The sequence below is a fragment of the Dromiciops gliroides genome, chromosome 4 (genome assembly GCF_019393635.1).
Source record: "Dromiciops gliroides isolate mDroGli1 chromosome 4, mDroGli1.pri, whole genome shotgun sequence".
In the NCBI taxonomy this organism is placed as follows: Eukaryota; Metazoa; Chordata; class Mammalia; order Microbiotheria; family Microbiotheriidae; genus Dromiciops; species Dromiciops gliroides.
Window position 1 is genome coordinate 173848436 of NC_057864.1, and position 72089 is coordinate 173920524.

The 72089-nt window shown below is 35.7% G+C and overlaps 1 pseudogene; it reads left to right on the forward strand.

The window, feature by feature from the left end:
- The first annotated feature begins 1138 nt into the window (after window positions 1–1138).
- Window positions 1139–37773, forward strand: LOC122754783 (annotated as a pseudogene).
- The last annotated feature ends 34316 nt before the right edge of the window (window positions 37774–72089 follow it).

The following is a 72089-nucleotide window of genomic DNA, read 5'->3' on the forward strand; positions in this document are numbered from 1 at the left end:
GTGCAAATATATGTTCGTATATATACATATACATGCATACAAATATGTTGAATCACTGTGCAATACTTTAAAAATTATAGTCACAAGTGTGCCTGAAAAGTGAGAAGATTCATATAGATAAAGCAAAATTCCAACCCTCAAGTAACTTACTTTCTATGAGAGATGATGAGATATATACAATGGTAAATATGAACTAAAACCCGAGAGCCTCATAGGAGGAGCAAAGTACTAGAAAATCAATATTTCAATTATCACACACTAACAAATTCTGTACCACACGTTAATAATATCTGGTCATTTTGAAATTCAAGGCAACAAAGCTCAGATAAAGGTGCTTCCTTCCCCAGAAATCACTTATTTTTAAGGCAAACATTTTTACCCTTATGCAAGGTGCTTGTTCATTCTGCTACATATTTAATAGTAAAGTCATTTCCAAAGAGTGACTAAAGCAGTCTGTGTTAGATTTAGATACCTCTTTCTGGGTTGTTAACCATCAAGATTGCTTCTAATTAAATAATCTACCAAAGCCTAAATGTTTAATAAACTCTCCCCTTGAAGAAGCCAAGGTTCAGTTACATAGAAGCCATCATTTGTTGCTTTGATAATTTTTTCAACCCAAGAGTGCATTTCTTCCGATGCTGACCTGAAAACTTGTTCAACTATCCTCTCTCTCTCTCTCTCTCTCTCTCTCTCTCTCTCTCTCTCTCTCTCTCTCTCTCTCTCTCTCTCTCTCTCTCTCTCTCTCTCCCTCCCTCCCTCTTAAGATGTTGTCAGAATGAACCAATAAAATACTCTCCTTTTCACTCCTTTAACATCCAGATAGCAGATTAATTGCAAAATAAACTTATGGTCTAGATCTCCTTCCCTTCCAGGTATTCTCTCCATTATTGTTCATTGTTGCTTCCAGACACTGATACAACAGTAAAACATACATACGGTCTTTAAATAGTAAAAAAGAAAGTTAAATTGAATTCTAACCATTTTGGGGGAAAAAAAAACCCAAAAAACTTCTACATGTCTATGACTTAGTGGGACTTTTCAGCCTTGGCCATAGCTGTGGTCCCAGAGCACCATGTGATCTCATTTCTCTATTTACAATCCACGTACCTCCATTGACTCACTTGCTTTCTTCCCACCCATGGCTGCCTCTGAGCCCCACAGTTCTTCTATCATTGCTGCTGCTTTCCATGCCAAGGTCAGCCTATATCCTCTATTCCTATGGAATCATATCACATATTTAAAGCATCAATCTACCCCTAATATCCCAGTCAGACAAACAGTTCTGTTTGACTATTAGAGTCCTGACTATTTTGAGGGGTCAGTTCACATACATCTATGTTATGCATGTATGTTTTATTCTGCATGTATGCGCATGGGTTGAACTAGGAGGACTGATCCATGTAACACAGGTGGGGATGACCCCTTTGGGAAGTGCCTGGTTCAGCCATATGTGCTCAGAAATAATGGACTTGGGTACTTGGAATGATGAAGTAACTACTTTAAGTATCCTTGGTCTCACCAAGAAGATGGAACAGTAAGTCAGAAAAGATTTTCCCACTTAGTAAACATTAAAAGGGTGTGGGGTGGCAGCTAGGTGGCACAGTGAATCGAGCACTGGCCCTGGATTCAGGAGTACCTGAGTTCAAATCCGGCCTCAGACACTTGATAATTACTAGCTTTGTGACCCTGGGCAAGTCACTTAAGCCCAATTGCCTCACCAAAAAAAAAAATGTGTGTGTGTGTGTGTGTGCATGTGTGTGTGTGTGTGTGTGTGTGTGTATCATAGCTTTTATTCTTGCCCTTTTCCTTCCTGTCACCAGACCATATGTCAAGAAGCTCTCTATGGGGATACAGGAATGGGTGCTTTTCTCCTAACCTTGACCAAAATGGTAAACTATACATTGCAGTGAGCAGTTATGTTGATCTAGTTAAAAATGATCCTGGAAGTCAAATCTCTTTTATTGTTTTATTTTGTCTGTCAGTAAGCATAGGTATGTCTGAACAGCAAGCCTATGATGGATATTCCTAGCCTTAGAAGCAATTATTTATTATTTGAAGGGTCCTGCTTGGTACCAGCTGCTCTATAGTGAGTGCCCCTCACATCTCGCCTGTAGTACTTTCTGGAGGGAGAAAATGAATACGGATAAGAGAATATGCCCTAAGCTTTGCCTGGAGGACCATGAAACATAGATGTTAAGAAGTGTGGTTCAGAGAGTGCAGAGCTTAGATGAAAGTAATTGTTATATTTTTAAGTCAACATCAGGGAGAGTAAGACAATAGCTAAATGTTATTATTAACAAGAACAACAAAAACATTTATTATTTTTAGTAATGCACACTTATATCTCGTGTTTTGAGCATGTTTTCCTGATTTAGGAGGAAATAAATTCCTGCCCTATACCTGATTTCCATTGCATATAAAGAACCTTTCTATGGTCCTCTTTTTTGCTGAATTGCTTGGGCATGAGTAGAGCCTAAGTTTTAGGTGATTTCAACTCCATTGTAGGGGTATCAAGAAAAAAAAGTATAAGAAAAAAGTCTTTGTATACCTTTTATTTCTTTATTTATTGAACTCAGGTCCTTCTGACTCAGAGCTAGTGCTCTATACACTGTGCCACCTAGCTGCCCCCATCAGACAGTATTCTTAATACTTTTTGCCCTTCCAATGACCTTTTTTTCCCAACTATTCCTATTAAATTTCTTTCTTGGATCCATGTGTTTCCCAACTTGTGTAGGTGTTAGCTGCCCCTGTCATTTTCCTTATAATACTTGAGTGACCTCTAGGTCCTAAATCCCTGCAATTTTACCTATTGTAAGGACTTAATTTATCTCTCTTCCTCAGTTGGATCCCCCATTACTGTAAACAAGATACCAATCTGCCCTTTATTTCTCCCTGTTTCAATTCCTCCATTTGCTATTTCACCACCATTTTTCTTTAGGTCCTCTCTTTTTCAGAGAGAGTACAGATGAAGTCAGGACAGGAGTATTATCTCTCTTTTTTTTTTTATTTGATTAGGGTACAGCACCTTTCTCTAGGGTACATCACTCTGTCTTCTCCTTTCCTCCTTTATAAGCTTGTCCATTCTGTATTTTTTTCAAAATAGCATGAGCAACAAAATGGAGCTTTAGATTGTTTTCTCCAAACCCCAAAGCTTCTTAAATCTCTCCAAAATAGAAATTATGTGCCAAATGTAAAGTAATGTCAGATATTTCCATGGCTTAAGACACTCAGAATCCAAAATAAATTAAAAACAAACATGAATTGATGGTCACTGACCCTGAGCTCACTCAGAATTCCTTCTTCACCTCCCATACTTGTAGTAATAAGTCTGTACAAGTAGAGCGGATGCAGGCTTGCAACAAAATTCACCACTATACCACTGTATCTTCACCCTTATTACAATGATATGGAGACCCTGGCTCCAGGCCATTTAAGTTTCCTTGACACTTGTCAGTGATTGTGGCTGCAATCCTTAAGGACTAATATATTTCCTGGGTCCACAACCTCATCTCACCATGTATGCAAAGCTCTAAATTGTCAATGATAGGGTGAATAGAAATGGAAATCTCTGAACTTCTGGTGCCAGACCAAAGAGCTAAGGAACACAGAGAGTGGGATAGGTCACTAGAACAGGACACTGTATCTGGGGAGTGGGGCAGGGGAGGGCTTTGTAACACTCCACTAAGCCTGAGGGAAAGAGCACAGTATCCAGCTAGGTCTAGCTTTGACCACCTAAATGTCAATTGAGGCAGAGATGTAGGCTAATGAATTGTAAAGTTTGGAAGGAGGCTGAGAAACTTTGAGAACTAGTCCCTAAGGAATCCACCATCAAAAGGGACATAGTGAAAAAGTGAATAAGAGAAAATCAGGAGGGGAAAAAAAGACTGAAATTACCAAAGATCTCAGGAAGAAGCAATCTCAAAAGACCCTGAATATAAGTAGAAAAATCAATAAGGAAAATAATAGAAACTGAAGGAAATATAGCCTTCAGACCTACTAAATAAATATAGGGATTTATGAATAAATATTACAAAATAAAGGAAAATGATCCAACACTTAATGAGACAGAGGACACTATGGAACGTGAGGGTAATATGGAACCACAACATATTGTTCCTGAGAAATTAAAACAAAAAAAGAAATGGAGCCAGCTAGGTGGTGCAGTGGATAAAGCACTGGCCCTGGATTCAGGATTACCTGAGTTCAAATCCAGCCTCAGACACTTGACACTTACTAGCTGTGTGACCCTGGGCAAGTGAGTTAACCCTCATTGCCCCGCAAAAAAAAAAAAAAAAAAAAAGAAAGAAAGAAAGAAAGAAAAGAAATGAGAATTATTAGAGCAAATTTGTGTCTAGCACAACAAAAATAATGAGTAGATTAGAAAAACTGGAATATGCAGCCGTAACTTTCACCAACAAACAAATAAATGAAGATTAGACTGGGAGGACCAATGCAGAGAAGTGAAGGACAATCTAGAAGAGAAGCAAAAAACAGTAACATTAAAAGAAAATAAAATACCTATGCAAGCAAAACGTACTGGTCTCTAAGGCAGGATATGTAGAGACAACATAAGGATCATATGTCTGCCACAAGAACAATGCAGACCAAAACACCTTAAAACCATAAGGAAATAAATAATAGAATAGAACTGCCTAGAACTTATGAACATAGAAAATGAAATACAAATGGGAAAAAAATCACAGATTGCCTATAGGAAAAAAAGAAAAAATGAAAGCAGGGAAGGAAGAAAAAAAGAAAAATGGAAGAAAGGAAGGAAGGAAGGAAGGAAGGAAAGGAAAGGAAAGGGAAGGGAAGGGAAGGGAAGGGAAGGGAAGGGAAGGGAAGGGAAGGGAAGGGAAGGGAAGGGAAGGGAAGGGAAGGGAAGGGAAGGGAAGGGAAGGGAAGGGAAGGGAAGGGAAGGGAAGGAAAGGGAAGGAAAGGAAAGGAAAGGAAAGGAAAGGAAAGGTAAGGAAAGGAAAGGAAAGGAAAGGAAAGGAAAGGAAAGGAAAGGAAAGGAAAGGAAAGGAAAGGAAAGGAAAGGAAAGGAAAGGAAAGGAAAGGAAAGGAAAGGAAAGGAAAGGAAAGGAAAGGAAAGGAAAGGAAAGGAAAGGAAAGGAAAGGAAAGGAAAGAAACCCTCAAGCTCCAAGAAACACACTGGTTAAATTTAACAATTCAATTCAGAAACAAGCTCTAGAAGTCATCAGAAGAGATAACTTCAAAAATGAAGAAGAGTAAATTTGAATAAAACAAGACTAATTTGCACCCACCAGAGAATATAGGAGGCAATGTAAAAAAAAAAAAATTGTTCTGAAGAACAGTGGAACCAAAGATGCAGCCTAGGGTGACATAGCCTGCAAATCTGAGCTTAATTATACATGAAAAAAAAAAAAAGCTGGACATTCAATAAGAAAGAAGAATTTGAAACATGTACAACTGAAGAGACTATTTGCTTCTCATTCATTTTTCAATTTAGTTCTGTACTCCTCCAACAACTGATTTACCTGTAAGAGAGGAAATTGTGAAGTTTTGTCCATTATGTTTCTGTCTAGTTTTTCCACTATCTCTTCCTTTACTTGACTTCTGATTTTATGCATGTCTCTTTGTGTATTTTTAGAAAGAATTCTCTTTAGAAAGAATTTAGAAAGAATATGGTCTTGGGACAGATAGGTAGCACAGTGGATAAAGGGCTAGTCTTGGATTAAGGAGGACCTGAGTTCAAATCCAGCCTCAGACACTTGACACTTACTAGCTGTGTGACCCTGGGCAAGTCGCTTAACCCTCATTGCCCAACAACAAAAAAAATAACAAAAACATGGTCTGTCTGTTGTTCTTTTGTTGAACTTATCATTTATTGCTGTATTTATGTGTTAACTTTTCTTATATCTTTATATCTGGTATGATTCAAAATCAGATAATTATTCAGGTCTGAATTTCTTTATAGGAATGTTTTAAGCATCTACATAGTTATACTACAGTTTATAAGACCCTTTGTGTTGAATCTTAAGTTCCTTTGCCCCCCAAGAACACATTATTCCATTCTTTCACTGTCAATATTTCCATTATTTCCATCCATTCCATCATCTCAACAGTTTTGAACTATTTCAAACAAACAAACAAAAAGAACAAGAAGAAGCCTAAACGCCTATGTGGCAAACTCCAAATCACATAGTGCTTAAACTTAACAATTCCAGTGACAAACATCTAAAAGCAACCAGGAGAAAGACATCTTGTTTGTCATTGGAATTGTTAAATTTAACTAGTATTTGTCTTGGAGTTTGCAGCATTTCTTTCTTCTTTTTAATATTATATTTTCCCAGTTACATGTAAAAATAATTTTTAACATTCATTTTTTTTTTAAGATTTTGAGTTCATTTTCCCATCACTCTTCTTCACTCTTCTTGAGAAGGCAAGCAAACTGATATGCTATAAATTTGCAGTCATGTAAAACAATTTTCATATTAGTCATGTTGTACAAGAAAACACAGTCCAAACAAAGAAAAATAAAGCAAGCTTTAAAAAGTATGCTTCATCCGCATTCATACTCTATCAATTGTTTCTTTCTGGTAATTTTCTTTTTTTTGCAGGACAATGAGGGTTAAGTGACTTGACCAAGGTCACAAAGTGTCAAGTGTCTGAGGCCAGATTTTGAACTTAGATCTTCTTGAATCCAGGGCCAGTGCTTTACCCGCTGCACTACCTAGCTGCCCCATCTTTCAATTCTTCTCCTATAAGTCCTTCAGAACTGTTTTGGATCCTTTTATTGTTGATAGTAGCTAAGGCATCCCATAGTTGATCATATTGCAGTATTATAGTTGCTATTCTTCTGGTTCTGCTCATTTCACTTTGCATGAGTTCATGTAAGTTTTTCTAGGTTCTTCTTGAGAATATATTGCTCATCATTTTTATAGCACAAAACTATTCCATCACAATCATATGTCACAACTTGTTTAGCCTTTCAAAATTGATGGACATCACTTTAATTTCCAATTCTTTACCAACAAAAAAAGAGCTGTTATAAATATTGTTGTATATAAAAGTATTTTTTCTCTTCTCTTTTATTTTAATCTCTTTGATTTAACCTTATTGAATCCCTTATGACTTCTTTTTTCTGTTTACATTTTTATGATTCTCTTGACTCTAGATTGACTTTCCAGGTTAGTGTTTTTGTAATGAGATTATTTCATGCTTTCCTTCTTTTTAAAAAATTCTTTTGATTTTGCTTTATTGTTCCTGATATCTCACAGAATTATTAGCTTTTACTTACCTAATTTTAATTTTTAAGGAATGATCTTCTTCCTTTGGCTTTTGTACCTCCTTTTCCATTTGGGTTATTCTATGTTTTAATGACTTCTTTTCTTCAGTGAACTTTTGTACATATTTTTTTTCATTTGGACAATTCTCTTATTTAAGGAGTTATTCTCTTCAGTGGGTTTTTGTGCCTCTTGTACCATTTGGTCTATTTTTTTGTGGGGCAATGGGGGTTGAGTGACTTGCCCAGAGTCAAACAGCCAGCAAGTGTCAAGTGTCTGAGGTTGAATTTGAATTCAGGTCCTCCTGAATTCAAGGCCAGTGCTTTATCCACTACGCACCTAGCTGCCCCCTATTTTGTTTTTCAATGAGTTCTTCCATTCAGTGAATTTTCTGCCTTTTTTCCCCCCATTTGTCCTATTGTGCTTTTTAAGGTGTTATTTTCTTCAGTATTTTATACCTCCTTTACCAAGTTCCTTACTATTTTTTTTCATGATTTCCTTGTACCACTCTCATTTCTTTTCCAGATTTCCCTCCACTGGGGTAGAGCCAAGATGGCAGAGGGTAGGCAGTGATGCCTTGGAGTTCCCTCCAAATCTCTTCAAATAATGCCATAAGACAATACCTAGAGCAGCAGAACCCACAAAAGGATGGGGTGAGATTATTTTTCAGGCAAAGATGGCTTAGAAGGTTGGCAGGAGGGGTCTGTTATGTTGGGGTAGGAATGAAATCCAAACCCAAGGTCAAGCTGACACAGATCCAGCCCCAGGCAGGCTGAGCCAGAGAAAGAGACTTCAGAGCCTCTGAATTGGCTCTACACCAGTATTTTCTGGAACTAAGATTATGGTCTGGTGAGAGGGCCTGAGTACTTGGCCAGAGGGAGAATAGAGGGGTCTCTACTGGCACTGAGGTAGAATTCAGTGATTTTACCCCTGTTTGGAACCAGGAAGCGGCCTTGAGTGGCAGTGGCAAAGGTGGGAGATGGGAGCAGGCTCACTGGAGCTATCAAGACAGAGAAATAAAAATTTTGTTTTCTCATTGAAGAAAAAGTAGGCCTGGGGTTATTTTTAGGCTAGAGCACAGGCAGGCAAGTGAAGAACCTGCCACTCCTTAAATTGTACCACCTTGGACCCGCAGAAGCTTGGGACAGTGCAGCCTCTAAACAGTGCCCCACTTTAAGAAGGAGTTAAAAGTAAAGCAAAAGAAGGGCAAGATGAGGCAGACAGAGAAAGATGCAAACCATAGATAGTTTCTTTAGTGACATGGAAGATTGAGGTTGCACCCTCAGAAGAGGATAGCAACATCAGGGTATCTATATCCAAAGCTTCCAAGAAAAATATGAATTGGTCTCATGGCCATAGAGGCACTCAAAAAGGACTTTAAAGATAAAGTAATTGAAGGTAGAAGAACAAAATGGAAAGAGAAATGAGAATGATGCAGGAAAGTCATTAGAAAAAAGTCAACAGCTTTAAAAGATCAAATGGAAAAGGCAATACAATAGCTCTCTGAAGAAACTAATTGCCTAAGAATTAGGATTGGACACACTGTGTGAGAAACCAAGACACAATTAAGCAAATATAAATAAATTTTTAAAATAGAGGACTATGTGAAATATCCTTTTGGAAAAACTGCTGACCTGGAAAATAGATCCAGGATAGATAATTCAAAAGTTATTGGATTAGCTGAAACCCAGGACCAAAACAAGAGCTTAGACTTCATCTTCTAGGAGATTGTCAGGGGAAATTGCCCTGATATTCTAGTAACAGAAGGGAAAAATAGAAATTGAATCCACTGATCACCTCCCAAAAGAGATCCCAAAATGAAAATTTCCAGGAACATTATAGCCAAATTCCAGAGCTCCCAGGTGAAGGAGCAAATATAGCAAGTAGACAGAAAGAAACAATTAAGGTACTGTGGAGCCATAATCAGGACAGCACAGATCTAGCAGCTTCTACATTAAAGGATGAGAGGGCATGGAATATGATATCCCAGAGGGCAATGGAATTGGGATTACAATGAAGAATAACCTACCCATCAAAACTAAGTGTTAACTTTCAGTTGGAAAAATGGGGACTTTCAGGTACTCACAATGAAAAGACCTGAACTGAATAGAAAATTTGAATTCAAATACAAGGCCCTAGAGAAGCATAGAAAGAACCTGGGCTATGTAGTAATAGTAATAGTAAAGAACCTGTGGAAATGTTTGCATGACTGTTAACGTATAGCTTATATTGAATTACTTTGTTCTTGTGGGAAGGAGGGAGGGAGGAAGAAAATGGGGAACAAAATGTTTTTTTAAAAAAATTGATGTCAAAATTTGGATTTACATGTAATTTGGGAAAAATAAAATTCTAAATAAGCAAAAACAACAAAAAAAGACAATATAGTTCCAATGGCCTGAGACAATGAGTTGTTAGGGAGACATGCAGTCAATCCTTTATTGATATGTTGATCAAAATGCCTGCACAGCTATTGTTTTTCATTGATTAATAATGACTAGTTTGTGTAATGTAAAATTCCATTAGATAATTTTCCTGAAGTCACTCAAAGAAAAAAACAACAACAAAAAACAAGTTTTCCCTATACCGTTTGTTTTCCCAATCACTCAAGCAGAGTACAATTCTGTTATATATCTTGAAGAACAGAGTTACTTATAACAAGAAAGTGCTGGATGAAAGAATTACAGGGGAGATTATTCTTATCTGCTATTAGTTTATCTGGTTGTTGCCTTATTAGGGTTCTTGGTGTCTTAGATTAGCTGCTTTATCTCTTGTTCATAAGTTCCTATTTTTGATGGGTCTGAAAGTCCATGAGGATTGGAGAAAGTATCTAGCTTTCCATCTTGTTGGTCACATAAACTCAGAAATCTCAGTTAATTGCAAATTCATCATTCCCATTACTTTGCCCTGACACCAAGACATCACTCTATCTCAACTGTTCAATTTAAGCTTGAATCTTGAAGTTTGAAAAGCACAAAATTTTATGTGGTCTTGCAAGAAACTAGGGTACAGGTTTCTTTTAGCTTAAGCTTTAGAGATGAAACATTGTTCATTTTGGGGTTATATTGTCTATATTCATCTTGCCCATACCTTTTCTCTCCTCTTTCATTTCCAATGTTTTTGAAAGGCAAATGATGGACATGCTAACAATTAGAAGCCAGAAGGGAAATGCCACTGGTGATGGCATACAAATGATGTTTGAGAAATTAGATATTATCAAGTCAATGATCAGACAATTCTTTAAGTGGTCCAGAAAATTTACCTGCTTATTAGGAAAAAAACCTGACAGTGTTGGGGGGAAATCACTGAAGTTTTCATAATTCTTCAATAGCCCTATTAAAATCATTTTGTTTCTTGAAAATATTGGGAATCCAATTCATTCTAGAGTAGTTCACTGTGAAAATGAACTTTGATGAGGAAGAGGCAAAAGGAGATTTGTTAGAGCTTTCCCTTTTTCTATCCATAAAGTCTGAAACTCATTGTGAAGTTTAAAAAAATAAATTTTAGAATTAAAAAAAAAATCACGGTATATAGCATTGCCATTTTGGGAGGATTTAGACATTTTCAGTCTAATCTAATTTTTTGAATAAAGATAGAAACCTAAAGAGACAGAGCTACAGACACACAGACAGAGACATAAAGACAAAGATAGAGACATAGAGAGAGGCAGAGATAAAGGCAGACAAAGATAGGGAGAAACAAAGAGATAGATCTGTCAAGTCTACCTTTGGTTCTGAAAAAATAAGATTCTGAATAGGAACAAGGAAGAAGAATGGGTGCTAGGCTGAAGGTCAGGTTTAAAGTCTGATTTTTAGCACTTTATGGTTATGTGTCCATGATCAAGTCAAAGTCTTTCTGAACCTTAACTTTATCATTTGAATGTCATTTTAATATATCAGTATCATCAGTGTCATGGGGTAGGATTTTTTGAGGTTCACATAAAAGTCCTTAACAATCTGGACTCAACCTGCCTTTGTAACTTTCTTGCAACTTCTCTCCATATATTGTAGTCCAGACAATTGGCCTCCTTAGTGCTTTTCATACACTATATTTCATCTTCCATCTCTGTCCTTTTGGACTAGCTGACCCCATTCCTAGAATGTGTGCCCTTATTACCATATTTCTCAGATTCCTTAATGTGCTCTCATGCTTTCAAAAGTAGGACTTTCGGGGGCAGGCTAGGTGGCGCAGTGGATAAAGCACTTGCCCTGGATTCAGGAGGACCTGAGTTCAAATCCGACCTCAGACACTTGACCACTTTACTAGCTGTGTGACCCTGGGCAAGTCACTTAACCCCAATTGCCTCACCAAAAAAAAAAAAAGTAGGACTTTCTCCATGAAGTCTTTTCTTTCCTCTTCATTAGGTTGCTACTAGTGCTTTCCCCCCAAAATCACCTTGTATTTATTTTTTCATATATACCATATGTGTATCACATAAACATACATGTTTGTATGCACACACACATTCAGGTGTACATGTGTACATGCACACACACATTTACACATGTAAGTATACATATATTTTACTTATGCACACATGTAAATTTGTGTTTTTTATATCTATGTATGCATATTTGCATATGTATGTATATATGAAAAATATTTCCAAATATTCTTTCCTTGTGAAGTCAGATAATATTTTCACTTTTGTCTTTTTGTTATCAATGTTTTACATGTAACATGTGCTTATAAAAAGCTTGTTGATTGATAATCAAATTAGAGAGTGCTTTGTAGATCCTTCAATGCTAATAAATGCTAATTATTATCATTAATAATAGCACATTGCATTTTAACTACTTCATGACATTTTGTTTACATTTTTTATTTGAGCCATACAATGACCCAGTGAAGTTACTACTATTAAAACATTGAGGTAGTTACTATGGATATTAATATGCCCACTTTATAGAGGAATATTTTAGGTTCAGAAAAATGAGCATGATAAAACAGCTATTAAAGATGGGATATAAACCTAGATCATTCTTTCTTGTTTATCTATCTTTTATTTTTTAATAATAAGAAGAATTTTTATTTAAGGTTTTGAGTTCCAAATTCTATCCCTCCTTCTCTCCCTCCCCTTCTCCCCCTACCCCCATGGTAAACATATATAGGTTCTACATGCACAGTTATTAAAAAACATTACCATATTAGTCATTTTGTATAAGAAAATGAATTTAAAAAATGAAAAGTGAAAAATATCATGCTTCAGTATGTGTTCAATCACTATCAGTTCTTTTTTACAGGTAGATAGCAGGTTTCATCATTAGTCTTTTGGGATTGTCTTCAATCATTGTATTGCAGGTCCGGTCACTACACTGCTAGTTATTTAGTAGTATGTACACCTAAGCAATCAGTATATCAATGGACATTTCCCCTCTCCAATGAGACCTTGTGTCAATTAAGTTATGGTTTGACCTTTGTTGCTTATTTTTCTTTTTCCCAGTTTCCTCAATAAGAAATAGAAATCTTTTGAGACACTGCAGTCTTATAAGTCATTTCTACAAGATGCATTGATATACAAAATGATGACCATTTGTTAATGTCATGTTAGCAGTCTGGCATTGCCAGGTTATCAACATCATGTTGCCATTCTAGGGAGAAAAGATGGCTGGCATTAGTCCCTTTCCCTCTTGCGTCTTCATAAGTAAAATGAGGTGGATGAATTAGATGATCCTACTGTAAGGTAGGTAGGTAGGTAGGTAGGGGCTGTGTGTGTGGTGTGGTGTGTTGTGTGTGGTGTGTGTGTGAGATCTTTATGTCCCTTGGCTTGTCGACTATATAGAAGCACAATTCCTAAGGTGGCACAGATAGGTCTCAAGTCTGAACTACCTCAAAGGAGAGGACAAAAGATAGGATACTACCATTTGCATTCTGGGGGACAAATGTTGGAGGTGGGAGACAGAAGCTTCCTGTCAGTGTGTGCTCCAACAAGTATTAATTTCTAGGCTATACTAGAAACCTGGGTTACTAGTACAATCCCAGAAACATAAATCTCAGCAAAGGTTCAAGAGATAGACACAGGATGCTAAACAAATGGAAACTAAAACTTTACACCTTAAATGAAAAATGATCCCCAAGTCAATCTAATTCAACCTTCACTGCAAATGAGGAAATTGAAACCCAGAGGTTGATATTTGTCCAGGAACATATATAAACTCTTAGAACCAAGGTTCTCTAAAGCTCTTCATAACTCAAAATCCTATGAATGTGGGAGGAAAGGATAACATTGCTAATTTCTAGTTAATCAAACAGGTAAAATAAACTGATAGTGTCTTCCTTTATGGTTAAATGAGCACAATGAAGGGGATGATTGTTTTGTGTATACTAGAGTATTTTTTCCACTGGTAACAAGACTGACTATGGCTCCTAGGTGGCATTATGGGTGAAGTATGGGACCTAGATTCCAAAATACCTGATTTTAAATCCTAGGTCAGTCATTTGCCAGCTGTGTAACCCAAGGGAAATTATTTAACTTTTCTGTGCCTCAGTTTCCCCCTGTGGAAGATAGGGGTAATGATAGCACCTATCTCATAGAGTTGTTATGAAGATTAAGACAAATGATATATGTAGAGAACTTTGCAAATCTTAAAGTACAATAGTATCATAGTTATTAATAATTATTATCATTATGCTATTATTTATCTGGAATAATGGGCAACTAGGTGGTGCAGTGAATAGATTGCCACACCTGAAGTCAGAAAGAATCATCTTATTGAGTTCAAATATGGACTCAGACACTTATTAGCTATGTGACCCTGGGCAAGTTACTTAACGCAGTTTGCCTCAATTTCCTCCTCTGTAGAATGTGCTGGAGATGGAAATGGCAAAATATCTCTGTGTCTCTGCCAAGAAAACCCCAAATGAGGTCACAAAGAATTGGATTTGACTCAAACAACTGAACGAAACCTAGGACTCCACCCCACCCCTCCCTAATATTCCTATGAAGAAACTGAGTTTCTTCCACTCCGATGCTTATTTGTTTGTCACATGGGGTTCATATCACTATCACACACTTTCGATGATGGCAAGCTTTCTGCTCCAGCAGATTTTGGTTATGGGGCAATTTGACATTCCTAGTATACTTGGTATATAAGCTACTCTAGAAAAGCAAACACCCACTCAGCATCCTGGCAATAAATAATTTATACCTCACTTTCAGAGTAACCTCAGAGAACCAAAACAATTTTTTAGTAGTTGCATTTCCCTACTTTTCTGAGTTATTTTTGCTGTTGCTATAGCATGGTTTTCACCTAGCTTCCATGAGCTTCAGACTTAGCTCAGAAGTAATATGATGAGTTTGCAAGGAAATGATAGATTAAATTTGTGTTACTATGGGTGACAAGGAATACTCAGAGAAGCAATTTGACAGAGGACCTTCAGAAAGAAACTGTTTTGAGGATACCTAGCTTCTCCCTGGAAAGTAGCCTGCCAGTCCAAGAACTTAAAGAGATTTCCTTTTGAGAACCCCACAGAGCTCACTTTTCCTCTAGTGTCTATAATCTGTATCCCTAGATTTGTAAAAAAAAAAAAAAAAAAAAAAAAGCCCTGCTGATAGTAATACAATGAGTGCTGCTTTCAGGGAAAGGAGGACTAGTCAATTCCCTTTTCAGATGTCAAACTTATTTTTGGTTACCTAAAATACACTGGTCTTTGCTCTGAAGAAAAGTTTCCAGATATATCTCAACTATATGGCATAACGGAAACAGCTCTTGATTTGGGATCAGAAAGGTTAGGTTCAAATTATTGGTCTACCATTGACTCCCTCCTTCTATGACCTTACACAAATCACTTTCCCATTTCAGGATTCAACTTTCTGTTTCTAATTTTTAAGACTTAAGTATGGGGCAGCTAAGTGGTGCAGTTGATAGAGCACCGGCCCTGGATTCAGGAGTACCTGAGTTCAAATCCAGCCTCAGACACTTAACACTTACTAGCTGTGTGACCCTGGGCAAGTCACTTGACCCCTATTGCCTCACCAAAAAAAAAAAAAAGATTTCTTTAAAAAAAAACAGACTTAAGTATCCTTTGGCAGGAAATACTCAGGTAGTGTTTCTGAATTTCCATTCTTTTAGAACTAGGTAATGCTCACTGCTTTGTTTGTTTGTTTGTTTGTTTGGCTGGTTTTGGTTTTTGTTTTGTTGGTTTGTTTTGTTTTGTTTTGTTTTGCAGGGCAATGGTGGTTAAGTGACTTGCCCAGGGTCATACAGCTAGTAAGTACCAAGTGTCTGAAGCAGGATTTGAACTCAGGTTCTCCTGAATCCAGGACCAGTGCTTTATCCACTGTGCTACCTAACTGCCCCACAAAGCTCACTTTTCATTCTTGAGATGAATGACAAGCTAGAGGAATGGAGTTTCAGTGTAATTAATAATAAATTTATTAATTTTGCTAGCTGATAATCCATAAATTGATGGTCAGTGGTTTGTCTCCATAACCAAAGATAACTAATGGAGACACTGAATGCCTTAATTTTCTTTTTTTCTTTTTTGAGAGGGGATGCCCCTGACAGGAGAAATCAAACCTGATTTGTAAATAATTAATGAGGGGGTGGGCATCTAAATGATGAAGTGGGCTAAAAGTCTTCTGCTCTTCTTGCTGAGAGCATGGCTTGATCATGAGACTCAGCAGCCTCCTGCTATAGGGACAAAAAAAATCCATCTTTACCCAGAACATTCTAGTTGGTCTTCCCCTTCATGAGCTGGGTTACCCTAAACTTCAATGCATGGTACAAGGACATGTTTAATGCTTTGGGGCTAGAATTCACCTAGATTACATTCTGTTTATACTCTAAATAGAAATAAGGTCTCTGGGACAGCTAGGTGGTGCAGTGGATAGAGCACTGGCCCTGCAGTCAGGAGTACCTGAGTTCAAATCTGGCTTCAGACACTTAACACTTACTAGCTGTGTGACTCTTGGGCAAGTCACTTAACCCCAATTGCCTCACTAAATAAAAAAAAAATAATAAGGTCTCCCTAGTTGGGTGGGGTCATGCCCAAGATAGAGTAATATGTTCTTGGAGGATTTAGACAATCTCATCTATCAGGCTTGTCTTTCAGAGATTGGCTGAATGACCTACAGGGACTGGTACCTGAATTAAGAAATAAAGAAAAACAGCCTCAATCCTAAGTTAATAATTGATTATTTATACAATAGAAAAATAATTTCCCTCAATTTAAAAAAAGGAATTTGCCAGGACTCTGGCCCTCCTACTGCTCATTAGAACGCAGACTGCTAATTCTGAGTCCCTGGGTTCTGACAGGTAAACTTCCTCATTATCTTGCCCCAACCAGACAATCATACCACTTCCCCATTGTCTCCAAACCATGTCACAGTGTTCTTATCATCAACACTTACTTTCCAACTCTATCTCCCTAAGTTTATCCTCCCCTAATAGAATATAAGTTCCTTGAGGGTAGGGGCTATATAGCTTTCCTGTTTTGTATCCCTGGTGTTTTACCACAGTGCTTTCTTTGCATATAGTAAGTACTTAGTAAATGCTTTTTTATTCATTCATTCATTCATTCATTCATTCATTCATTCATTCATTCATTCATTCATTTATTCATTCATTCATACAGTAGTTCATTGACTATGTCTGGCCCTGAATTCAGTGCTTGGCTTTGTTTCATCCTCAAGACAGGACTTTTTATTCTAAGGCACAGCTGTGTATTGTGTTTAGTGGTTTAGATTGCTTTGCTTACTTTCTGTTTATGCTTTAGATTTTTCTTCCACGCCCAACTTGGTTTTTATGCTTCTAGTTTTATTGTTTTTAATTTAATTTAATAGGACCCACTACAGTAGCAGGAATATTGTGGATCACCAAGTACTTTTTCTACTAGTAACCCCATTTGAATTCATCACTGTGGTTTTCCACCAAGATGGTACCCAGGACAGAGTTAATTCTAAGCCATTTCTAATCCCACAGGGAGTTTTGTTACTTATGATATGAATCTTATAATAGGAACATTTTCAGCTGCCTTATGTTTTTGATTAGTTAAAAATCCTGCTTACAGTATGGCTTCTTATGCCTTTTGTAAAGAACAATTCAGGTTCAGTCTGTAGTCCAACTGGATATTTTTAAAGTCACTGCTTTCTCTATGAATCTTCATTGACAATTTAGGGGATCTTGAACAAGTCACATTCTCTCTCTCTGCCTTCCTCAGTTTCCTCATATGTAAAATAAGAGTGTTGGCATATGTAAATTCTAACATCTCTTCCTATTTTAAATCTTGGATTCCATGAGTCTTTTTTTTGGGGGGGGAGACATTTCTATGGTTATTTTATTTTTATATCTTCTTCATTTTCCAACATATCCATTAAATTTCCCTATCAAATAATTTAGAAGGAGGGGCAGAATGAGAAATACAGACACATAGAGAGACAGAAAGAAACAGAGAAAGAGACACAGAGACAGACAGAGACTCAATGCAGTTCATTAAAACCAATCAACCCTTCAACCAAGTCAGGTAGTATCTGTAATGATCCTTGGTCATGGATCCATCCCAGTTCTGCATGGAATGGGAAAGAGCTTCATTTTTATTACCTCCTCCCTTGGGTTAAGCATAGTTATTATAATTACACAGAATTCTGCTTCATTTATTATGGGCATTAATATTTTGCCATTTTGAGAGAGGGACTAGAACCCAGTTTCCAGTTCTGTGGAACCATTCAGCCCTACCTTCCTCTTCCAATATTCTGCATTACTTCTTGCTTTTTCATTTCACTATCACTTTTTCCCTCCCATCCTGAAGCCTCCAGCCACACATAAACTCATCTCTAGTGCCAACCTTTGAAATGCTGCCAGGATGTCCTTGGGGAAAATCTCCAAAGTGCCGAGTGGCAACAGTGCCCTTTCAGAAACATTGAACAATATTCTCCCTTTCAAGGGCTAGGGAAGCAGGCATGCTTTGTACTTTATATTAAAGAAGTACTGTCTCCAAAAGCTTTTGTTTCTAAAGTAAGCCAAGGTTCCTATTTCATTTGATTGTGATATGCATGTGGGAAGTCATGATAGGTAACCATTCCTGTCTGCAAATACTAGTGTGAAGCTAAGAAGACACAGAGGACCAACCTCATTTCAAGCTGTAAATAATATCAATAGCTTCAAAGGGGACCCTTAGCAAATATATTGCCTATTAAGCAGTAATGGCTTCTGGGAATAAAGGGTGAAACATATTACAAATTAGAACTGGTGTAAATCTATGTAGCCACTCTTAGGCTCTGATTTTCAAGTGTTTACTAATGGGGGGAAAGTGGCATGCAGATCACTTCAAGTATGAAGTCATTTAATTTTGTGACCCATAAAAACATATCTTTATTTTTCTAATGTTTCATATATTCCATAGTATAGAGGGAAGCATTCTGGATTGAAGAATCAGACGGACAGGTTTAAGTCACAGTCCTGGTCTTTATGAACTATGTCATCTTATTTCACTGGTTGGGACCTCAGTCTTCTCATAATTAAAGGCAAGGGGTTGATTGGGTGATCTCTGGGTTTCTTCTGAGCTCTAAAACTAAGATCCTAGTATCGCCACATAGCCAGATAAATGGAGAGGAATTGAACAGAATGGTATGCTCCTGTAGATAGAGATTAAGGGCTGCTAACACTCACATTTAGTTGAGGCTGATAAGGAATGCTAAAGAGAGAATTAAGAATATGTGATCTTGCCTCCCCCATATTTAACTTAGTATATATGACTAGGAAATTTACATGAGTTTTAGGGACATAAAGTGACTCACCCATGGTCCAACAACTGCATAAATATCTAAAGCAGGATTTCAATCTACATGTGGGAATAAATGTATTCCTGGCTATGAGGGAGAAGAACAGACCATTCTTAGTGTAACGTTTATTTGATGGACCCACAGGTAGAAGGAGCTCTTCTAAGGATCTTCATGGGGAAAGTCATTTTGAGTCTAGCTAAACATGCTGGAGTTTGATAATTTGGACGCATTTCTTCAGTCAAAAATTCCCAAGGAACAAATGAAGATGGGGATGGGGATGGGGAGAAAGGAAGTCATCTCTAGAGCTAGGAGTAGACATTTAGAAAAAGAAATAGTGGTATTTTAAATAGTGGCTTAAATGTTTTCTGTTCCCAAGCCACAGGGAGAGAAAGACGAGGGGGAGGAAAGATAGCAAAAGAATGTATATGTGCGTGTATACACACATATGTATATACATATCAGTATATATAGAGATATCAAAGAAAGTATATATGTACATGTAAATGTACATACATATATACACTCATATATAGTATATGTGTATTTGTACATATACTCTCTCTCTCCCTCTATTTCTCTATCTCTATATTTCTCTACCTACCTAACCATCCATCCATCCATCCATCTATTTATTGCTTTTCTTGTTGGCGTTAATTACATTAGAACTATTTCTATCCTCCACTTCTTGCCTCCCTACCTTTCCAGTCATATAGCAAATACCCCCAGCAACCCCGCCACTCTTTTAAGTCCCAGGTACAGAAAACCTTTCCTAGTCCCCCTGAATTCTACTGCCTTCCCTCTATTGATTATTTCCTATTTATCCTATACATGGCTTATTTGTACATAGTTGTTTGCATATTGTCTCCCCTATTAGAAAGGAGGTTTTTTTTAATGTTTCTTTGTATCCCCAGTGCTTAGTACAATACCTGGCAAATTGTAGGTGCCTAACATTAGTGGAATCCTCAGAGGTCATTTGCTCTGAAGGTGATTCATTAGCTAATGCTGCATATGGAGTATTCAATGAAGTCCTCCCTTGGTCTTAGAGAATCCCATATAAGCTAATCTCTTTGGAGCTGTAATGCTATCTTTATTTTTTATTTTATTTTTTTTTTTTACAAGGAGAACACCAAACATACTTTATTAGCACAGAAAGCAGCCATAACAAGGCACAGCAAGCAGAAACATACATCCACAATAAAAGGGTTAGTGTTGCATACAAATATAACTTTTCTTGTATTTGTAGCCTTGGCAATTGCCAGAGGGGTAGAAAATAACATTTTGTAGCAGCAGGCAAAGAAACTAAGGAGCACTCACCATTGGTACAGAGCACATTAACAAAAGACACAAGTGTGGAGAGTCAACTATCTTAGTGCAAAATGTCTAGGACAGAACTGTTCATTCAGTCCGATACTAAGAAACAAATACTAGAACTTGCTATTACTTCCAAAATAGCTCCCTCAAGTAGTATCGCATACTATTCTAAGTGACAAAAAGGTGCTAATGTAGTTATTTACAGATATGATGCTTGTACATCCTTTTACATCTGTAATTTAGCTTTCCGATTTTCCATTAAAAATTAACTCTATTGGAACACTATAAATTATAATCAGTGACTCATATTTTACACCAAAGAGATAAATACTGCCATTCCAAACCATTAAATGCAGCTCACCTTCGGTAACCACACTAGTTATTAACTAACTAGTGTCTGGTGTAATGCTATCTTTAAATCTAGGGACCCTCTTCCTAAGAGATTCTAGCCAAATGACCCTAAAACCTAGTAGAACTACTTTTTTTTTTTCATTTTGACCCTACACACATTGACATTTCACCAATGTTGGTTAAAAATACAAAATTTAGTCCTTGATGATTTATCATTGCAATTTTCTTGCCACTTCAAAATATACTTTAAAGCAGTCAGATTTCACACTGCTTAATCTTGACTAATATATATATATATAAAACACTGCAATAGAATAGATAAGAGAATAATAATAAATGAAATTGGCAACACAATGTTTGATAGCAAAAACTGAATTTAGAGAAACCACTTAGACTAAATACAACAATAAACTTAAAATGTATATGTGGTATGAATAATAAGACTATAGCATTAAAAAAAAAAACAGAACAGGGGAGGCAGAGCCAAGATGGTGGAGAATAGCCAGCAAATCACTTAAGCTCTCCTTCTGTTCCCTCAAAAAGAACATTAAATCAAGCCTCTAGACAGATTTTGAAACTACAGAACCTGCAAAGAGACAGAGAGACACAGCCTTCCAACCAGAGATAATTTAGAAGACTTCAGGAAAGGTCGATCTCACTGGGCAAAAGGGAGGCACAGCGCAGCACAGAAGGGGTGGGGCAAGTCAGCAGGAAGCTGTGGGCCACAGCCAAGTAACTGAGGCCCCTGGATCCTGGCTTAACCAGCTATTGGTTCAGCAGGACATTGGGGAAACGCACCATCAACAGCCAGGAGGGCAGGTTGCCAGCTGGACAGCCACCCATAGGACAGACGCAACCAGACCTGCCGATCCCAGGACACAGCTAGCAGGGCCAAGGCAGAGATAAATCCACAAGCCATGGAGGATCTTGGGTAGAAAGCCAGTGACAAAGCCACCATACCCCAGCACAAGAAGCTTGAAACAGGGACCCTGGTACCCCAAATCAGACTTCAACTTTATTTGTTTTGTTTGTTTGTTTGTTTTTTGTTTGTTTTGTTTGTTTTTGTGAGGCAATTGGGGTTAAGTGACTTGCCCAAGGTCACACAGCTAGTAAATGTCAAGTGTCTAAGGCTGGATTTGAACTCAGGTCCCCCTGACTCCAGGGCTGGTACTCTATCCACTGTGCCACCTAGCTGCCCCCAGACCTCAACTTAAAAAAAAAAAGCTGCAGTATGAGTAAGAAACGAAAAAGAGCTGAGAGCTTCTGTATCAACAGTGAAGAGGCAAACACAAACTCAAATGAGGACAATACTCCAAATTGCTTACATGTGAAGCCTCAAGAGGGAAGATGAATTGGTCTCAAGAACAAAAAGCCTTCTTGGAAGAGCTCAAAAAGGACTTTAAAAATCAATTGAGAGAAATGGGGAGAGAAATGCAAGCAACACAAGAAAATTATGAAAAAAAGAATCAGCGGCTTGGAAAAGGAAGCACAAAGATTGCCAGAAGAAAACAATTCCTTAAAAAATTCACTTGGCCAAATGGAAAAAAAAGGTGTATAATCTCACTGAAGAAAATAATGCCTTAAAAATTCATTTGGCCAAATGGGGGGAAAAAAAGGTGCATAATCTCACTGAAGAAAACAATGCATTAAAAATTAAAATTGGACAGTTGGAAGGTAATGAATCCATGAGATACCAGGAATCAGTCAAGCAGAATCAAAAGAATGAATAGAAGAAAATGTGAAATACTTCATTGGAAAGACAACTTACCTGGAAAACAGATCCAGGAGAGACAATTTGAAAATCACTGGACTTCCTGAAAGCCATGATCAGAAAAAGAGTTTAGACACCATATTCCAGGAAATTATCAAGGAGAACTGCCCTTATATTATAGAATCAGAGGATAAGTTCATCATTGAAAGAATCCACTGATTCCAACCTCCTGAAAAAGAACCCAAAAGGAAAAATCTAAGGAATATTGTAGCCAAATTCCAGAATTATCAGGGGAAGGAGAAAATACTCTAAGCAGCCAGAAAGAACCAATTTAAGTATGGAGCCACAGTTATTATTGCTCAGGGACTGGCAGCTTCAACATTAAAGGATTGCAATGCTTGGAATATGATATTCCAGAAAGAAAAGGAGCTTGGATTGTAGCCAAGAATCTATTACCCAGCAAAACCGATCATTCTCTTTCAGGGGAAAAGATGGACATTTAATGACATTGGAGACTTTCAATCTTTCCTGACAAAAAGACCAGAACTGAATAGAAAATTTGATCTTAACATAAAATACTCAAGAGAAGTTTAAAAAGGTAAACAGGGGGAAAAAGTTACTCAAAAACATTAAACTGTTTACATCCCTACACAGGAAGATAATACTTATAACTCATGAGAACAGTATATGTATTTGGGCAGACAGAAGGGTTATACACAGACAGTATAGATAAAAACTACGTTTGATGTGGTGATATCAAGAAAATTAAGGGCTTAAAAAGAGAATTTATGGGGAGAAGAGGAAAGGGGAGGTGGAATGAGGTGAATTACATCATGTGAAGAGGTGAAAAAAACCTATCACAATGGAGGGAAAGGAGGGAAGGGTGAACATTGTTTCAACCCTATTCTCACTAGATTTGATTCAAAGAGGGAATATCATATACAATCATTTGATTAAAGTAACTTAGTTTAATTTTTATGGAAATAAAAGGGTAAGGTGAAAGGGGGGAATGATAGAAGGGAGGGCAAAAGCAGAGGAGAAAAGGGTAAAGAAAAGGGAGGGCAGATTAGGGAAGGAAGGGGTGAGAAGTAAGATGTTGGAGAGGAGGAATAGGGTGAAAGAAGGGGGAAAGTACAAAAGGGGGTAAATAGAATGGAGAGGAAAAGAAAGTAATAATAATTATAGGGGCAGCTAGGTGGCACAGTGGATAGAGCACCAGCCCTGGATTCAGGAGGACCCGAGTTCAAATCTGGCCTCAGACACTTATCACTTACTAGCTGTGTGACCCTAGGCAAGTCACTTAACCCCAATTGCCTCAACAACAACAAAAAAATAATAATAATAATTGAAAATGTGAATGGGATGAACTCTGCCATAAAACAGAAGCGAATTGCAGAGTGGATTAAAAAACAGAATCCTACAATATGCTGTTTACAAGAAACACATTTGAAGCAGAGAAATACCCACAGAGTAAAGGTAAAAGGCTGGGGCAGAATATATTATGCTTCAGCTAAAGTAAAACAAACAGGGATAGCAATCCTTATCTCAGACAAAACACAGGCAAAAGTAGATCTCATTAAATGAAATAAGGAAGGAAACCACATCTTGCTAAAAGGTACTATAAATAATGAAGTGATATCAATATTGAACATGTATGCACCAAGTGGTATAGCATCCAAGTTCTTAGAGAAGTTAAATGAGTTACAAGAGGAAATAGACAGTAATACTATACTAGTGGGGTATCTGAATCTTCCCCTCTCAGAATTAGATAAATCTAGCCAGAAAATAAATAAGAAAGAATGAAAGAAGTGAATAGAATATTAGAAAAGTTAGACATGATATATGTCTGGAGAAAACTGAATGGGGATAGAAAGGATTATTTGTTTTTATCAGCAATACATGGCACATTTTCCAAAATTGACCATTTATTCAGGCACAAAAACATCATAGTCAAATGTAGAAAGGCAGAAATAGTAAAATCATCCTTCCCAGATCATGATGCAATAAAAATTACATGAAATAAAGAACCAGGGAAAGGTAGACTGAGAATCAATTGGAAACTAAATAATTTCATTCTAAAGAATGAGTGGATCAAACAACAAATCATAGAAACAATCAATTTTATTCAAGAGAATGACAATAATGAGACAACATACAAAAATTTATGGCATACAGCCAAAGCAGTGCTTAGGGAAATTTTATCCCTCTAACTGCTTACATGAATAAAAAAGAGAAAGAGGAGATCAATGAATGGGGCATGAAACTTAAAAAGCTAGAAAAAGAACAAATTAGAAATCCCCACTAAAATACTAAATTAGAAATCCTGAAAATTCAAGGAGAAATTAATAAAATTGAAAGGAAGAAAACTATAGAATTAATCAATAAAACTAAGAGCTCATTTTATGAGTAAAACAATAAAATAGGCAATCCACTGATTAATTTGATTAGAAAAAAGAAAGAAGAAAACCAAATTACCAGTACCAAAAATGAAAGGGGTGATTCTACCACCAATGAAGTGGAAATTAAAGCAATAATTAGGAACTATTTTGCCCAACTGTATGCCAATGAATTTGACATTCTAAATGTACTGGATAAATATTTACAAAAATACAAACTGCCCAGGTTAACTGAAGAGGAAATAAAATCCTTAAATAATCCCATATTAGAAAAATAAAAAATCCCCAGTGCCAGATGGGTTTACAGGTGAATTCTACCAAACATTTAAAGAACAATTAATTCCAGTATTATACAAATTATTTAGAAAATAGAGTGGAGGATTAATGGAATAGGCTAGGCACAGGAGACACAGTAGTAAATGACATTAGTTATGTACTATTTGATAAACCCAAAGACTCCAGCTTCTGGCATAGGAATTCAGTATTTGACAAAAACTGCTGGGAAAACTGGAAGATAGTATGGCAGAAATTAGGCATAGACCAACATCTTACACCTTATACTAAAATAAGTTCAAATTGGTACATGATTTACACATGAGGTTACAGTATAGATAAATTAGGAGAAGAAGGGATAGTTTACCCTTCAGATCTTTGGAAAGGTGAACAGTTTATGACCAAACAAGAGATAGAGAATATTATGAAATGCAAAATGGATGATTTTGATTACATTAAATTAAAAAAGTTTTGTACAAACAGAAGCAATGCATCCAAAATTAGAAGGGAGGCAGAAAGCTGGGAAACAATTTTTATGGCCAGTACTTCTGATAAAGGCCTCATTTCTAAAATATATAGGGAATTAAATCAAATTTATAAGAATCCAAGTCATTCCCCAATTGAGAAATGGTCAAAGGATATGAACAGGCAGTTTTTTGATGAAGAAATCAAAGCTATCTATTCCCATAAGAAAAATTGTTCTAAATCGCTATTGATTAGAGATGCAAATTAAAACAACTCTGAGGTACCACCTGACACCTATCAGATTGGCTAAAATGACAAAAAAGGAAAATAATAAATGTTGGAGAGCTGTGGAAAAATTGGAACACTAATGCATTGTTGGTTGAGCTGTGAACTGATCCAACCATTTTGGAGATCAATTTGGAATTATTCCCAAAGAGCTCTAAAGCTGTGCATACCCTTTCCCCCAGCAATACCACTTTTGGGTCTTTTTCCCAAAGAGATCATGGAAAAGGGAAAAAGACCTACATGTACAAAAATATTTATAGCTGCTCTTTTTGTGGTGGAAAGGAATTCGAAGTTGAGGGGATATCCATCAATTGGGGAATGGCTGGACAAATTGTGATATATGAATGTATTAGAATACTATTGTGCTGTAAGAAAAGATGAGCAGGAGTTCAGAGAAACCTGGAGGGACTTGCATGGGCTGATGATGAGTGAGATGTGCAGAATCAGGAGAACATTATGCATAGTATCACCAACATTGTGTGTTGATCAACTGTGATAGACTAGATTCTTCTCACTAATCCAACTGTACAAGAAAGTTCCAAAGGACTCATGATGGGAAAGGCTCTTCAAATCCAGAAAAAAAAAGGAACTGTGGAATATGGACCCTGATTGGACCATACTATTTCTTTTGTTCTTGGTGCTGTTTTTCTTTTTTGAGGATTTTTCTTTTGGCTCTGATTCTTCTCGTATAACATGACTAATGCAGAAATATGTTTAATGTTATATGTATGTATATATATATATATATATATATTAAACCTATATCAGATTACCTGCTGTCTAGGGGAGGGTGGGAGGGAGGGGAGCGAGGGAGAAAAATTTGAAATTTGAAATCTTATCTAAACAATATTCAAAACTTAAATTAATTAATTAATTAATTAAAAAAAAAAAACAGAAGAAAGCTAGATCAAGTAACCTTTGCAGTTATACTTGGGAAAGAATTCTTAAACAAATAATAGAACAATCATAAAAGTTAAAATATATACTTTTAGGGGCAGCTAGATGGCACAGTGGATAGAGCACCGGCCCTGGAGTCAGGAGAACCTGAGTTCAAATACGGCCTCAGACACTTAACACTTACTAGCTGTGTGACCCTGGGCAAGTCACTTAACCCCAATTGCCTCACTAAAAATAAAAAAAATATATATATATACTTTTGATCACATGAAATTCAGAAGTACATGCTCAATAAAAATCAATGGAATAATGTGTCCAAAATTGGGGGAAAAAAAGTAAATCAAGTATCCCTGAAAAGGTTCTGACATCCATATCAAACTATCACACATATATAAGATCAAATGTCATCGCCAGTGAATGATACCAAAGAACATGAATAGTATTCAAAAACAGAATTTCAAATTATTAGCAACCATATGAAATATTGATCCAAATCACTAATAATGGGAGAAATAAAAATAAAACTATCCCAGGCTTTCATCTTGAGTATTGGCAAAGATGATAAAAAATAAGAAAAGTAATTGTTGGAGTTGTGGAAAGAACAGTATACTAACACTGTTGGCAGAGCTCTGAGTTGATCCAATCATTATAGAAAGTAGTCTGGAATTTTGTTTAGAAAGTGACTGAAAATAATTCAGAAAGTTAAGAAAATTTAAGGTTAACTGGATGATGTATTTTTTCATTTATTGACCTATAGATTCTATTGCTTGATATATATGCTAATTATAAAAAGGTCCAATGCTTCAAATATTTATGATGTCTCCTTTAGTATTAACATAGAATGATTAAACAAATTATGGGGCATATACAAACACATAGCTACATATATACACCGACACATCTATCCATCCATATATATATATATACATATATATATATATATATATCCATCCATCTATCTATCTATCTATCTATCTATCTATCTATCTATCAGAATAATCAGAATCAGAAAACATTTTCATTAGGTGACAGATAAATATACCTGGACATAATAATGTGTAAGATGTGTCCACTCCTATGGGTGAAAAGGATAGAGCTTAAAGGGTTACAACAGGTCAAAGAAGCTGATAATTTGAAGGCCATAAGGTTATAATGACCATTAATATGTATAGTGTAGGAGCAGCTAGATGATGCAGAGGATAAAACATTGGGCCTGGAGTCAGGAGGACCTGAGTTCAAATCTAGTCTCAAACACTTGACCCCAGCTGTGTAACCCTGGGCAAGTCAATTAACCCCAATTTCCTCACCAATATATGTGTGTGTATATCTCCAAAATACACATATGTATGTATGTATATGTATACATACACATATATCCAGTCATCAAGCTACATCAAGTAATGTTCACAATTATTAAATGGAAGGTAATATTTTATACCAGGAATGTCCTAAAGGATTATAGATACCAATGTTGAGGATCAAGTCAGACTAGATATTGTGATTTTCAAAAGGAGAATTAAAGACATAAAAAGAATAAGCATTTATTAGTGTCTGGGACCATGAAATCAGGAGCAGTCAGTATTAGATGGCAAACTATGGCCACAACAACCATGATAGGTGTCATGAGACTAGGTATACATTTATATATAAAAGGAGATAAAGTTATATCAGTCATGACTAAAATCCAATTAAATACCAGTATTAAATATTAAATATTACCAACTCTGATGAATATAGACTAGATATTACATAGAAGTATTTTGGCTTTTATTTCAATTTTTCCACTCTAAAGCCTCTATTTCCCCTTTTATTCTAATTGAAAAGTGTAAAAAGGATTAAGCTAAAGATTTGCATTGAAATAACATGCTTATTAGGTATTATCTACATTGGTCCTTTTAATTTACCTTTCTGAAATTCAGCTTTATTACAAATGTATGTAATTAAAAATATTCTAGTTATGATCAACTGATGAGTAGAATAAAAATGGAAACCCACAGGCAGCTAGATGGTGCAGTGGTTAAAGAGCCGGCCCTGGATTCAGGAGTACTTGAGTTCAAATCCGGCCTCAGACACTTGACACTTACTAGCTGTGTGACCCTGGGCAAGTCACTTAACCCCCATTGCCCTGCTTAATAAAAAAAAATAATAATAAAATAAAAAAAATGGAAACCCACAAGAGTTGAGAATGAATTTGGGAGAATGTCATGTTAGAAAAGTCATAACATGTACATTGAAGTCACTGATAGAATTATCATCACTCCCTGCAAACATGAATATGCATATCCATAACTATTCTGTTTGAGTATTAGCAGATACCTATAAATGTGAGGAACAAGAGCTCTACTTCTGCTGAAAAGAAACTAGGGTTTCAGAAATGTTAGAATGATGATTTTAGCCTGGTATATGAATCATATGCTTAAGAGTCTCAACTAATTTATCCAAGTTTTCAGATACTTTATGCAATAATATCTAAGTAATTAACCCCTTTCAGGGCAACTCAGTTGTTTTCTCCTAATTATGCAATTGTTGATGTTCTTGAATTGGGTTCTCCAGTGATTCTCTTCAGCAAACAGCACTATGAGAGTAATTAGCATATTTAGAACTGCTGTAAACATCTGTGCAGTCTTATAACTGCCAATTAAAATGTAGATCCAGATGTCCTGAAGAAGGAACCACAGCCTTGTTAGTTCACATGGGTTGGATATGTGGATGTTGTGTTGATATTAGACCATATCTCATTCAAATCTATACCAGGAATCTTTCAACTCAACAGAGATCATTATATATTACCATATCTCAATATCTTATTCAATTGATAATCAATTTTATTTTATCAATCATTACCACCATTTTCTCCTCAGTGAACTCACAGAGGTGCCACTTGAGGAGGCAATTCCATTTGACATCTTAATTGGTATCACTGAAAAGGAGGTCTGTGTGAGCCAGACAATAACATATCTATCCTTTCCCAAGGTTCAATCAACAAGTTGTCTACTAGTTTCTGAGAGTTAACTTGATCTCTTCACTATCTTTCAAATCAATCTCTTCCCCTCATACAAACTTATCACTCCTACTCTGCTTTCTCCTGGCTCACTCCTACTGACTCACTCTAGACATTCTTGCTTGGTAACCCTGACTCTGCACCCATTAGTGAACTACTTTACCCTCTGACTTCACATAGACAGGGTTGTATGTCCCCCGTGCCACTTTTTCAAAACCAAAATATTAAATAACAGGTTTCTTTTAATTAGCATACACATACAATTTTTCAATTATATGCAAAACAGTTTTAAACATTCATTAAAAAAACAAACACTGAGTTCCAAGTTCTCTTCCTCCATCCCTTCCCACTCTGTTGCTTGAGAGGGCAAGCACCTTGATATAGGATATACAATGTTCTCCTAGTTCTGCTCACTTCACTTTGCATCAGTTCATCTAAGTCTTTCCAGCTTTTTCTGAAAGCATCCTGCTCATGATTTCTTTGGCATCATGGCTGATATGGTCATGCAAAACATTTCATATGAGGGATGTTCTGAAAGAAAACATTAGCCAAAATAAAAAAAATACAAGAAAAACAAAGTTAAAAAATTATGATTTAGTCTACATTCAAGCTTTATCAGTTCTTTCTCAGGAGGTGGATAGCATTTTTCATCATAAGTCCTTCAAAATTGTCTTGGATCATAATATTGATCAGACTAGCTATCATTCACAATTGATCATCATACAATATTGCTGTTACTATGTATAGTGGTCTCCTGGTTCTGGCATTTCACTTTTCATCAGTTCATGTCAGTCTTTCCAGGTTTCTTTCTGAAAGATTTTGCTCATCATTTCTTATAGCACAGTAGTATTCCAGTACAATCATATACCACATCTTGTCCAGTTATTATCCAATTGATAGACATCCCCTCAGTTACCAATTTTTTCCCATCACAAAAGAGCTACCATAAATACTTTTGTATAAATAGGTTCTTTTCCTTCTTAAAACATATTTTTGGAATACAGACATATGAGTACAGCTATTACTAGGTCAAAGGGTATTCATGGTTTTATAGCCCTTTAGGCATAGTTCCAAATTGCTCTGAAACGGCTAAATAAATTTGCAATTCCACCAAGAATACATTAGCGTTTCAATTTTCCCATACCCCTTCAAACAATTGCCATTTTTCTTTTCTGTCATATTGGCCAATCTCATAGGTATGAAGTGGCATCTCAGAGTTGTTTTAATTTTCATTTCTCTAATCAATAGTGATTTAGATCATTTTTTCATATGACTATAGATAGCCTTGATTTTTTCTTGAAAACTGCTTGTTCATATTCTTTGACCAATTATCAATCAAGGGATGACTTGTATTCTTATAAATTTGACTCAGTTCTCTATATATTTAAGAAATTAGGCTTTTGTCAGAGAAACTTGATGCAATGATCCCCCCCCCCCCAGTTTTCTGCTTTCCTTCTTTTTAAAATAGTATTTTGTTTTACTTTTCCCAATTACATATAAAGATATTTTTCAACATTCATTTTTTTTAAATTTTGAGTTTCAAATTTTTCTCCCTCCTTCCCTTACCACCTACCATGAAGCTAGCAAGGAATCTGATATAGTTTATACAGTACAATCAAGTTCATGTTTAACATGATTTAACATTTCCACCTTAGTCAAATTGTGTGAGAAGAATCAGAAACTACATCAACAAAGTGAAATAGTATGCTTTAATCTGCTTTCAGATTCCATAGTTCTTTTTTTATGAATGTGCAGAGCATTTTCCATCATGAGCCTTTTGGAATTGTCTTGGATCATTGCATTGCTGAGAGGAGCCAAGTCTATTTCAGTTGATCATCACACAATGTTGCTGTTACTGTGTACAATGTCCTCTTGGTTCTGCTCATTTCACTCAGCATCAGTCCACTTAAGTCTTTCCAGGTTCTTCTGAAATCTGCCTGCTTATCATTTCTTACAGCACAATAGTATTCTATTTCATATACCACAACTTATTTAGCCATTCCCTGATTGATGGGTATATCCTCAATTTCCAAATCTTTGACAGCACAAAAAAAGCAGTTATGAATATCTTTTGTAATGTGGGTCCTTTTCCCTTTTTAATAATCTCTTTGAGATATAGACATAATTGTGGTATTATTGGGTCAAAGAGTATTCACACTTATCACATTTTGGGCATAGTTACAAATTGTCCTCCAGAATGGTTGGATCACTTCACAACTTCATCAACAAAGTTATTAGTGTTCTGATCTTCTAACATCTTCTCCAACATTTATCATTTCCATTTTTTGTCATATTAGCCAAATTAATAGGTGTTAGGTTATACCTCAGAATATTTTTGATTTGCATTTTTTTGAATGAGAACATTTTTTCTTATGGCTATAGATAGCTTTAATTTCTTCATCTGAAAACGATGTATTCATATCTTTTGGCCATTTCTCAATTGAGGAATGACTTTTATTCTTATAAATTTGATCCAATTCTCCATATATTTGAGAAATGTGGCCATTTTCAGAAACACTAGCTGTAAAAATTATTTCCCAGCTTTCTTCTTTCCTTCTAATCTTGGTTGCATTAGTTTTGCTTGTGCAAAATCTTTTTTTCTGTAACGTAATCAAAACGATCCATTTTGCATTTCATAATGTTTTTTATCTCATCTTTGATTATAAATTCTTCTGATCTCCATGTATCTGACAAGGAAACTATTATTTCTTCTTCTAATTTGCCTATGGATTCACCATTTATCCCTACGTCATGTACCCACTTTGACTTTACTTTGGTATATGGTGTAAGTTTTTGGTTTGTCCCTACTTTCTGCCATACTATCTTCCAGTTTTCCCAGCAGTTTTTGTCAAATAGTGACTTCTCCCAGAAGTTGGAGTGTTTGGGTTTATCAAACAGTAGATTACTATATTCATTTACTTCTGTGTTTTGTGTTCCTAACAAATGGTTTTGATGGTTGCTGTTTTACAATATGGTTTTAGATCTGGTACAGCTAGACTACCTTCCTTTGCATTTTTCTTTCACTAATTCCCTTGATATTTTTCACCTTTTTTTCTTCCAGATGAATTTTGTTATTATTTATTACTAGTTCTATAAAGTAATTTTGGTAGTCTGAATGATGTGGCACTGAATGAGTAAATTAAATTATGTAGAATTCTCATATGTATTATATTAACTTAGCCTACTCATGAACAATTGATATTTTTCCATTTGTTTATGTCTGACTTTATTTGTGTGAAAAGTGTTTTGTAATTGTGTTCATTTAGGTCTTGGGTTTGCTTTGGCAAGTAAGTTCCCAAATATTTTATATTGTCTACAGTTATTTTAAATGGATTTTCTTTATCTATCTGTTGCTTCTGGACTTTGGTGATCATATATAGAAATACTAATGATTTATATGGGTTATTTTATATCCTGCAACTTTGCTAAATTGTTAATTGTTTCAAGTAGATTTTTAGTTGATTTTTTTTAAGGATTTTCTAAGTATACCATCATATTATCTGCAGAGAATGATAGATTTGTTTCCTCCTTTCCTATTCTAATTCCTTTAATTTATTTTTCTTCTCTTTGTTAAAGCTAACATTTCTAGTACAATACTGAATAATAGTGGTGATAATATACATCCTTGTTTCACCCATAATCTTATTAGTAATGTTTCTAACTTATTGCTCTTACATATCATGATTGATGATGGTTTTAGCTAAATACTTCTTATCATTTTAAGGAAAGCTACATTTATTACTATTGTAGGGACCAATTTTTAATTGGGGAGTGTTAGCTAGGCGACTTGCCGCAATATTGGGGCAGGGAAGGAGACTGACAGCCTCGCTCAAAACAAAGCAGGGTTTATTTAATAAGAACAAACTTAAAAAACCTCAAAGAGAATCAGTAGGATTAAGGGAAAGGAAATAAAATGGAGAAAGGGAAATAATACAACCTGAATAACAACACAACCCAGGAATCAGTTGAGAACACACAGAAGCATCCTGTTGCCTTCCAGCTTCAAGCTGGAAAGGTGAAAAACCTCCCTTCTTCCCAGCAGATGCCAGGCTGACCACACATAGCCCCAAGCCAATTGGCTGGCAGCTCTGACTGAGAGTCACATGACTGCCCTCACTGGGCTTCCAGTCATTATAATTTTGCAAGGCCCATGCAGGTGTCAGCAAGTGGTAATGACATGAAGTGCCAGCGCCATGGCGATGGCTACAACCATTGAGTGGAGCACTGTGCCATTTGCTGAGGCACTGGCCTCAGCCCCAGGCCAGTGCTTGTGCCAGGGTTTTGAAAATTCTAGCCAAAAGATGGGGTCACAAAAACTTCAAATAACAATTAATTCTATACACTATGATCTCTATGATTTTTGGTAGCAACAAGTGCTGTATTTTGTCAAAAGCTTTCTCTGCAACTATTGAGATAATTATATGATTTTGATTAGTTTTACTATTAATGTCATCAGTTATGTTGATGGTTTTCCTAATATTGAATCAGCTCTATATTTCTGGCATAAATTCCACATATCATAGTGAATTATTCTGTGATAAATTGCTGTAATCTCTTTGCTAATATTTTATTTTAAAATTTTGCATCAATATTCATTAGGCAAATTGGTCTATTATTTTCTTTCTCTATTTTGGTTTTCCTAATTTAGGTATCAACATTATATTTGTCTAATAAAAAGGATTTGATAGTATTCCTTTTTCACCTATTTTCTCAAATAGTTTACATAGTATTGGAATTAATTTTTCTTTTAATATTTGGTGGAATTCACTTGTAAATCCATCTGGCCCTGGAGATTTTTTCTAAGGGAGGTCATTGATGATTTGTTCAATTTCTTTTTCTAAAATGAGGTTATTAAAATATTTGACTTCCTCTTTTGTTAATCTGGACAATTTATATTTTTGTACCTATTCATTCATTTCATTTAGATTGTCAGATTTATGGGCATAGAGTTGGGCAAAATAGCTCCTAATTCTTGCTTTAATTTCCTCATAATTGGTAGTACATTCATCCCTTTCATTTTTGTTACTGATAATTTGGTTTTCTTCTTTATTTCTTAGAAGTCAAATTAGCCAAAGGTTTATTTGTTTAATTTTTTTCATAAAACCAGCTCCTAGTTTTATTTATTCATTAAATAGTTTTCTTACTTTCAATCTTATTAATCTCTCCTTTGATTTTCAGAATTTCTAATTTGTTTTTAAATTGGGTAGTTTTATTTTTTCTTTTTCTAGCTTTGTAGTAGCATTCTCAATTAATGTATCCCCTATTTATTTATTTAATTCATGCAGGCATTTAGAGACAGAGAATTTTCCTTAACAATTACTTTGGCTACATCTAGTAAGTTTTGGTATGTTATCTTATTATTGACATTTTCTAGGATGAAGTTATTGTTTCTATGATTTGCTGCTTGAACCACTCATTCTTTACAATGAGATTATTTAGTTTACCATTCATTTTTGGTCTATCTTTCCATGGCTCTTTATTACACATAATTTTAATTTCATAATTATCTCAAAATGCTGCATTTATTAATTCTGGTTTTCTGCATTTGACTGCAAACTTTTAATGCTCTAATACATGGTAAATTTCTGTTTAGGTGTCATGTACTACTGAGAAAAGGGTAGATTCCTTTCTATCCCCATTCCCTTTTCTCAACAAGTCTATCATGTTTATTTTTTCTGAAATTCTATTCTCCTCCTTAACTTCTTTCTTAGTAATATTGTGGTTAGATTTATCTAGTTCTGAGAAGGGCATGTTGAGTTCCCTCACTAGGATAGTTTTGCTTTCTATTTCTTCCTGTAACTCACTTAACTTCTTCTCTAAGAATCTTGATGCCATACCACTGGGTGCATGTTTAGTATTGACATTTCTTCACTGTCTTTACTACCTTTTATTTTAAACATTTTTTTGAAAATGTTTCATTCTCTATCTTTTCATCATCAGTTATTTTTTCTGTTTAGATTTTTATTCTCCAAATTACATAGAAAATCAAATTTTGACACCATTTTTTTAAACTTTGTGTACTAATTTCTCTTTCTCCCTCCCTTCCCACCCCTCACCCCAAGAACTAAAGCAATTCAATGTAAGTTATACATGAGTAGTTAGTCATGGAAAACATCTCTCCATTAGATAGGTTGTGAGAGAAAACAGATAAAAACAAGACTTCAGACTAAGGAGTTGTCAAAAACATGTGTTTCAGTCTGTTTTCAGATACCATGAGTTCTTTCTCTGTAGGTTTATTGCTATTTTCATAAGTCCTTCAGAGTTATTTTGGATCATTGCCTTGCTGAAAATAACCATGTGCTTCCCAGTAGATCATCTTACAGTATTGTGGTATATTACTGTATACAGTAAATTTCTCTCTGCTTCAGTTCATATGGGTCTTTCCAGGTTTTTCTGATAGTATCCTGTTCATCATAACTTTTATATAGTACCTTAAACTTGACAAAGAATTTTCTTCCCAATAGCCCAGCAGAAGAGGTACCATAAGTTTTGCCATTGTAGTCAATCATCACAACTATTTCTCTCCATCCAATTCCCTTGCAATGATAATTTACTCTATTTTCTATCTTATTTGGCCCTATTCCTCCTGAAAAGTGTTTTGCTGCTGACTGCCTCCTCTCCCACTCTACCCTCCCTTCATTCACCCTTTCCCTCCTCATCCTCTTCCCCTCCTCCTTTCCTGTAGGGTTAAATAGATTACTCCTCCCAATTGGGTGTGTATGTTATTCCCTCCTTGAGCCCACTCTGATTAGGTTAAGGTCTTTGAGCTCATTCTGATTACTAAATTATTTTTCTTCCCTCTCTCCTCAACTCTCCCTATGAAATCAAGCAATTCAATATATGTCATACATGTGCTGTTATGCAGAACATCTTCACCCTCCTTGAAAGTGTTTTGCTTTTTACAGCTCCCTCCTCCAAACTTCCCTTCCCTCCTTCCTCTCTCCCCCTGCCCTTATCTCCTTTCCCTCCCACTTTTCCACAGGGCAAAAATATATTACTATACCCACTTGAGTATGTATGTTATCCCCTCTTTAAGACAATTCTGATGATAGTAAGGTTCACTCACTGCCCTATTCCTTCCCTGTCTTCCCCTCCCCTCCGTAAGCTTTTTTCTTGTTTCCTTCATGTGAGCTACCTTTCCCCAGTCCATCTCTCCCCTTCTCCCTCCCCCAGTCTATTCCTCCTACCCCTCAATCCTATTTTAAAGATGTCATTATGGGTTAGCTAGGTGGCACAATAGACAAAGCACCAGCCCTGGACCCAGGAGGCCTCAAGCCCAATTGTGGCCCCAGATATAAGACATCCCACCCTGTTTTCCCCACAAAGGACAAGGATAAACAACAACAACAAAAAATAATGCTTTACAGATATCATCCCTTTATATTCAGTTCAGACATGTGTCCTCTGTGTATTCCTTACTGAGAAAGTTCTTATGAGTTAGAAGTATTATCTTCTCATGTAAGAATGTAAAGAGTTCTTTTTTCCTCAGGCGGCGTCCACCGTGGCTGAAGGGCAGGTCCTGGTGATCGATGGGAGGGGCCATCTTGTGGGCCGCTTGGCGGCCATTGTGGTCAAACAAGTCCTCCTAGGGTGGAAGGTGGTCATGGTTCTCTGCAAAGGCATCAACATCTCAGGAAACTTCTACTGCAACAAGCTGAAATACCTGGCCTTCCTCTGAAAGCAAATGAACAGAAACCCTTCAAGAGGCCCTTATCACTTCAGAGCCCCCAGCCGCATTTTCTGGAGGACTGTTAGAGGGATGCTTCCCCACAAGACCAAGTGTGGTCAGGCTGCCTGGGAACACCTTAAGGTGTTCTATGGCATTCCCCCACCCTATGACAAGCAGAAACGAATGGTTGTCCCAGCTGCTCTCAAAGTTGTCAGACTGAAGCCAACTAGAAAGTTTGCTTATCTGGGGTGCCTGGCCTATGAGGTTGGCTGGAAGTATCAGGCAGTGACTGCCACTTTGGAAGAGAAGAGGAAGGAGAAAGTTAAGATTCATTATAGAAAGAAAAAGAAGCTCATGAAACTGCACAAGCAATCTGAGAAGAATGTGGAAGGCAAAATACACAAATACACAAAGGTACTGAAGAAACACGGGCTGCTGGTATGAGTCCAATAAAGTCTATCCTCTATGGCAACTGGACTTCTGGCTCCTCCTTCTGTTGCCTCATGCCAGGGCTTCCATCAGGGGAGAGAGCCCTCTGGGGCACCCCCACATAGCAAGCAGGGCTTGGAAGGACATTCAGTGCTTTTAGGCATGTCCTTAACTGAGGAAGGAAGGATGACTGTCCTAAGGTGGGATGTCTGCCTGCCTCTAGGAAGAATGGTTTCCCTTCCTGGGGTTAAGTGGATCATGGGAACTTAGAGAGGGGCCTAGATTAGAGCTGTGACTCCATCCCACCTTGGAAGGGGGTGGGAGGGGGAGGGCATGTGGTACTCAAATATCTTCAAGGACAGAGCTTAGTCTCTGTACTGCATTGTAGCCACAGCCTGGGTGCTTAATAAATAAAATGTTGAATCTTAAAAAAAAATGTAAACAGTTTAAACTTTTAATGTCCCTCATGATTTCTTTTTCCTGTTTACATTTTTATGCTTCTCCAGGATCATGTCTTTGAAAGTCAAATTTTCTAATCAGTTTAGTTATTTTCATCACAATGCCTGAAAGTCCTCTTTTTCATTGAAATCCCATTTTTTTCCTCTGAAAGATTATAATCAGTTTTGCTGGGTACATGATTTTTGGCTGTAGTCCCAGTTCCTTTGCCCTGTGGAATATCATACTTCATGCTCTCCAGTCCTTTAACATAGATGCGGCTAGATCTTGTTTTAGCCTTATGGGACCTCCACAGTATTTGAATTCCTTTTTTCTAGCTGCTTGCAATAACTTCTCCTTGACCTGGGAGCTCTGGAATTTGGCTATAATATTCCTGGAATTGTTCCTTTTGGAATCTCTTTCTGGAGGTGATTGGTGGATTCTTTCAATTTCTATTTTGCCTTCCACTTCTAGAATATCAGGGCAATTTTCCCTTATAATTTCTTGGAAGATGATGTCTAGACTCTTGTTTTGGTCCTGGTTTTCAGGTAGCCCAATGATTTTCAAATGATCTCTCCTAGATTTATCTTCCAGGTCAGCTGTTTTTCCAAGGAGATATTTCATATTGCTCTCTATTTTTTCATTCAGTTTGATTTGTTTTACTGTGTCTTGGTTTCTTATAAAGTCACTATCTTCCATTTGTTCAATCCTAATTCTTAGGCAATTCTTTTCTTCAGATAGCTTTTTTTAGCTCCTTTTCCATTTGACTTTTCAAGCTCTTGACTTTTTTCTCATGAATTTCTTGCATTACTCTCATTTTTCTTTCCATTCTTTCCTCCCTCTCTCTAAATCTTCCTTTTATCTCTGCTACTTTCTCTTCAAAGTCACTTTTGAGCACTTCCATGGCCTGAGACCAGTTCATATTTTTCTTGGAAACTTTGGATGTAGGGGCCCTGAGGTTGTTATCCTCATCTGAGGGTGCACCTTGATTTTCCTTTTCACTGAAGAAACTTTCTATTGTTCTCAACTTTCTTTGCTTGTTCATCTTGCAGTCTTTTTCTTGACTTTTAACTCCCCACTGGGGCTACACTGTCCCAAGCTTCAGAGGGTCCCAGGTATTTTGGCTTAACAGAGGCCAGGTTTTTCTCTCACCTGGCCTGTTCTCTGGTAAGAAGATAACTTCAAGCCAACTTACTAATTAACCAACCAGCAAAGCTTTCTGTGCTGTGGTTTTTTCAGCTTCAACAAGCTTGTGCCCCTCCCTCACCTGGGCCTCCCTTTGCTCCGGATTTCTTCCTGGTTCCTTGCTGGGCTGGGACAGCCAAATTCCTCCCTAGGTCCCACTGACACACCTGTACTTTCCCCCTTGTCATCCATTCAGTCCTCTCACCCTACAGCAATTTCAGTTCCAGAAGATGCTGGTGCTACAGCTGATTCAGAGTCCAGGAGGTAAATTCCTCTGGTGTGACATGCCTGGGGTCTCTATGGGTGGGATCAAAAGGTTGGACTTTACCAGCAGTCCAGCATGGCCTCCTTTAATCTTTCTATGGCTGGGAAATAATCTCAGCCCATACTTTTGTGGGGTTTTCTGCTCCAAGGGTTCTTTTATGGGTGTTTGTGGGGTACTTTTATCAGGAGCTCTGTGTGTTTAATGTCTTTCCTCCACCATCTTGGCTCCCTATGTTACCTTTTAGAAAGATGTGGTTTCATTTCTTATCTCTTTTACTTATATCTCTTTTTGCTTTTGCTTTGTCTGAGATCAGGATTGCTATGCCTGCTTTTTTTTTTTCTTTTTTACTTCAGTTGAAGCATAATATATTCTGCTCCATCCTTTTACCTTCACTCTCTGTGTAACTCTGTGCTTCAAATGTATTTCAAATGTTTGCAACATATAGTAGGATTTTTGTTTTTAATCTACTTTGCTATCCACTTCCATTTTATGGCAGAGTTCATCCCATTCACATTCCCAGTTATTATTATTATTATTATTAATATTAATATTATCTGTGTATTCCCCTAAATCCTATTTTTCCTATTGTTTGTATTTCTCTTTCTCCTTTCACCCTTTTCCTTCTCACCAGTGTTTCCTTCTTACCATCACCGCTCTAATATCCCCGCCTCCAATCAGCCCCACCTCCCTTTTATTTCCCCTTTTTCCTCCTACTTCTGCTCTTCCTTCTATTAGCACCCCTCATTTTTCTTTCTTCTTTCCCCTTTTACTTCCATATAGGGTAAGATAATTTTCTATACCTAACTGAATGTGTATGTTATTCCCTTTTTGAGCCAAAACACATGATAGTTAGTTTGAAATACTTACCCCTCCCTTCTTTCCCTCTATTGTAATTGGTCTTTTGTGCCTCTTCCTGTGATATGATTTATCTCCATTCTGCCTCCTCTTTCCTCTTCTCCTAGTATAATCCTTTTTGTCACCCCTTACATTTTTTAAATATATCATAACATTAAAATCAATTTATACCTACATGTTCTGTCTCTGTAAACCCCTTTTATCTGCTCTAATAGAGATACAGTTCTTAAGAATTATAAGTATTTTCTTCTCATTTAGGGATTATTAATACTTTATTCTTATTGAATAACATGTTTTTGTTTTTTTTCCCTGTTTTCCCTTTTTATGCTTCTCAAAGCTTGTATTTGAAGACTGAATTTTCTGTTCAGTTCTGGATTTAAGTTCAGTTTATGGAGTTCAGTTTAGTTTCTTCAAGAAAGTTTTAGAGTCCCCCTTTCTACTGAATGCCCATCATTTCCCCAGAAAGATTGTAATTATATTTGTTGGGTAGTTGATTCTTGGTTGCAATCCAAGCTCCTTTGACCCCCAGAATAACATATTCCTAGCTTTCTGATCCTTTATTATTGAATGTGCTGGGTCCTGCAATTCTGACTGTGGGTGCTTGATATTTAAATAGTTTCTTTCTGCCTGATTGCTCTATTTTCTTCTTTACCTGATAATTTTGGAATTTGACTATAATAGTCCTCGGAATTTTCCTTTTGGCAAATCTTACAGTAACTACTCACCCCCACCCGGTTCTCAGACAGTGGGGCAATGCTCCTTGATAATTTTCTGAAATATGCTGTCCAGGTTCTTTTTGGGTCATTGCCCTCAGGTAGTTCAATAATTCTTAAATTTTTCCTCCTGGATATCTTTTCCACGTATCTTGTTTTTCTGATGAAGCATTTTATGTTTTGTTCTACTTTTAAATTCTTTTGATTCTTCTTTACTGCTTCCTAATATCTCTTTGAGTCATTAGCCCAATTCTGATTCTCAAGAGATTATTTTCCCTAGTCACCTTTTGCACCACCCTTTCCATTTGGTCAATTGTATTTTTAAGGAGTTGTTTTCATTTTTGAAGCTATTGACTCTCTCTTGCATTACTCATTTCTTTTCCAATTTTTTATACTACTTCTCTTATTTGATGAATAAAATTCTTATGGAGCTCTTCCTTTTTGGCCTTGACACCAATTCTTTTTCCCTTTGAGAGTATGTATGTATTTTGACACTGTTGTCCTCTTCTGGGTTTGTGTTTTGTTCTTCCCTCTTTTCATAATTCTATGGTGATGTTTCTTTTATGTTTCTTACTCATATTTTAGCCTCTTTCATGCCTTTGAAAACTTAGATCTGCTCCTGGGGTACAGGGTGCATTGTCCCAAGCTTCTTTTGTTGGGATCCAGGGCCTTGATCATTGGCTTTCTGCTCTGAGGCCTCAGTGGCTCAAGGCTTGCTCACTCCACTGGGATCGAGCAATCCAGTTGTATTTGTTGTTTAGTGGATGCCCCAATTGGGAGATTGCCTTTTGTGTATGAGCTGGAAACTTCACAACTGACCTGCTATACTACTACCTTGTTGAGCCAGGATTGAGGGTTCTCAGCTCCTGATCTGTGCTGTTGCTAAAAGCCTTCCTTTGTTTTACCCAGACAGTCTCTGCACTTCATTCCCCTTTTACCTATGTGAGACAGACCTTTCCTGAAGTCCTTCTAAGTTACCTTAAGCTGAAAGATTGTTCCACTCAATCTTTTTGGAGGTTCTGTAGCTCCAGAGTCCATTTAGAGTCTTATTTCAATGTTATTTCTGAGGGAAATTTGGCAGAGCTCAGACAATTTCCTGGCTTCTCTCTGTCATCTTGGCTCTGTCCTGAGTATTTCTGCTTTCCTTCTCATGTTGGCTGTGTTTCTTTCTTTTTATATGCAAAAACTTTTAAAATTAAATGTAATCAAAATTATCCACTTTGCTTCCCATAATACTCTTTATCACTTTTTTGGTCATGTGTTCTTCCCTTATTCATAGATCTAATAGGTAAGATACACCATCCTCCCCTATTTTGCTTATGATATCACCCTTTATTTCTAAAGCATGTACTCATTTTGACCTTATCTTGGTATGTTGTGTAAGATGTTGGTCTATATCTCATTTCTGACAAATTGCTTTTCAGTTTTGCCAGCATTATTTTTAAAAATAGTTATTTCCCCGCCCCCCCTCCCCCCCAAAAAACTTGGGATAATTGGATTTGTCAAACCTTAGATTATTATGGTTATTTACTATTGTGTATTGTGCCCCTAATCTATTCCACTGATTCAACACTTTACCAGCATTCTTAAATTAGAATATTCTATATTCAAAATCTTCAGGGAAAATAAAAATCAAAGCTACTTGATCCTTATCAGAGACAGGTTAAGTTCTCCTGCTTTAGATCTATTGCAAGGCACCTGCCTTGGAAACCTCACTAATTTTTTTTTTTGGTGAAGCAATTGGGGTTAAGTGACTTTCCCAGGGTCACACAGCTAGTGTCAAGTGTATGAGGCTGGATTTGAACTCAAGTCCCCTTGAATCCAGGGCCAGCGTTCTATCCACTGCACCACCTAGCTGCCCTTACCCAATTAGTTTTGATCAACATATATTGACTGGCCTGTATCAAAAGATAATAACAACCTTTGTAAGATGCCATTAGAGGTCTTTTGGGATTTTAGAAGCTCTGACTGAAACAATTGCCTAGGCCCCCAAGGGATAAAGTTACTTGCATTTGTTCCTATACCTGAGGTGGATTAGAATTGGGACTTGAACTTAGATAGTCTTTACTCTAAGACAACTTTCATCATCAATTGGGCCATGCACTGGGTACTTAATAGATGTCTGTGGAATTGTAAAAGCAGGGATTTCTTATATGAGTCATATCTATAATTTCTCTTATGCCTTTCATAAAATAAGCTCTATCAAAGCCCAGGTTTTCATAGACTTCTCTTTTCTGGGGACAGGAAAAGCTTGGGAAAGGTTGCAACTTCACATTTCATCAACCAGTCACAAATGAGCAACATTTGATATTGGGAATCTTGGATGGATTACATTTGATTGGTTTGTTGTCTTCCAAGGGCATCCATACAAATTAGAACATATAACCATCTAAGAGTTATCAAAACATATGACAATCACTCACTTTTGATGATTCACATAAACAGAAATGACACTATCTCATAGTCTCATGATCATGGGGCATAGGTAATATTTTTCTCCTTGTTGCTTTATGAAGGCAATGGGTGCAAAATAGAAAGGTATTGATGTTTAAAAGTCAATAGCAACTGAAATATCATGGGGAGAGAGAGAAAGAGGAAACAGAGGGGGGAAGGGAGAGAGAAACAGAGGCAAAAAGGAGAAGAACTAGGAGGAGGATATGGAGGAGGAGGAGGAGGACGAGGACAAGGACAAGGAGGATGATGAGGACAAGGAAAAGGACAAGGAGGAGGAAGAGGATACAAGGGAATGGAAGGGAAGGGAAGAAATCAGGATCTCCATAAAAAAGCCATGGATATTGACCTTAATTCCTAAAAAAATTTATAGAATGGATCATTAAAGAAAAACACAATATCATAGGACCAACAAGATGACAGGTTAGACACTTTCTCCACATCTATTATATCGTCAAAGTCCAAATATGGGGAGTTATTAGGCAAGTCATGCAACTATAGCTGAATTCACAGAACCAAGAAAGGACAATCTGAATAAGGTTAATTATCCTTATTAATTAATACTTAAAAATGAAAATTCTCTAATTTATCTCATTATTCTTTGCATGATAAGTCCCCATGTCATCAGCAGAAGTAGATTTACCTGAGAATTTAAGCCTGGGGCCCAATTTGGAATCCTCTTCTCCTGCAGGACCTCTGTGTGTGTCTGTCTGTCTGTCTCTCTGTCTGTATGAATGTTCACATGTCATAATCCCTATCATTCTATTACCCAGACTATTAGGTACTGGTTTAAAAAATAGAGAAGCAAATCAATGGAACAAACTAGCAAAGAGGAATCAGAAATGAACTCAATAACCATTCAATAATCCAAAGACACAAATGTTGTAGGATAGAATTTGCTATTTGAAAAGAATTTCTGGGAAAACCAGAAAATAATCTAAAAGAAACTATGTTTAGATTATTATCTTGTACCATATACCACAACAAATAAAAAAAACCAAATTTGTGGTATCAATATTAAAGTTCATACAATTACTATTTTAAAATTAATTTTTTATTTATTTGTTTAATTAGAATTTTCTCCAAGGTACATGTATAAACAAATTTTCACATTGATATTTAAAACTTTGTGTTCCAAATTCTCTTCCTCCCTCCCTCCCCTTCCTCTCTTAAGAACTCAATTCAATATAAGTTATACATGTGTAGTCATGCCAGATATTTCCACATTTGTCAGGTTGTAAAAGAAAACAGACAAAAACAAACTTTAGAAAGTTGAACTAACAAAAAAATTATACTTCAATCTGTATTCAGATACCATCAGTTCTTTCTCTACAAAGAAAGATTGCATTTTTCATAAATCCTTCTTATAGCATCCTTCTCATCATTTCTTACAGCACAATAGTGTTCCATCCTAATCTCATCCCACAATTTATTCAGCCATTCCCCAACTGATGGACATCACCCCAATTTCAAATTCAACTTTTTCTTTTAAACTCTTTTAGGATACCAACCTACTAATGGTATTGCTAGGTCAAAGAGTATGCATGCTTGTATAGCCCTTGGACGATAGTTTCAAAATGCTCTACAGAATGTTTGAATTGGTTTACAAATTTACCAAGAGTGTGTTAATGTCTCATTTTCCCCATATTGCTCACACGATTTGTCATTTTCCTCTGCTGTCCTGTTATCCAGTCCAATAGGTATGAGGTAGTATCCAAAATTGTTTTGACCTACATCTCTAAAATCAATAGTGATTTAGAACATTTTTTTCATACGTCTATAGGTGGCTTTTATTATTTCATCAGAAAATTTCATACCTTTTGATCAACTACCAATTGGGGAATGGTACTCATTTTAAGAAATTTTACTCAGATCTCTATGTGTTTGTGAACTGAGGCCTATCAGACAAAATTGCTTCCTAGTTTTTCACAGTTACTATTGCTAACTACATTACTCTCCATCCTATTCCCTTCTTTTCATATTTACTCTATTTTCTATTTTCTTTAAACTGATCCCTCCTCAAAAGTGTTTTACTTCTGACTTCCCCTCCTCCAATCTGCCCTCCCTTTTCCCCTAACCCCTAATCCCCTTCCACTCCCACTTTCTCTCAGGGCAAAATATATAACTATGCCCACTTGATTGTACATGTTATCTCCTCTTTGAGCCAATTCTGATGAGAGTAAGGCACACTCACTCCCCCACACCTCCCCCATCTTCTCTTCCATTCCATAAGTTTTTTCTTGTTTTTTTTTTTATGTGAGATACTTTAAGCCATTCTACCTCTACTTTTCCCTTTCTCCCAGTGCATTCTTCTCCCCCCTTAACTGCAATTTTTAAAAGATATTAACATAGGGAAGTTAGGTTGTGCAGTCAACAAAGCTACAGTTCTGGACACAGGAGGACCCAAGTCCAAATCCTGCCTCTGACACCCAACACTCTCTAGCTCTGTGACCCTGGGCAAGCCACCCAAACCTGACAGACCCACAAAAACAAAACAAAGCAAAACAAAAAAAAATGATAAAGAAAATAAATGCTTTAAATATATCATCCCTTCATATTCAATTCACACCTGTGCCCTCTGGCTGAGTATACTCTATTCAGCTGCACTAATAATGAAACTGTTCTTATGAGTTAGAAGTATATGCTTCCCGTGTATGAATATAGACAGTTTAACCTTTTAATATTCCTCATGATTTCTTTTCCCTGTTTACCTTTTTATGCTTCTTTAGGGTCTTGTATTTGAAAGTCAAATTTTCTATTCATTTCAGGTCTTTTCATCATGAATGCTTGAAAGTCCTCCTTTTCATTGAATTCTCATTTCTTTCTCCTAAAAGATTATACGCCATTTTGTTGGGCAGGTGATTTTTGCTGGTAATCCCAGTTCCTTTGCCCAGAATATCATATTCCATGTCCTTTGGTTCTTTAATGTAGAAGCTGCTAGTCCTTATGTTATCCTGACTGTGGCTCCACAGTACTTGAATTATTTCTTTCCAGCTGCTTGCAATATTTTCTCCTTGACCTGGAAGCTGTGGAATTTGGCTACAATATTCCTGGAAGTTTTCATTTTGGAATGTCTTTCAGAAGGTGATTGGTGGAGTCTTTCAATTTCTCTTTTACATTATGCTTCGAGAATATCAAGGCAATTTTCCATGACAATTTCTTGGAAGATGATGTCTAAATTTTTTTTTTTTGATAATGACTTTCAGGTAGTCCAATAATTTTCAAATTATTTTTCCTGGATCTATTGTCCAGGTCAGCTGTATTTCCAAGGAGATATTTCACATTGCCCTCTATTTTTTATTCATCTGGATTTGCTTTATTGTGTCTTGATTTCTCATAAAGTCATTAGCTTCCATTTGCTCAATCCTAATTCTTAAGCAATGATTTTCTTCAGAGAGCTTTTGTGTCTCCTTTTCCACTTGACTTTTCAAGCTGTTGACTTGTATTTTCATGACCTTCCTGCATCATTTTCATTTCTCTTTCCATTTTTTCCTCTACCTCTCTTATCTTGTCTTCAAAGTCCTTTTTGAGAGCTTCTACGGCCTGAAACCAATTCATATTTTTCTTGGATGCTTGGGATGTCGGTGCTTTGACTGTTATATTCTTCTGAGGGTTTATTTTGATCTTCCTTGTCACCAAATAAGCTTTCTAGGGTACACATCTTTTTCTGTCTCCACATTTTTCTGACCTATTTTTGGCTTGTAACTCCTCTTTAAAGTGTGGCACTGCTTCAAGGGTGCACTGTTCTAAGATTCAGGGCGTCCCATGTGGTTCAATTTAAGCAGAGGCATGTTCTGTACTCCCATGCCCTGTGCTCTGGTCTGTAAGTAATTGCAGGCCTGCTTGCACTTTAATCTGGGAACAGAAACCTGCTTCACTGTGGTTACAAGCTCTGGAGTGCCTGTACCCCTCATCCACCTGGGCTGTTGCCACTCAAGATTGCTTCCTAGTTCTAAACATGGGGAAAATAATAGAGTCCCACCTCATTGTCAGTAGAGTCCCCTGAAATCTCCCCATCCTTGGGCTGAGTTCCAGAAGCAGCCACAGCCGTAGCCAAGAGCCTCCTCTAGAGTGCCTTGCCTGGGGCTGGATCTGAGTAGTGTGCTCTGGGGCTGAATCTGAACAGTGCAGCATGGGGCTAGATCTGCACAGCATAGCTGTGGGACTGTGCTCTACTCTCACCCCAATACAACAGATCTTTCCTGCTGACCTTCTAAGCCATCTTTTGCTGGAAAATGATGTCACCTCATCATTTTGTGGGTTCTGCTACTCCTGGAATTGTCTTATGACATTATTGGAAGGAACTTGGAGGGGTTTTGGGGAGAACTCCAAGAAACCACTGCCTTTCCTCCTCCATCTTGGCTCTCCCTCCACAATTAAAAATTTGAAGAGAAAATACCATATTACTTTCATAACCTTAACTGGGAAAGGAGAAGAGAAAATTACAAAACAAAACAAGTATCTTCAATTGCAACAAATTTTAAAATCAAGTTACTTTTGTTTGAAGAACAAGATTATTTTATAAATAGATTTTCCTTGATATCTTTTGTTTTTATACCACTTAAATTATCCTCTGTATATTTCCCCATACCCTAACAGAGGGCTATTGTTTATAGCAAAAATTTTAGTGAAAAAGTGAAAGGAGAGATAAAAATCAGCAAAAAATGATAATCATGTAGAGAATCCTGAAATTATATGCAATATACACATTATATGCAATATACACATAAATTCGTTAGCTCTGAAAAGGAATGTAGGTGTGTATGTGAAGTTATTATCATATTTTTACTTTTTCTTTTTATTAGACCTTTATTTTTTTTCAAGTTACATATAAAGATAGTTTTAAAAATTCACTTTCGTAAGATTTTGAATTCCAAATTTTTCTCCCCCTTCCTTCCCTCCCTGATCCTGTCAGCTAGCAATCTGATATAGTTATACATTACAATCATGTTAAACATATTACACATTAGTCATTTTGTTATAGAAGAATCAGAACAAAAAGAAAAAAAATACAAAAAAGAAGAAACCACTACCACAACAAAAGTGAAAGTAGTATGTTTCATTTTGCATTCAGACTCCATGGTTTTGGTTATATTTTGTATGTGGAGAGCATTTTACATCATGAGGTTTTGGCACTTTCTGAATCATTGTATTGCGGAGAAGTGCTGAGTCTATCACAGTAGGTTATCACACAATTTTGTTGATACTGGGTACAATGTTCTCTTGGTTATGTTCATTCATATTTTTTTCTTTTAGGCCAAGTTTGGTTTTTTTTTATAATTTTGCAACATTCATTTTTTATAATTTTATGTTTGTTTTTCTTTTCCTTCTTTTTATTTATAATTTTAGGTTCCAATTTCTATCCCTCCTTTGCTACCTCAGGTGGCAAGTAATCATATATGGGTTATACATGTATGATTATGTAAAACTTTACCATATTGGTCTTTTTTTTTTTGCAGGGCAATGAATGCTAAGTGACTTTCCCAGGGTCACACAGCTAGTAAGTGTCAAGTGTCTGAGACTAAATTTGAACTCAGTTCCTCCTGAATCCAGGGCTTTATCCACCTCACCACCTAGCTGCCCCCTCGTATTAGTCATTTTGTGAAAGAAAAAGTTGAATAAAAGAAAAAAATGAAAGTGAAAAACAGTATGCTTCAGTCTGTTCCATCAATATATTTCGTTCTTTGGAGGTGAAAAGTATGTGTCATTAGGCCTTTGGAATTGTCTTAGATCATTGTATTGTTGAGAATTGTCAAGTCATTCACAGTTCTTCATCAAACAGTATTGCTGTATCTGTGCACAGTGTTCTCTTGATTCTGATCATTTCACTACACATCATTTTATACACATCTTTCCAGGCTTTTCTGAAGTCATCCTTCTTGTCATTTCTTAGAGCACAAGAATATTCCATCACCATCATATAAAATGGTTTGTTTAGCCATTCCCTAACTTATGGGTATTCCTTTGCTTTCCAATTCTTAGCCATCACAAAAAGAAGTGCTATAAATATTTTTGTACAAAAACTCTTTTTCTCTTTTGGGGGATGTCTTTGGTATGTAAACCTAGCAATGGTATTGCTGGATCAAAGTGTATACACAGTTCAATAGCCCTTTGGAGAGAGTTCCAAATTGCTCTCTAGAATGGTTGGATCTTTTCACAACTCCATCAACAGTGCATTAACATACCAGTTTTCCCACATCCCCTCCAAAACCCAATATTTTCCTTTTCTGTTATATTTGCCACTCTAATATGTGTGAGGTGATGTCTCAGAGTTGTTTCAATTTGCTTTTCTCTGATCGATAATCATCTAGAGCATTTTTTCATTTCATTATAGATAGGTTTGATTTCTTTGTCTGGAAACTGCCTGTTCATGTCCATTGACCATTTATCAATTGGGCAATGGCTTGCCTTTTTATACACTTGGCTCAGTTCTGGATATATGTGAAAAATGAGTCCTTTATCAGAGATATTTATTTAAAAATTTCTTTCCCAGTTTTCTGATTCCTTTGTAATCTTGGTAACATCAATTTCATTTGTGCAAAAGCTTTGAAATTTTATTTCACATAAATGAAGTCAGATCTATACAATTGGAAAAAAATTGATTGCTCATGGGTAGACCAAGCCAATATAATAAAAATGACAATTCTACCCAAGTTAATTTATTTATTTAGTGCTATACAAATCAAATTATCAAAATATTTTATAGATCTAGAAAAAATAATGACAAAATTCATCTGGAAAAACAAAAGTTCAAGGACATAATGGGACTCAATTAAAAAAAAATGAATGAAGGTGGTCTAGTAGTACCAGATCTCAAACTGAGTTATAAAGTAGTAATTATCAAAACAATCTGGTAGTGGCTAAGAAATAGAGAGGTAGATCAGTGGAATTTAATAGATAGGATTTAGACAATAATAAATGACCATAATAAACCCATATAACCTAGCTTTTGGAACAAAAATGCATTCTTTGACAAAAACTGCTGAGAAAACTGGAAGGCAGTATAGCAGAAACTAGGTATAAACCAACATCTCACACCATATACTAAAATAAGGTAAAAATTTGTACATGTTTTACATATAAGGGATGATACCATAAACAAATTAAGAAAGTATGGAATCATTTATCTCTCAGAATTATGGGCAGAGGAAGAATTTAGGACCAAAGAAGATATAGAGAGTAAAACAAAATGTAAAATAGATCATTTCCCTTTTTTAAAAAAATTGTATGGATTGCATTACTGTTTTTCTGGTTCTGTTCACTTTACTTTGCATCAATTCATGTATGTCTTTCCATTGTAAGTATGCTCCATATTTATTCTTTCTAACATTACTATTGTTACCTCAATGCATCAAATTTGTTTAGCCATTTTCCAATTGATAGATTTCTTCTTGGTTTCAATTCTTTGCTAACACACAAAAAAGGAAAGGAAAAAGATTAAAATACCTTGTAAAAGAATCCAACCCAATCCATCCTAACAAAGATTTATTAAGAACCTACTATGTGCCATTTACTGTGCTAAGCTCTAGTGATACCATAAATTAAAGGAAAGATAGACCCTCCCCTCAATGAATTTACAATCTAAATGGAATGAGAAAGGAAGAGATGACTAGTAAAAAATATATATTTTTACAAAAATTTCTAAGGGCCTGAAATACAAGATAAATGGACAACAAACAGAAAAATACAAGATTAAAAGCCATTTACCTGCATATGTATTCAAAGCATATGAACAAATAAGGGTTTTTTGTTGTTGTTGTTGTTGTTTTTTTTAGTGAGGCAATTGGTGTTAAGTGACTTGCCCAGGGTCACACAGCTAGTAAGTGTTAAGTGTCTGAGGTCGGATTTGAACCCAGGTACTCCTGACTCCAGGGCCGGTGCTCCATCGACTGTGCCACCTAGCTGCCCCAACAAATAGGTTTTAAAGGATGTTTCTATTCCTTTCTTAAAAATAAGACTATATTGGGCAGCTAGGTGGCACAGTGGATAAAGACTGACACTGGATTTAGGTGGACCTGTGTTCAAATCCAGCCTCAGACACTTGACACATACTAACTGTGTGTCTCTGGGCAAGTCACTTAACCCTCACTGCCTCGCAAAAATAAATACATACATACATACATACATACATAAGACTATGGAATTATACTCAGGAATTTGCCAAGAATGAGAAAAGAGGTAAATATTCAATGTTTGCACTTGTATGCAAGTTAGGTACACTAATTCATTGTTGGCAGAGTAGTAAAGGGTCTAGATTTTTCTGGAATGTCATTTGGAATCCTGTTCTCAGCTAGACCAAGACCCTCCCTCCCAGCTGATGTCCAGGTCAAGACTGAGATCCCACTGGCTGAAATTTTATTATCTGTTTATCATCATTTCTCCAAACCTATCACTTAAATAATCAATCAACAAGTTATTATTATTATGATCTTATTATGTGCTACTCAATGTACTAAGTGCTGAGCATATGAAGGTAAAAAATGGAACAGGAACTCATATTCTCCAGGAGGGAGATGACTTATACCTAAAACATTTTTTTTTCCTTATATATTTCTCTAGTGGAAGGGGATAAAAGAGATAGCATGATGCTATAGAAAGAGAAATTCCAGTTTTCTTATTTGGACTCTAAACACCTGATTTCAAATCTCAGTTGTGTTATTTACCACTTGCATGACCTTAGGCAAGTCACTTCACCTTCCTATGTTTCTATTTCTCTATCTATAAAATTAGCAGATTAAACAAATTGTTCCAAGGACCTTAGAATAGCTATAATACTATAATTCTATGATCAGTAAAACTATTAATTCTTAGAGAGTCCAACAGTCATCAGAGCTATGAGAAAATGTGGTACCTTATGGCATTCATTGAAATAAATGAGCATGGAGGCTTCTTAGCTTGGGATGATTCATTATGAACACTGTGAATAATATCTCAGCTCAATGACACAAGATTCCTTTCTTTATTCCAATTTATATATATATATATATATATATATATATATATATATATATATATATATATTATTTAACCCTGAGTTCAAAGTAATAACAATTTCCTCTGGGTTAGCTGTCCCTTAAGAGAAATATCATCTGACAAAATAAATGGACAAAATCAATACAGCTGCCAAACCATTTGATATATGTTCTGAGCTTAAAAATGACATTTTCAGCTATTTTACAGTGTAAATGTTTGTCTGCTGGCATTTTCCAAATGTGAGTCATTGATGGGAGTCTTGGAAATAGTATTCTAGGGACTGATGTTTCATGGTTAAGAGCTCAGTGGTTCTCTGCTACCTGCTATAACAAAACATGTTCCAGCAATTACCCCTTGACATTCCAATCAATGACTGGCACTTTCTATTGCAAATTCATTCCTAAATGGTCATTTGAGTTACACATCATGTGGAAATAATGAGCCAAGGTCAGACAGATTTCTAAATCAATACCATATCTTCTGCCTTTAAGACTACATTGTGAAACAAATGAGAGAGGAAACAGAGAATTTAATAATCTGACCCAGTTATAATAAGGCACATTCATCAGAGAGTTGCAGAGGCTGTGAAGGAGCTACCTATAATGGCCCCAAGCCAAGCAATTAGAAAACACATGGTTGATATCCACATGTAATTAGTTGCGAATGATGACTGTGTGTGTCAGAACTATTATTGTTCCATCAGCACATAGGAATTGCAACTTGAGCATACATAATGGAGGAAAATAATTCAGAAATTGAGGCACAATGATGAACAGGAAGCAGGATAAGGGAAAAACATGGAACTCAGGCATATGTGGAAGAAGCTCTCTCCTCACAAATCTCCTTATATGCAATTTTCCAATAGTTTTGGAAGAAATAAGGTGGGTATTTTTATTAGACTATATTTTTCATTAGATGTTATCAGGAATAGAGTTTTAATTTTATATGGGGATCACTCTTGCATTCTACTAAGAGTTTGTTTTACTTTCTTTTCTTTCCTTTTAATCTTTATAGTATTCTATTATTTTCCAGTTACATGTAAAGATAGTTTTCAACATTCATTTTTTTGGGGGGGGGGCAGGGCAATGAGGGTTAAGTGACTTGCCCAGGGTCACACAGCTAGTAAGTGTCAAGTGTCCGAGGCCAGATTTGAACTCAGGTTCTCCTGAATCCAGGACCGGTGCTTTATCCACTGTACCACTTAGCTTCCCCTCAACATTCACTTTTATAAGATTTTGAGTTCCAATTTTTTCTCCTTCCCTCATTTCCTTCCCCCCTTCCCAAGACAGGAAGCAATCTGATATAAGTTATATTATGTACAGAACAAAAGGGAAAAACCTCAAAAAAGAAAGGAAAATACAAAAAAGTAAAAATACTATGGCTCAATCTTTATTCAGATCCCACAGTTCTTTTCCTGTATGTGGAGAACTTTTCCATCATGAGTCCTTTGGAATTGCCTTAGATCATTGTATTGCTGAGAAGATCTAAGTCTATCACAGTGATCATCACACAATGTTACTGTTACTGTGTACAGTGTTCTCCTGGCTCTGCTTACTTCACTCAGCATCAGTTCATGTAAGTCTTTCTAGGTTTTTAATTTTTTTTTTTAATCTTCCTGATCATCATTTCTTATAGCACAATAATATTCCATTACATTCATATGCCACAACTTGTTCAGCCATTCCCCAACTGATGAGCATCCCCTCAATTTCTAATTCTTTGCCACCAGAAAGAGAGCTGCTATAAATATTTTTGTATATGTGGGTCTTTTTCCCTTTTTTATGATCTCTTTGTGATACAGACTTACTAGTGGTGTTGCTGGGTCAAAGGGTATGCACAGTCCCATAGCCCTTTTGATATAGTTCCAAATTGCTCTCCAGAATGGTTAGATTAGTTCAAAATTCCACCAACAATGCAGTGTTCTAATTTTCACACATCTTAAACATTTATTATTTTCCTTTTTTGTCATACTAAACAATCTGATAGGTGTGAGGTGGTACCTCAGAATTGTTTTAATTTGAATTTTCTCTATTAAATAGTGATTGAGAACATTTTTTTAAAATATGGCAATAGCTTTTCCTTTTAATCTTGGCTGCATTGCTTCTGTTTGTACAAAAACATTATAATTTAATGTAATAAAAATGATCTATTTTGCATTTCTTAATGTTCTCTATCTCTTGTTTGGTAATAAATTCTTCTCTCCATTAATCTGAGAGGTAACTATTCCTTCCTCTCCTAATTTACCTAAGGTATAATCCTTTATGTCTAAATCATGTATCCAATTTGACCTTATTTTGGTATATGGTGTAAGATGTTGGTCTATGCCTATTTTATGCCATACTATCAACCAATTTTCCCAGGAGTTTTTGTCAAATAATGAGTTCTTCTTCCAGAAGCTGGAGTATTTGGGTTTACCAAACTGTAGATTACTATCATCATTTACTACTGTCATCTCTACCTAACCCATTCCACTGATCCACCACCTTTTTCCTTAGCTAGTACCAAGTAGTTTTGATGACTGCCACTTTATACTATAACTTTGGATTTGGTATAGCTAGCCCACATTCCTGTACATTTTATTTTATTAATTCCCTTGATATGCTTGACCTTTTGTTTTCCCTGTTACTCTTTTTTCTAGTTGTATACATTTTTAGGCAGTTTGATTTGCATGGCATTGAATAAGTAAATTAAGTTAGGTAGAATTGGCATTTTTATTATATTAGCTCAGCCTATCCATGAACAATTGATATTTTCTCAATCATTTAGATCTGATTTTACTTGTATGAAAAGTGTTTTTAATTGTGTTCATATATTTTCTGGATTTGTCTTGGCAGGTAGATTCCCAAATATTTTATATTATCTACAGTTATTTTAAATGGAATTTCTCTTTCTATCTCTTGCTGCTGGGCTTTGATGGTCATATATAGAAATTCTAATGTTTGATGTGAGGTTTTTATATCCTGCAAATTTGCTAAAGTTATTAAATGTTCCAAGTAGTTTTTTAGTTGGTTCTTTAGGATTCTCTAAGTATTCTGCAAAGAGTGAAAGTTTTGTTTCCTCCTTGCCTATTCTGATTTGTTTAATTTATTTTTCTTCTTTTATTGCTGAGGCTAGAATTGCTTGTACAATATTGAACACTGATGATGATAATGGACATCCTTATTTTACTCCTGATCTTATTGGCAATGCCTCTAACTTATCCCTGATACACATAATGCTTGTTGATGGCTTTAGGTGGATACTGCTTATCATTTTAAGGAAAGCTTCACTTATTCCCATGATCTCTAATAGTTTTAATAGGAATGAGTGCTGTATTTTGTTAAATGCTTTCTCTGCATCTATTGAGATAATCACGTGATTTCAGTTAGTTTTGTTATTTATGTGTTTGATTATGTTGATAGTTTTTCTAATGTTGAAACAGCCCTGCACTCCTGGTATAAAACCCGCTCTGGTCATAGTGTATTATACTGGTAATAAATTGCTATAATCCCTTGCTAATATTTTATTTAACATTCTTTATTGATATTCATTAGGGAAATTTATCTATAACTTTCTCTGTTTTTGCACTTCCTGGTTTAGGTATCAATACCATATTTGTGTCATAAAAGGAATTTAGTAGAACTTCACCTATTTTTTCAAATAATTTATGTAGTATTGGAACTAATTGTTCTTTAAATGTTTGGTAGAATTCACTTGTAAATTCATCTGGCTCTGGAGAGTTTTTCTTAGGGAGTTCATTGATGATTTGTTCAATTTCTTTTTCTTAAAAGGGCTTGTTTAAAGATTTTATTTCCTTTTCTGTTAAACTGTAAATATTAATCCAATTACTTTAGATTGTCAGATTTATTGGCATACAGTTGGGCAAAATATCTTCTAATTATTGCTTTGATTTCCACTTCAATGGTGGTATATTCTCCCCTTTCATTTTTGATACTGCTAATTTGGTTTTCTTCTTTCTTTTTTTTTAAATCAAATTAACCAAAGTTTTATCTATTTTATTGATTTTTTTCATAAAACCAGCTCTTAGTTTTATTTATCAATTCTATAGTTTTCTTGCTTTCAATTTTATTAATTTCTCCTTTGATTTTCAGGATCTATAATTTAGTATTTAATTAGGGACTTTAAATTTGTTCTTTTTCTAGCTTTTTTAGTTGCATGCCCAATTTATTGATGTTTCTCTATTTTATTTATGTAAGTGACAGAGGAGAGTTCTATCAGCTGGGTAGTTCATGAAAGTCCTAAAAAAGATGGTGTAATGATTGGAATGATGCTCCCTCCTGGAGAGTTACTGTAGGAAAGCTCTGCCATGAGGAGAAGGTGTCTGAGGGCAAGCCATGTGGCTTTTCTTTGGCATCAGGAAGTGACGTTTGCTCGTGGGTACTGTCTATTAAAGCTACCAGCCAATTAGCTTGGAGCTGTGTGTGCATGTGGACAGGATGTTCCCAGTTTCACAGGAGACTTGTGGGATAAAGAAGGGGTGGTTCTCTCTCTTTCGTCAGGACTCTCATGGAGAGTGCAGCTAAATTACATGTTCCCTTTGATAGATAGATAAATCTAGACCTCTTTCTCTCTCTCTTCACCAAATTGTTATTCTCCTTAATAAATGCTTAAAAGTCTAACTCTTGTTAAAGCTTATAATTTATTGGCAACCACTCATTAGATATTTTAGACAGACTAGCTAGAATTTTAGCCCCTTACAATGAGAAGAAGGTAGTTGAAGGAAGATCAGGTAGCATGATATAGAGAAGGGATAGGTCAATATACTCTAGATATGATTCAGAAAAATGAACACTTAATTTCTTACATGTGGCAGTAGCATGTTGAATAGAAAATAGTGTCAGGACAGGAAATAGACATAACTGTCAAATGAATGAAGTTTACTTCTATCAAGCTTAGTCTATGCCTTTGTTGATATCTGTGTCTGTGTCAGTGTCTGTGTATATCTGTGTCTATGTCTATGCCTATATGCCTATGTCTATGACTTTATGTGGCTATATTTATGCCCATGCTCATACCCATGCTCTTGTCCACATCTATGTCCATGTCCATGTCTATGTCTATGTCTATATCTATGCCTATGTCCATGTCTATGCATATCAATCAATGAACATTTATTAAAGTTTTACTATGTCCCAGGCACTATGCTAAACTTGGTGGTGGGATATTAAAAAAGAGGAAAAAGATGGTCTTTGCCCTTAAAGAGTTCACAATCTTATGAGGGAGAGACACGTAAATTAATGTATGCAAAGCAAGCTATAGGATAAATAGAAAATTATAAACAGAAAAAAAGACACTAGATTTAAGAGAATTTGGGCAAGGTTTACATTAAAAGATGCTATATTAGTTGGGAACTTAAAGGAAGCCAAAGACATCAGTAGTTAAATCAGAGGTAGGGGCAACATTGTAGACATGGAAGACAGCCAGAGAGAATTCTGGGGAGTTGAAAAATGGAGTGTATTGTTTGTGGATAGATAGGAGACCAGTGTCACTAGATTAAAGAGGACATATTGAGGAGTAAGGTTAAGTAGACTGAAAGGTAGGAGAGGTTGGGTTATAAAAAGGACTGAAGGCTGGACAGAGAATTTCTTTTTATTTGATACTGGAGACAAAAGGAAGATGCTAGAGTTTATTGAGTGTTGTGTGTGTGTGTGTGTGTGGTGTGTGTGTAATATTATTGGACCTCTACTTTAAGAAAATCACTTAGTGGGTGGAAAAGAAGATTGCTTGGATGTGAAGAGAGTTGAATCAGGCAGACCTATCATCAGGCTGTCACAATATTCAAGTATGAGGTGATGAGGGCCTTCATTAGAGTAGTGGCAGTGTCAGAGAAGAGAAGGAGGCATAAGGGTAGCCTTGACAAGTAAACATTTAATCCCATTTTAGTTGGTTTTGTGTTTTTTGACTAATATCAATGACTAGTATTTACATGTGAACATTAAAGATAGGATTAAATTGCATGCTTTGGTCATTATCATTGATAAGATGTTGAAAGTTAGGATGCAGAGTAGTGCAATGTAAATGCTACATGATTTTCGTGAACATTTCCTTGCACTTGTGGATTTTTCAAAACAATATTTTACTTTGTAATTTGACGAGAGGTGGTGTGCTATTATAATAAATAAAGAACAGACCTTAGAGCCAAGAAAATGCAAGTTCAGATCATGCCTCTGTTCCATACTGGTTGGTTATGCCAATGAGGTCAATCCATTTTAGTCTCTCATTGCCCTACTGGCTCTTTCTGGTTATAAGTTGAATAAAGATACCCGTCTGGCTTGGTAGAGATCATTTGTTCCTTAACAGTTCCCTATACCAGAAAAGTCACACCACATGTGGCTTACCACATATGGCTCCCATTATTCTTCAGTGTGTTCCAAACCAGATTAAAGATTAATTAGGAAATATATAAGAAAATAAATAGTAATTCACCAAAGCAGATAATATAAATTTGTTTTTTCTAAGTCAATATATGGTCTGCAGTGATGATAATTTATGGTTTAGTGCCCCTCTCCATTTCTATTTGAGTTTGACAATACTGGTGTATGCCTGTGTAATCACAGATTTAGTCCCAAACCTATATCCTAGTATCACAGCATTGGGTTTATAGAGAGTGCATTTTATTTGGCAGAGGAGAATATTTTCATTAAATGATTCTTTGATTTATGCTTCTACCCAAGGATTCCCATGGGAACATCAGAATTTGAATCATGTCTAAGACTCTCATCTACCATGTAAGTACTCATAATAACATATTGCTAAATTTTAAATAAGCTTTATTTAATCAGAAAACAACTGCAGAGGATGTGCCTCTCAACATCTGAAAAGTCAAAAGTCTTCCTCTTACCTCTCTTGGGAGTCTCACCTGCATGATGGATCCATGGAGTTTAGCCATATGGACTTCCTCTGGGGTTTATCTTATTTCCACTCCAAAGCCCCTACAATGAAAAGCTCTTGGCTTTTTGGAGGGTCAATTTGAAGTCATATCCTCTTGGTCATGACTCTGTCACTAGATGGTCCTCAATTTCATTTTTTAGTTGAATTTCCTCTGGTGCATCAAGATCTCCTCCACTGGTTTGAAGCAGCTTGGTCCAGGGAATATCTCCAGTGTCAGCTTTCAGTTTATATTCTGAGATCTAGCTCTTCTATGTAAGGTCAAATCTATCAGTCATACTTGATGCAATATTAGTGGTACAAGGGATATTTATGTCAGGGCAAATTCACATACTAACTAGTAGAACCCACAACCAGAATAAAGTCCTTATATGCTCTAATATTATTAACAAGACACTTCTGTAAGAGACCCAAAAGGTACTCAATAAGTAATTAGCATATTCCTCTTAGGAATATCTTCCTGGACACATTTTCAAGATGATAAAAATGTTTTTATATTAATGGTTAATAGTATCTTCTCAATCATATCTTAGAAAACTCTAAATTGTTCCTGAAATGAAGATCATAATTAATTTATTCCTCTAGATAATTGAAGTAGCCTGAGTAATTTTTTGTTTGTTTTCAATTTTTGCTGATGAGAATTTTCTGAAAATGGTTTCATTCACAACCAAAGGGGATGTGATTGTTATTCTATTATTGAATCTTTCTTCATAGATTATGCATCCTTTTCCACATGAGGATGTTTCATAATTAAATGTAAAAGATGAAAATTAACCTTTTGGTTTTTTCTTGAACCTTTACTTCTGCTTTATTGAATATATCATTTGCTCTGTTCTGCAAGCAATATGTTTATTTGGAAAAAACTATATATTAATATTATCTGTTTTATATTTTTTTGTTCATTGATTATAGATACAATGGTGCCTCTAGTTCGTTATTCTAAATTTATTATTTCTGACTTTATAGTATGTATATATGTAGTAAATGGGATTTAAGTCTATATTGATCCCCTAATGTATATTGCAATTTGTTTTATAAGGAAAAAGAGAGAAAAGAAATACTTAATATCGACTTCATATAATTTTTCTGTGTCTCTGTCTAGGTCTCTATCTCTGTTTTTGTTTGTCTAGGTCTAATATCTGTTTCGCTTGCTCTGTTTCTGGGTCTGTCTCTCTGTCTCTGTCTTACTCTCTGTCACTCAATCTGTTTCTAAGTGTTTTTCTCTGTATTTCTCTCTCATTTTCTCTGTTTCTGTCTTTGGATCCCTTGCTCTCATTCTCTTATTTTTTCCTATCTCATAAAATTAGAATAAGAAAAAATGGTTTATTCAATGTTCAGATTTATTTAGGATTTATTTTATTTGCATCAATATTGCTTGGTTATGTATATCTCAGTGCCAGTAAGGTAAGTGTGTATTTATAAAAACAAAATTTTATACTATGGAAGTGGTTTTCAAATTCTAAATTTTTGGTAATCCACACTCTTTCTATGAAAAAAAGTTTTTTTCTTTTCATTTTTCTAATACTCATTTAGTATTCTATATTCTCCCAATTACATATAAAACCATTTTTGAACATTCATATTTAAATTTTGAGTTCCAAATTTTTTCCCTTTCTATCTGTGCCCCCCCTTCCCCTGCCACACCACACAATACCAAGAAGGCAAGTGTTGGATATATTGTGGATATTTGGATATATGCAGTCATGGAGACCTTATTTCCTTGTTGGTAATGTTGTGAAGAAAAACACAGACTAAAAAATACTGAAAGTTAAATAAAGTTAAGTGTGATTCTTTCTTATTCAGAATCCATTAGTTCTTTCTCTCGGAATGGATCATTTCATTGAATAGCTCTGTTGAATTATATTACAATATTGCTATGACTGTGTATAATGTTTTCCTGGTTCTCCTTATTTCACTTTGCATCAGTTCATGTCATTATCTCCAGGATTTTTGAGAGCATCCTGATCATCATGTTTTATAGCACAACAGTTTTTCTACCACAATCATTTACTTCAACTTGATTCAGCCATTCCCTAATTGATGCAGCATCCCCTTGATTTCTAATTCTTTGCCACAGAAGAGATAGGCTATGAATATTTTTTATACATATAGATACTTTTCCTTTTTGTTTTTATCTCTTTTGGGATATTGACCTAATAGTAGTATTGCTGCGTTACATGTTTTTATAGCTATTTGGGCATAGTTCCAAATTGTTCTGCCATAATGGTTGAATCCATTCACAATTCCACCAAGAGTGCCTTAGTGTCTCAATTTTCCAACATCACCTCCAGTATTTGTCATTTTCCTCTTCTGTCCTATTAGCCAATCTAATAGGTATCAGGTAGATATTGTTTTAATTGTTTTAATTTACATGTCTCTAATCAGTAGTGATTTAGAGCATTTTTAAAAATATGGCTATTGATAGCTTTGATTACTTCATTTGAAAATTATTCATATTCTTTGAGCATTTATCAATGGTGAGAAGACGACTCTTTTAAAAAATAACTTAAACTAAGTTCTCTGTAAATTTGAGATATGAAGCTTTTATCAGAGAAGAAACTAGCTTCAATTTTTTCACACTTATGATTGCTAACTGTATTTCCCTCTATCCTATTTCCCCCCATTTATTTCATTCTCTCTCTCCTTTCACCCTGTCCCTTTTCAAAGTGTTTTACTTCTGACTAATGCCTTCTACAATCTGCCCCTCCCTTCTATCAGACCCACTACTCCCCCCTCTTTTATCCTCTTCCCCTATTACTCTCCTACAGTGTAAGATAGTTTCTATACCAATTAGGTGTGTATGTACTACCTCTTTGTAACAATTCTTTTTTTTTTTTTTGTGGAGCAATGGGGGTTAAGTGGACTTGCCCAAGGTCACACAGCTAGTAAGTGTCAAGTGTCTAAGGGCTGGATTTGAACTCAGGAACTCCTGATCAGGGTCGGTGCTTTATCCTCTGCACACCTAGCTGCCCCCAAATGTTGTTGAAACAATTCTTATGAGTGCAAGGTTCAAGTGATCCCCACTAACTCCCCCATCTTCCCCTCTATTCATTAAAATGTTTATATTTTAACTTATAACAAAATAATATAACATTCATTATTTGATCCAATAAATTTATTCTGAGAGAAAAAAGATACCCAAAACACTAGATATGGGTGAAAATATTTATACTCACTTTTTTTGAACTATTAATCGGGTGATATTTAATTTTTTACAACAGTTGAGGTAGGAAAAAAATCTTCATAAGAAGAGAAAAGTTTTACATAAATATGTTGTAAATGCAAGCAATATTTGTATCACAATGTTTAACAGATAAAAATTTGTTTATTCATTGGTAGTCAAAACTTAAGATTTTTTTCAGGTTTAAAAATAGTTCAACAGATTATGACAAGACAAATCTATTAACTTTTCTTCTTCACATGGAATAAGACAAATTGAATCCAATTTCTTCTTGGTGAATGGGTTTCTTATCCACAGTTCCAAGGAACTGATAATATCTGGACAAAGAGATGAAGTACGAAATTCATACTGAAAAAAAAATTTTGGACATAGATAATATGGAACTTCCTTTTTTGGCTATGATCTTTTTTTTTTTTTTTTTTTTTTTTTTTTTTTTTTTAGTGAGGCAATTGGGGTTAAGTGACTTGACCTGCGGTCACACGGCTAGTAAATGTTAAGTGTCTGAGGCCGGATTTTGAACTCAGGTACTCCTGACTCCAGGGCGGATGATCTATCCAATGTGCCACCTAGCCGCCCTGGCTATGCATCTTTTGATGTGTTTTCTTTCACTTTTCTTTTCACATATGAAGGAGTAAGAAAGAAAATATAATCCTTGCTAATTTAAAAGAAGTGAGTGCATTTTCTGTAGTTGTAATTAAAAATATGTAATAACTTGTCCTACTGCTTCATACTTCCTCTGAGAAAGTGTCTCCCCCTAAGGTTGTTCTTTATATTGTGGAAAATTGTTTTAAGATTTAAATGGTTCGATTTTATTCTCTGACTACTACTTGGATGCTTCCAGTCTACTTACATCGAAATAAATTGCCATTTGTCACAAAGATGAAGTGGTAGAATATAGAAGTATCAACTCTCAGTTCAATTATCATTATTAGAATGAATCACTCAAGTCTATATGCCCATTGAACAATAGTTTATGATTTTATATAGGAACCTTAGAAATCATATTATCTCATATTTTTGTAATAATGAGGTCTGAGACTCAGTACTATGGTGGAATTTGCCAATGTAGCATTCTCAGTTTGCTCCTTTCCCTAACACATCTTCTCATCTTACATGAAGGCACAGAACTTTAACAACCCTTTAAAAAAAATTAAAAGGAAATGGGCATTAAAAAACCAACTAAGTTTTATATACCTAATATCAAACATACTCATGGAAATTAAAAGACAGCCATTTGTCCAGATGTTTCACATATGTTTTGTGCTTGGTATGATGGATAAAAAAGCAAACAAATGGCTTACTGAATTTTTGCTTTCATCTTCAATCTTATATTCCACATCTTTATGCATATTTTCCTGTATTTAGCAAAAACCAAAGACTGGCTATAAAAAGCACTAATACACACATGAAGATGTTTCACAATTTCATAAAAAGAGATGAAATTTGACCTTTTGTTTTTCTTCTTGCACCTTTACATATGCTTTATTGAAAATAGAACACCTGTTTTGTTCATACCTCTTACCAGATGCTAGATAACAAAGTAAATAGAATTGGCAAATAAAGTAGCATATCTTATACAATTTGTTATTTAAACAGTGGGCTGTGGGAGTTATTTCCTTGTCTTGCTATCTTTCCACCTTTGACATTCTATTTTCATTCTATACTCACTCAGATGCCCACAAAGGTACACAATATTTCTGCTGACTTAGTCAAGCAGTCTGGCTCCTTAGTCAAGCATTTAAATACAATTCTAACTGGTCAATTACTTTAGGGTCACCTGAAAACTGATAAATATTCCATAGGAGTTTGACTAGGAAGAAGCCTGATAGGTCATCTAGTTTTATCCCTGTATTTTACAGACAAGAAAATTGAGCACTTGTGGTGGCCAGGTATTGCCAAGTGCACCATTAGCACATTGGAGTGTTAAGGTTTAAATCCCAGTTGTTAGGTTTAATCCCAGTGCTCTGACTTCAAAGCCAGTGATTTCCCCACTATCCCAAAATTTCATCTATTTTTTAAAAAGTAAACATGATAGAGGACAGAGAAATAATATTGCTATGTTTAAGAAGCTTTTCAAATGGAAAAAAAAAAATCAGATTTTCAGGGTGACATCATTGTTCAAGGGCAGTTCCCTGCTCTGTGAGTCTATGTTGCTGTCCAATAGTTCTTAGTTCCCCTCAGCTAGGAGACAATTTTCTGAGTTACGAAGTCCTGTGTTGATGGTTTGTGGCTGACAATATTTGTCTCATGTCCTAAGATGGTATATGTTTGAGGACTTTTGTTGATTGATCTTGGCAGGCTGAGGTACTGTATTAGTTGACACATCTTCAGGATTGGGTTGGGGGAGAATATTCATTAAAACATTACCTCCTGAGGCGCTAGGTGGCCAGTGGATAAAGCACAGCCCTGGATTCAGGAGCACTGAGTTCAAATCCAGCCTCAGACACTTGACACTTACTAGCTGTGTGAACCCTGGGCAAGTCACTTAATCCCCATTGCCCCAACAAAAACAAACCAAAACAAACAAAAACCCATTTCCTCCTATACTTCTAACCTTTAGGGAACTGGGCTGTGAGTTGTCTTTCTCTTAGACCTACAAAATAGCAGGAAGAGGACAGAATATGCTCAGCAGAAATGCCACTCTGAAATTTTTCTGTATTTATTTTATATTTATTAATATGAATACCTGCTGTAGATAATAAATCTCTCTTTCTCTCTCTCACTCTGTCTCTATTCCTTTCTTTTTTCTTCCATCCCTCCATGCCTCCCTCCCTCCCTTCCTCCCTTTCTTCCTTCCTTCCTGACTTCCTTCTTTCCCTACTTCCTTCCTTTCTCCCTCTCACTGTCATTTCTTCTCTCTATTCTTCCTTCCCTCCCTCCCTCCCTTCCTTCCTTATTTTCTCTCTTCCTTCCTTCCTTGGTCACAGGTGAAGTTATCCATGAATCTCACACTCTTCAGAGGAGGCAACATGGTACAGTGGAGAGAACAGTGAACATGAGATAACTTGAGCTCTAAGCCTGGCTTATTAACAGTATGCCTCCTAAAATGTTCTTTTGTCCCATTAGGTCTTTGTGTCTTTCTTTGTAAAATGTGGAAGATGGATCAGAAGACCTCTAAAACCCCCCCTTTTTCCCCTATGTCTATCATTCTTTGAACCTGTGATCACCAAGGTGACTTCCAGATCCAAAATTGTATGATCCTGAATCTACTCAGATATCAGTTACATAAGAAAACAAGGGAATTTATGATTAAGTGAAAAAAAATCCTGTTATTTGCTAAGTGTTAAGTTCAGAAAATGAAAAAGTCAATCCTGGTTCTAATCACTAGGCATGTTGGAGGAGGACCTTGGATGTATATAGGGAAGGAGATAAGTAGGAAATTATTCAAAATGGAGGGAAAAGGATGAATAGAGACATTGTTCATAATGATCATGGCTTGTAGGAGGTACACAGAGGAGACAATTATTGATGATGCTTTTTACATTGGGAATATTATAATAAATTAAACCCTAATTAAGTGTAACAAGGTCAAAATAGGCATTTCTAGTTTCTTTTCCCATATCCTACTCCAAGAAAAAATTATTTCTTGCCAAGTTGAGAAGCAGGACTTGGGGGCCAAAAGTTTGATCATTCTATTCTCTTCAGAGAAAGGAGGAACTGAGTTAGGGTTATATCTATGTGCTTTAAATATTATTAGTCTAGGGGCAGCTAGGTGGCACAGAGGATAAAGCACCAACACTGGATTCAGGAGGACCTGAGTCCAAAACCAGCCATGGACACTTGACACTTACTAGTTGTGTGATCTTGGGCAAGTCACTTAACCCTCATTGTCCTGCAATATATAATATATATATATAATATATAATTATTTATATAATTATATATATATAATTATATATTATATATATATATATTATTATATATATTATATATATATAATTAGTCTAGGAGATGTGGTTTTTAGATTCAAGCAAACTTCTGATCACTATTTTATTAATGAGGGAAGCAGGAAACTCCAAGCTTATATCTAAGAGTTTGTCCCTTCTCACCAAATACCAGTTAAAGTGAAACACATGTAACAAGTAGCAAATAAATCCATTTATCCAAAGTCCATATCAAGTAGAAACTAGGGTAATTATACATAGGAGAAAACATGCCTGACAATATAGAGTGAAAGAGCTTTCCCATTGGAATCAAGGTAACTCAGCTCCACCAAGACTGTGAATCCTAGATTTCATGCAAGGGAAAAGTACCTTGAAGTATCTTTTCTAGACAGTTGGGAAATGGACATAACAGACATTGCCTAATCCTCTCATGTCAGCTTCTTCCTAGAAGAATTGTTTTTCTTCAGCAACCAGAACTGCCATCTCTCATGTACTTTCTTGAAGATGGGAGCCAGAGCTTCCTGAATCTTAAAGAAATGCATGAGACCTGAAGATACTCCAGTGATTTGAGGAGACTAGAGAGCTTTTTTTTTCTGTCCGATTCTCACCAACCTCCCTTGCTTCTCACACAGGTACGAGGCATTGATTTCTACCATTGAAGAGACATTTCTATACCAATTGACTTTGGTAACAAAAGTAGCTATGTGTATACTTTGTATATGTGTATATTACATATACACATAAGTAGCTATACGTTGTTTAGTTCACCTCTAAAATGTGGATGATAATTTTTACAAAGCTTACTGCAATCCACATACCACTCAACTATTTATACACTTAGATTATTGTATTCATTATGCGTATTTGGATCCTAAGTGTTTATTTCCTTTGGTTTGTACACCTATGCCAGTTCACTTTGCATCAGGCTAGCAAACTAAGCACATAATCTGCATTCTAATAGTAAAACATTTACTTTGGACTGAAACAAATAGTAAAAGTAAGGAAAACATTCTCAGTTACATATCTTTCATAGGATTAGATTTCATCCCTTATCAGTAATGGGAAATCACTCTCCTTTGTGATACATGTTCTAGCATAGAGCAGGCATATACTACCTAATCTGAAACTGAATATTGGTAATGTTTGTTAATACAGCATTTAGACTGCTTCTCAGAATGTCTTTGATTTTCAAATATCTCGTATGAAGTTAAAGGTTCTCTCTGTCTCGTTCTGTCCCTGTCTCTCTCTCTGTTTCTCTATATCCATCTTTCTATTTGTTTCTGTGTCTATTTCTGTCCATCTTTTCCTTCTAACCCACATTGTCCTCAGTTCACTGTCATCAGGGACACAGTCTGCATCCCTAATTCTCCTTTCTGGGTGCCACAATGACTAATTCTCTCCATTGGGTCCCTTTTATTCTTTTCCTCCTTGAATTATATATATATATATATATAAATTACTCTGCCAAAGGCACACAGGCTCATGGAAATTTTGATCATTCATCTCTGAGACTCAGAGCTTCATGGAAAATGCAATCCTTTTAAGGGAAAAAGCACCTATAAGGCCTCAAACTATACTAAAAAGGAGCAATCATCAAAATGCTTAGTATGGTTAAAATAGTGTACCAATTCAGTGGAACAGACCAAATAAATAAGAGCTAGACATAAGTGAATTCAGTAATTCAGTGTTTGATAGACTCCCAGAATTGGGGAAGGATTTCCCATTCATTAAGAACCTCTGGAAAACAGAAAATCCCCTTGCTTTTCCAGATAAAAGAGATTTGTAATAGTGTAATATATATATATACATATAAATATTTATAATAAATAATATACTATATAAATGAATCAATAAGAATATATTAAATAGATGTCGTGATAGTGTTTCAACCACAGCCCTTGTCCTCAAGGAGTTTGCATTCTGATGTGCTCACTATGCCATAATAACATCCCAAGTGGATAATTTGACTTAAATATTGTCATGAAATGGATGAAGTAGCTTTTAACACTGTAGAAATAGAAGAATTTGTAACCCAACAAATACACAACATAGTTTAATTACATGAAATTAAAAAAAAAACATTTGCAAAAATAAAATTCAATGCAGGGGCGGCTAGGTGGTGCAGTGGATAAATCACCAGCCTGAATCAGGAGTACCTGAGTTCAAATCCAGCCTCAGACACTTGACACTTACTAGCTGTGTGACCCTGGGCAAGTCCACTTAACCCCCAGTTGCCCTGTAAAAAAAATAAAATAAAATAAAATAAAATAAAATAAATAAATGCAAACAATGACAAAAGAGAACCTTCTAATTGGGGAAAATAAATCTTTGCATCAATATGTTTGATAAGGCTCTAATATCCAAGATAAATAGGGAATTAATACAATGCATAATGTAGGGTTTTTTAATCCTCTATCCTCAGAGTAATGAAGAATTAAGTTAAGATTTTACATTTGAGATACATAAAGTCTGTGAACTTATACACTTCACCTTTCATTGGCTAAACAATTCTAAAATGGTAAGCTATACATGGTACTGACTTTCACTGGTAGAGGAGGTCCTTCATGAAGAACTCTCTATGCCAATAAAATCATAGGTTATCCCTCTATAAAAAAAAAGATCTATTCTCGAAAAGATTAACAAAAAGTTCTCAAGTGAAGTAGAGGAAACCATTAGCAAACAAGAAAAATCAATCTAAATAGCTAACAGAAATACAAATTCAAACAACTCTGAGGTTTGACCTCACAGAAAACAAATTGGCAAAGATAACAGTAGCCAATTTGGGAAAGGCAGGTATATTGGTACATTATTTTTAAAAATATTTTATTTTTTTTCCATTAACAAAAATCTATTTTCTATCCTCCTCCCCTCCACTACTGAAAAATAAAAGAAGGAACCTTTGAAACAAATGTTTTGGTGAAATCAAAACTTCCCAGTTTTCTTCTGGCACCTTGATTAGGTGAAATCACTTTTATACTCTTTTTGTTTTGTTTTGTTTGCAGGGCAATGAGGGTTAAGTGATTTGGCCAGGGTCACACAGCCAGTAAGTGTTAACTGTTTGAGGTCAAATTTGAAATCAGGTCCTTCTGAATCCAGGAACTGGTGCTTTACTCCACTGCACACCTAGCTGCCCCCTGAAATCACTTTTAAAATAATTGAATTAATCATAGCTCATTATGTATAGGGACTGTATATTTCCTTTAGTAACCAAAGCCATTACATGACAGATTGAGTTATTGTCTAAAATTTTTATATGAGGGACATGTTATTTCAGAACTGGGGAAGATGAGATTCTGAACATCTGGTTTCTAGAGACTGGATGAAGCAAATAAGGAGCAAAGGAACTGAGAACTTGCAAAGAAGAGATGTGGATAACAGTTTTGTTTGTTTTGTTTGTTTTTGCTTTACAGTAATTTCATAGGAAAGACTCCAGGCTCGAGGGAAGTACCAACATGGTGGGCTCTTTTGTCTATCTATAAAAATTATAGTATAATTGCTATTTTTACCTAATGTTTCCAGAGAAATGATTCCTTGTCTAAATCACAAAGAGGCCAAAAGTTTACCAAGAGAGATGTGAATTTAGATTAGGCAGAGAATGTCTAACCTCTTCCTAGAACTTAGGAATTTTTCCTAACTGATGGCATTGGAGATCAATTCAAAACTTTTCTTTAAAATAAACTCCCTAAAGCTGAGAAAATGGAAGCCAAGTATACTTTAGGGGCCATTTATTTATACTCTCCACTTAAAATGAGCTAATTATTATGGACAATGCATTATAAAAGTATGCATAATCCAAAATACATTCCTCATTAGCTTTTTACAAAAATTATGAACTTTACTACAATATATAGCACATTAGTATAACAGTATTTGTGTGTGAATGTGTATATGGTAACAAAATTTGGAAATCATGTAGGTGTCCATGCAAAAGGACTATGCTAACTATGGTACTGTATATAAATGTGATGGAATAACATTGTTTTGTAAGAAGTTACATATATGAAAAATCAGAGAAGGATGGGATGGGAAAACTTATGAATGATTCAGAGTGAAGTAAGTGGAACCAAGAAAATAAAATAAATGATGGCTGCAATGAGGTAAAAGGAAAGTTAAAAAAAAAATGATAGTGGTATAATTATAATGGACCATGCTTAACCCTAGATAAAGGTTTAGAAAATGTCACCACAACCCCCCTTTTTGGACAATATTGGAAACTATGGTTGTGAAATGTTGCATATCCTACAAGATGTTTTCCATGTTGTAGCTGATTTTTTTGATATTTTCATTTTTTTTAAATAGGAAAGTGGAAAAGGATATATTCAAAAATGATGTAAAATAAAAAGTCATCAGCAGAAAAAAAGAATAAAAGGCATTCCTATCACCTCAAAAATGCCCCATTACACTACTTAGAGGGTGAGGAAATTGCTTTGTAAACCTTAATGCACTATAAAAATGTAAGCTTTTGTTGAGAAAGTTGATAAAATGTTACAATGGAAAAATAAAACATTTAAAATTAGCAGAAACAAAACCTACCCTCACAGTTTTAGATATTAGTGACACTAATATGATACAATAATGACAATAACTAACATTTATACAGTGCATTAAAGTTTGCAAAATTGCTTTATGTGTGTTATCTCACTTAAGCCTCACTTTATCTCTATGAAGTGTGTAATACAATTATTATTAGTTCCATTTTACACATAAGGAAAGCAAAGCTAAGAGAAGAGAAGTGATGGTCATGATTATGCAAATAATGTGAGAGGCAGGTTTCAAATTCAGGTCTTCTTGACTCTCAAGGATAGAGATGCATCAGAGAGTATAAATGATTTTAACTACCTCTGCACAAATTGATATAAAACCCATTTTATCTTATTTGGCATCATGGTACTTTGGAAAGAGCACTGAATTTGGAATAAGGGATACTGGCTTAGAAACAACTCAGTTACTAATTGCATGACTCCTTGGACCTCAGTTTCCTCATCTATTAATTAGGGGCATGGAATAGATAACCCCCTGATCTTTTCCAATATGAAACCCAAAGTCATATAAATGATAGAATCCCAGCAAATGTGGCTTTTCTTAATTTTTTTAAATAGCAATTTCTACTAGTCGTTATTTTTGAAAACTCTTTTTGGAGTTCAATTCTGGATATAATGAAAGTAAAACCATGAAACAAATTCTAGCCCTTGTTCCTACAATTCCAAGAAGGGAACCACTTTGATAATGAATGTGTGCCAGTATTGCAAATAATCCTTTCTTCTCCAGAAGAGTTAGTTTGAAAAAGTTTTCTAAAATTTCTAATTTCTTCCTAAAGAGGTCTTACTGAGGGAATATGAAACTATATGCACACATAACTGCATGTGTGTATGTGCATGTAGTTATACAATATAGCCAAATATATACATGTAATATATACATATGTTGTATACATTTAAACACATACATCTATAGAGATATCTAGGTATACATACATATGAATGTATGTGTAAACATATTTT